General features: G+C 43.4%; 3 protein-coding genes across 4 annotated transcripts in view; 1 reads left to right on the top strand and 2 right to left on the bottom strand.

Annotated features, from left to right (window-relative positions):
* Nucleotides 1-1749: 1749 nt before the first annotated feature.
* On the bottom strand, nucleotides 1750-2051 carry LOC142851418 (small ribosomal subunit protein eS27-like). Its single transcript, XM_075975263.1, has one exon. The coding sequence runs from the start codon at nucleotides 2023-2025 to the stop codon at nucleotides 1750-1752; it is 276 nt and encodes a 91-aa protein (XP_075831378.1). The 5' UTR covers nucleotides 2026-2051.
* Nucleotides 2052-7134: 5083 nt separating this feature from the next.
* Arhgap19 (Rho GTPase activating protein 19) lies at nucleotides 7135-52250 on the bottom strand. Of its 2 annotated transcripts, XM_075974093.1 has the most exons (12): nucleotides 52173-52250; nucleotides 33797-34062; nucleotides 29989-30069; nucleotides 28200-28409; nucleotides 25217-25443; nucleotides 23369-23455; nucleotides 22144-22209; nucleotides 19536-19727; nucleotides 17226-17324; nucleotides 13316-13426; nucleotides 12417-12495; nucleotides 7135-10336 (listed from the first exon to the last, which is right to left on the bottom strand). In XM_075974093.1, the coding sequence occupies exons 1-12, from the start codon at nucleotides 52226-52228 to the stop codon at nucleotides 10326-10328; spliced, it is 1485 nt and encodes a 494-aa protein (XP_075830208.1). In that variant the 5' UTR covers nucleotides 52229-52250; the 3' UTR covers nucleotides 7135-10325. The 2 variants fall into 2 exon arrangements, with proteins under 2 accessions (XP_075830208.1, XP_075830207.1); XM_075974092.1 differs by lacking the exon at nucleotides 12417-12495 and having other exon boundaries at nucleotides 52173-52249.
* Nucleotides 52251-71747: 19497 nt separating this feature from the next.
* Nucleotides 71748-72089, top strand: part of Frat1 (FRAT regulator of Wnt signaling pathway 1) — a 2534-nt gene continuing 2192 nt past the window's right edge. Inside the window, exon 1 of the mRNA XM_075974094.1 lies at nucleotides 71748-72089. This exon is cut by the window's right edge and continues 2192 nt beyond it. Coding sequence (XP_075830209.1) covers nucleotides 71943-72089 — 147 coding nt within the window. The 5' untranslated portion in view covers nucleotides 71748-71942.

Consider the following 72089-nt stretch of genomic DNA (forward strand, 5'->3'; position numbering starts at 1 on the left):
TTTTTTTTTTTTAAATATTTATTTATTATGTATACAATATTCTTTCTGTGTGTATGCCTGATGGCCAGAAGAGGGCACCACACCTCATTACAAATGGTTGTGAGCCACCATGTGGTTGCTGGGAATTGAACTCAGGACCTTTGGAAGAGCGGGCAATGCTCTTAACCGCTGAGCCATCTCTCCAGCCCAAATGTGGGCTTTCTGAATTGAGATATAATGCCGGTGCAAATGTACGCTAGATCTTGAAGACTCAGTATGGGGGAAAAGTTAAAACATCTAACAATTGTTTCTACTGACTAGACATTTTGAGGTGGACGAAGGAAGCGGGGCTATAATACAACCTGTAAGCCCAGAGTTGACTGCACTACAGGTCTGCGGGGGGGGGGGGCAGTTCTCTAGCTCCCAAGGTAGCACCTCCCCTGTGACACGGGATATCAAATGCCTGAGGTGCAGTGGATGCTCAGATTTTTTTTTTTAAAAAAGGTGCTATTCCTCCCCTCAGAACTGAGGACTAGCAGGGTCTCCAACTGATTAGCATCCCTCATAGTTGGAGAGCAGCTCAGTCCGGGCCTGACCGCACAGGACACCCGCTCATAGCTGCTCTTCCTCTGCTGTCCCCATGTCACCCTACCCACACTCGCCCTCTTCCCCATGATCCTCCTCTCCCTAGGTAGCCTTTAGTAGACCCCGCCACTGGACACAAAAGTACCCAGGTACTGCTTCCCCTACATCCACACCTCTGAGTGTGGTCCCTGGAACAATCTGTTCATCTGGGAACTGGTTAAAAATGACTGTTTGGAGCTTCAGACATCCTAGGCCAGGAACTCCTGGAGCTTCACCCAACCGTGTTTCAGCTTCTGCTGCGTTCAAGCTTGAGAGCTGCTGCTCTGCACCCCTACATGCTAGCCCCACCCCTACCACTTCCTGTGTTGAGGGCCTGCTCCATTCCCTTCCACCCATCTCCACCCACTGTGAAGACTGGCCTGTCCTGATTCCCCTGCACCTCCGCATCCATGGCAACCCTCACCAACTTAGTCAGGAGTTCTAACTTCCATGTTTCCGTCACAAATGCAGACTGTTTCTCATGTTTATCCATCCATTTCTTTTTTTTTAAACTTTATTGTATATACAGTGTTGGCACCAGATCTCATTGTAGATGGCTGTGAGCCACCACGTGGTTTCTGGGAATTGAACTCAGGACTGATCTAGAAGAACAGCCAGTGCTCTTAACCTCTGAGCCATCTCGCCAGCCCCTCCAGTCATTTCTCGATGCATTTTAAGTGTAGGGTGTTTCTCTTGCATGCATGTTTGTGTACCATGGGCCTGCCTGGTGCCTGTGGAGGCCAGAGAGGACATCAGAGCACCTGGGACTGGAGTTACAGACAGTTGTGAACTGCCATGTGGGTGCTGGGGCTCAAATCGGTGTCCTCTAGAAGAGCAGTCAATGCTCTTAACTAATGAGCCATCTCTCCAGACTCTCAATTATTTTGACATTAATATAAAATAGTTTATTCTGGTCCTAAACAACCTATACATTCAAACATAATACATAAGGCCAGTTTCCACTATACATTCTATGAAGCAGTCCTCTTTCCATTCGTGCTGGACCCCTTTATAGAGCAGTGGCGTTTACTTTCAAGTTGGCATTCCCCCACAGCAGCCACTGCTCACGGGTACAGCACAATGTGGGGGTGAAACTGAATAGATCTTTTTTTTTATCCTAAATGTGTTTATTGAGATGGTTCCCACTCATCTCGAATCCGGTGCTTTTCTGTGCTGCTTCCTCCTGAAGGAGCATCCTTCTGCCAGCCTTGCTTTTCGGCCTGTAGGCTGACAGAGGACAGTGGAGCAGTCGACACACAAGACTATCGTCTGCGCGTGGCTAAAGGCTGTGGTGATTCTATAGCATCCTGGGCATTTCGCATCCATAAAGTAGGAATTGGGGCTCTGCACCAGGCGCTTTTTCTTGTGTTTCCTCTTTTCCTCCTCTGGAGAGGGATGAAGGAGATCCTTTGCGAGAGGCATGTTCTCGTAGGGAGGTCGTCACTGCCAGAAAGCACTGAATAATAGATCTTTAAAAAAAAAAAAAAGCCAGGCGATGGTAGCACATGCACCTTCAATCCCAGCACTCAGGAGCTCAGGAGGCAAAAGCGGGTGGACCTCTGTGAGTTCAAGGCCAGACTGGTCTACAGAGTGACCAGTTATACAGAGAACCCATGTTTTTTTTTGGGGGGGGGGGAGGCCACGATATTTGCACAGTGGAGTCAGTGGAGTTTCCCAGTCACCCATGGGTCGGGTCACATCACACACACACACACACACACACAGGCACACACACACACACAGAGCACCCATAGGTGTGAAGCACTCCAAAAGCCCATGAGGAATGAAGAAATGGCCCCTGCTTTTCTCTTGCTTTCTGTCCTCAGTGATGCCATCTGGCAGGGCTGAAGCTTCCTGTCTGGACTCATCTTCCCTGTGTATGCTGCATGTGTGTGCACGAGTCAGAAGGTGCCCACATCTGTGCACATGCAGAGCTATGTCGTCGGGCATCCTGCTCTAACGCTCCACTCTGTGCCCTTGAGGAGGGGCTCTCACCATTTGTCCACCCTGCCTCAGCACTGTGACTGCAGCCGCCCAGTGGACACTGACTTTATGTAGGTGCAGGGATCTGAACTCAGTTCCTCATGTGTGCACAGCCAGCGCTCTCACCCACTGAGCCCTCTCCCTGGCTTCTGCTCTTCTGATGCTTACATCCAAGCATCTATATTTATGACTCCCTTCTAGACACTGGACGTAATGCTTGTAATACATGCAGTCACATGCCGTGGGTGACATGAACAAGAAACTGTATGCAAGTGTGGTCCATAAGACTATCACAGAGCTGAAACCCCCACTGTCATCCACAGAGCGGTGTGCTGTATATCTGCGATGGTGCTTATGGAAAATGACCGACCCCGCCACCTGCTACAAGTGCGCCCCATACAATTATGAACAATACACACTGGTTCCTGGCAGTAAACAGCCACATTACTGCTTTACCACTTACTATGCTATACTTTTTATCATTATTTTAGGGAGGACTCCTCTATTTACAGAAAAAAAAAAAACTTTCTGTAGGGCATCCTCACATTCTGTTTACTGTATCTCCTGAGGCCACATATGTAAGTACACTCTATGATGTCACACTGATGTGGGAGTGTCATATATCAATCTGTTAATTTCATTGGCTAAGCAATAAAGAAACTGCTAGGCCCATTGGATAGGCCCACCCTTAGGTGGGTGGAGTAAACAGAACAGAATGCCGGGAGGAAGAGGAAGTGAGGTCAGACGCGACAGCTCTCCTCTCCAGAGCAGACGCCTTCAGAGAGACGCCATGCTACCTGCTCCAGGGAAGACGCACACTATGAAGCTCCGACCCAGGATGGACTTAGGCTAGAATCTTCCCGGTAAGCGCACCTAGGGGCGCTACACAGATGATTAGAAAAGGGCCAAGCAGTGTTTAAAAGAATACAGTGTCTGTGTAATTATTTCGGGGCATAAGCTAGCCGAGCAGGCGGCTGGGGTTTTTGGGGTCGCAGCCCCGCCGCCCCTTATTCCAACAAATGGCGCCCCACGTGATGGACTAAACCCACTTACAAAACCTGAGAAGGCTTAAAAATAATGGAGAGAGAGTTTAACACAGATTTTTGCTGTTTGTTGGTGGCGTGCTGTAGAGAGATTTCCTGATTCGGCAACAGCAGCAGAAAAAACGCTGTGTCATTTCAAAGCGTGGCTTCCTGGGGCTGTGCCGCCAGTGCAAACTCTGGCTTTATGTTTGTGTTCCCGCTTGGGATCGGAAGGAGAGTGCTCTGAGACCGTGATGATGACTCAGAGCTCCCCGCCTGCTCCTGGGCAGAAGGCAGAATCAGGCTTAGGCAGGCGGAAGAGCATGGCGGATTCCTGCCGCCATACAGAGACGTGTTTTCAGACTGCGCAGTGCTCTGCCTGTCAGATTTGGATGTTACTTGGATGAAAAGAATTTCTGTGCTGCACGCTCAGTCTCAGAATTAAAGTGCTGAGTGCTGCTCCTACCTGGTAGCCCCAAGAGGCTTCCTGACTCAGCTTCAGCTGCAAAACCCTGCAGCTCATTAAGAGGTCCTGCCACGAAACACTTAAACGGTGTTGACGAAAAGCTGAACGCATGCTTTTCGGTTTTCAGCCGTAGCAAGAAAAAAGCTGCGCCGTTTTAAAATGCCGGCTTTCTGGGCCATCCTGCCAGGGCAAACTCTGACTGTTTGAGGCAGGAGGACCGGCTACCGAGAGAGGACTTGAGTGTTGTCTGTTGTAGCTCGCTGGCTGGCAGGGACCTTGAAATGCTATAAACATGGCTGCAGCCTGTATTTCCGCCATGAGGCTGGAAAGCTAAGGAATGGACTGGATCTAGCTGGCAAAGCCACGCCTTTAGTCCTACTGATATTGCTTGCTAAATTAAGGACTCATGTGGTCAGAAAAAGAGAGATATACAGTAAAGAGAGATTCAAAGACAATGAAAATTTCTAAATGGTTTACTGTGTGTTAAAAATATATGCAGACTAAAAGTTAAAATTCTTAAAGTAAACCTCTGTGACTTCAAGGTGTGGCAGCACACGCCTTTAATCCCAGTGCCTAGAAGGCAGAGACGAACAGATCTCTGTGAGTTCAAGGTGTAGTAGCAAACACCTTTAATCCCAATGCCTGGGAGGCAGAGACAGGCGGATCTCTGAGAGTTCAAAGAGAGCCTGGTCTACAGGGTTATTCCAGGTCAGAGATATACGCTCAAAAAGCAAAAAGTTAACCTAGGAATGTCACAGCTTAGATTCTTAAGCGCCTAGTGATTTAAAGGCGCAAATCAAAAGTGCTCCTGGATAGTAAAAAATTGCAGATTCACAATAGGACAGATTCAGACCACTAAATGAGTCACACTGTTGGATGAATGTACGTAGGCTTGGGAGAGAGAAGAAAATGAATATAGAGAATAAAGTTAATGGTTTAAAAAGAAAAAAAAAGGTAAAGTCTTTAAAGAGACAGAGTACAGATAGTTATAGATATAAATAAAAATAAGCTACGTAAAAAATGGAAAATTCACAGAGAGTCTGGATTATGTACATTGTGTTTTCTTTAAAATTTTTGACTGTGAAGGAGCTAAGTACAGAGAGACATTTCATTATATGGGCTGCCCAGTGGAACCAGAACGGATATCATGAGGGTATGATTTCAAAATTTGGATCTAAGGATATGATACTTTGGAAAAGAGATTCTTCTTTTGTTTTCACAGAAGATGAGACTCTATGGATTTCTTCTATTCCGATTTGGTATGATGGACCACGTCCTCCTGAAGGTTTGCTGTGAACATCTTCAGAAAATTGCTTTGCTCAACTGCCAACTGAGATGACCCTGGCACACAGGTTATACCATGAAAGACCTAATTAACGACGCCCCCATTCAGCAGGAAGCAGTTTGGAGAGAAAAAACTGCGCCCATGTTCCCAAATATTGTTTATAAGTTCTTTTACATTTAAAGGGGGATATGATATAGATATGAATAATTTGTATTAGTATAGATTTTGCTTTATTGATAGAGATTTACGGTCAATTTTGTTATATGTATGAATGTTTCTGATGTAATTTTTACTTGATAACTGTTTTGTTATATGTAATTTTGCTATGTTAAGGTTAAAGCCTTCCTTTTTTTGTTTAAACAGAAAAAGGGGAAGTGATGTGGGAGTGTCATATATCAATCTGTTGATTTCATTGGCTAAGCAATAAAGAAACTGCTAGGCCCATTGGATAGGCCCACCCTTAGGTGGGTGGAGTAAACAGAACAGAATGCCGGGAGGAAGAGGAAGTGAGGTCAGACGCGACAGCTCTCCTCTCCAGAGCAGACGCCTTCAGAGAGACGCCATGCTACCTGCTCCAGGGAAGACGCACACTATGAAGCTCCGACCCAGGATGGACTTAGGCTAGAATCTTCCCGGTAAGCGCACCTAGGGGCGCTACACAGATGATTAGAAAAGGGCCAAGCAGTGTTTAAAAGAATACAGTGTCTGTGTAATTATTTCGGGGCATAAGCTAGCCGAGCAGGCGGCTGGGGTTTTTGGGGTCGCAGCCCCGCCGCCCCCCTATTACTACATCACACAACAGCAAAATTGTGTAATAATGCATTTTTCAGAATGTATTCTTGTCAACAAACAATGCATTTCATATCACACTTTATTTCAGGCTATTTCTACCCCCAGGCCCTGCCACAGGTATTAGTCAAGCACGATGACTGCGACCGTCTCGAGTACAAACTCAAGTCTGGAACTGCCATAGCCGTCACGTCCAGAGAGCCCCAGCTGGGTCGGTGTGTGCACCGATGTCTTCCGAGTTGGTCTGAACTAGCTCTTTTCAGCACGCTGGCCCTCTTGTACTCACAGATTTGGTTTGCCTGAGTTAACCACTCCTTAAAAACAAGCACAAAGAGTAAAAACTATCTATTTCTAGACATTTTAAAAGGAAGATGGGTGTACCTTGTAAAGCGGAATCTGTTGGGACATACAGTTCAAAGCTACTGTTCCCCACAATATGGAATATTGTGACAGTAATTTAGAAAACTTGTTCTCCTCAAGGAACAGGCCACCTACCCCAGAGCTCAAAGTTTTGTTGTTTTTGGTTTGGTCTGGTTTTTGAGACAAGGTCTATTATGTAGCCCTGGCTGTCCGCCAGGACCAGGCTAGCCTCAGACTCACATAGATCCACCTGCCTCTGTTTCCCAAGTGCTGGGATTAAAGGTGGGTGCCACCATGCCTGGCCTCAACTTTGTTTTATGTTTAAATGACCTTGCTTATGTAATCCAGACTGGCCTCAACTTTGTTTTATGTTTAAATGACCTTGCTTATGTAATCCAGACTGGCCTCAACTCACAATCTCTTGCCTCTGCCTCCCAAATACCAGGATTAGAGGTGTGTGCCACCTCATCTAGTCAAATCTCCATCACTAAGGACCCACTCCTCCTGAACCCTCCCCCACCCCGGGAAACACACCAAAGAAGAGCACTTTGCAGAGGTTTCATGTCCCTAAGAATAAGAAGCCACCTCTCTTCAAAGTAATGTCAGCCAAGAGACCAGTCAGAACACACAGATAGGAAACAGAAATTTAATTTCAGAATATTACATGAATATAAAAACAATATATCTGGCTGTTTCTTTATAATTACATATATATATGCAAAATAACCAAAAGTAACAAACAGGTGCAACCTTCTCTTAAGAAACCTTTTGGGGGTCGAGTGAGCGAGCGCATGGCAAGCACAGGCAAGTCTTGCTGAAAGGCCCTGGGTGAGAGAATGCCTTCTCTACAGCCCACTGGTCCACGCATGTCAGAGGCTCTTTAGCTTGGGCTATGGTCTCATGTACTCCAGTTTCCATGGTGACACAAGCACTCAGGCTATTTATCCTCCATCTCCTTATTAGCTCACCTCCATCAACTGCACACTGCTCTCAGCATTAACTGTTAGTAAAGCCTGCTTTTGACAATGAGTCTGCCATGGGTGCTTCTTTAGCAATCCTGACTGCTCTAGGAGGACCTTCCAAGTGAAGCACGTTCTGTGTGGAAGGTCAACTGTGGCTTCCCTCAGAACTCAACAGTCATGCCTCTATAACGTCTGGAGCTTGGTACAACCAATGTCTCCCAATTCACGTTTCCTTCACAGTGGGTATGAGTTGGGGAAGGGGAGGTTCAAACCTGATTATTGATCTCAGTGAGAAAATACATTTCTGTGAAAGATTAGGTAAAGGCTCAGCCTCCACTCATTCACCCAGTGCAGATCCAAATCCAACATGATCTATCTCTTCATTCTTGTGACCCTCTGTCAAATATACTAGCCTATGTTGACACAACATCAAAGCCTGTGGTAAAATTAACCCCAAAAAGAAAGGAAAAGTACTTCCAAAGAGATTGCTCCAACAACAAAAAATAAACACAACAAACATCTTTTAAGACACAGGTTAGGTTAGCTGGGCAGTAGTGGCACGAGCCTTTCTTTAATCCCCGGCAGAGGCAGGAGAACTCTGAGGTCAAGGCCAGCCTGGTCTAGAGAGCGAGTTCTAGGACAGTCAAGGCTACGTAGAGAAACCCTGCCTAAAAAACAAAACAACAAAAAAAGAACAAACAACAACAACAAAAAAAGATATATGTTAAAAACCTTAGTTAAATACTGGCTCAAAAACAGCAAGTGTACGTCCCGTCAGAAGGGCAATAGCAATCTTCCGGAGCAATGATGGAGCTTTTATCTGAGGTTCCCAGAAGACACCACAGGATTAGAACAGCCACATAGTACAAGACACAGGAGTCTATGCTATTCCTCAAGTTTATTCTGCACTGGATCACAGCTTCAGAAGAAAAAAAAATGACCTATAAAACCCTTAAAGCAAGAGAATAACTAAGCCAATAAATAAATAAAATACACATTCCCAAATACACATGGTAGCTGCCCAAGAGGCCAGCAATTGAAAAGCATGTGCATGGGGTAAACTCTCTCACCACCTCACCCAGACCACCCCAATCACTCACACTCGACTCCTCGGTCCTGCTCGCTCTCTAACAGAGCCAACTCCTGCAGGCACCAAGGCACTGCTCGGCTCTCCGCCCAGTGCCACAGTACAGCACGGTGGAACACACTTAAAGGAAGCTTCATGCTGGGAAGAGCTTCTTTGATTCGGTAATACAAAAGGATTTCTGTTTGACCTCACTCTATACCTAACACAAGAAATTTATTTAAAAAAAAAATAAACCTTTTCTTAGTAACAACAAAAAGAGTCAAACAGAAACCTAGACAAATGAACTTGTTAATGAAATCTTTAAGGATGACCTAAACTTTTTGAGAAAGAAACTTAAACACCTTCACTGTTCCCAAACTATCCAGCAGGAAAGCCAATTACCACATTTCCCTTTACCATTGCTACTAGAGCAACAGAATAAACAGAATAGGATGGAAGAGGCTGGCAGACAGACACGAAGTCAGCCTCTGCTACCCTGAAGGTGGCTCTCATTTCAACAGAAACACAGCATTTTTCAATTGTCTATCACTAAGTTGGCAAACCGTATTTTGCTGTGTACCTGGATCCCCACAGTGGGGTGAGGATGGTTGCACAGTTCTGCAGAGTCAGCCTGTACCTCAACATCCTCACCTTCCACCTGATGCTCACTGGGCAGTGGCTCCTGTGCCCATCCTGACAGAGGGGCAGAGAGCAACTGTTCTAGATGACTGGGGGAACACCACAACTGCTCCTGTGGGGGCTCTTCTATTCCATATGGGCCCTGCAGAGACTGCTATGTATGTCTTTCCTGGTTCCAAGCTGCTCTCAGGAGACAGTTGAGTGGCGTATTTGATACCTAGGAATGTGTGACAGGATCCTACCAAGGCCAACCAGTCCCTCATGGCATGACTTCAGAGTCTCTACCACATGCAGATTGCAGCAAGCTCTATGGATCAGTTCGTGACTCTTCTCAAGCCCCAGGAGTCTGCCACAGAGGTGTCAGTGGAACCAGAGATATTCAGGTGAGAGGATACTAATGCAGAAAGCAAGTTAACAACCACACAACCATTCTCAGATCACTGAGGGGAAGACAGTGAGGCATGGGGGTACAGTTCAGTAGCTGAAATCTGTTAAAATATACTGTATTGAATTCTTTTTCATTGCCAGGTCAAATCCCCTAAATTAGACATAAGAAATAATAGAATGTCTAGGAAAGCTGTAAATTCTTTGAACATAATAAGATACAGAGATTTCTCAAGCTCAAAATGAAAAGGGGTCAAAGGCATTTAACTTAAAATCCATGTAGGTTGTGAATCTAAATGATGGCTTTTAAAACAAGTAAATAAACAGTCACTTCCTCACTACTAACAACACAGAAGAAAGTCCCAAATACCAGTTAATATATAACAGTCCACTAAGACTGACAGTGCTTTTAAAACATGTTACTAGCTATTAAACATAAAATTTCCTATTCTTAAGAAGAAGAAACAGAACCGACCCCAGCACACTGACTAAGCATAGCTGCCCACCTACTGCACTGTGTAAGCTGGCAGGTGTCGAGTGGCTTCCTCATATTAAAAACAAACACAGAGAACAGAGCATTCTCTCAGAGGCACAGCTTCAGAGACATCCAGTGAGTGGGTTAGAGGTATCAGTCGGTCATGGTTTGATTGGCTTTCACAATTCAAAATGCAGGGAGCAAGCTGCAAGCTTCACTGGGAACAAAAGTAACACCTGTCCCACTGAAGAGAACTTCACTGTGGACAACAGGGGAACTCTAGCTGACCCTTCAGAGGAATCCTAGGTTAAAATAGAAATAAGAGGATTAGACATTAATTAAAACATTCATTTTTTAAAAAATATCCCATCTAAAAGCTACAGAATCTACACTTAGAATTTTCTCTACATTTAGGATTAAATATGTGAGAATGTGACCCTCCACCAAGTAAACATCATCGAGTCTGCTTGGTCTAATCCCAGTTTGTTACGTCTTCTTAGTGACAGCAGCAGTCATCACTCAGTAGGGGCACCTATGATGACGGCTGTTGCCCCCAGTTCCTGTGTACACTGTCTCGTCTATCCTAACAGCTGCCTATATGGAGAAGGTAGTACACTGTCATTTCACAGATGTAGAACCTGCAGCCCACAGAAGCTAACCTGTCCCAGGATAGAAAGCTATCAAGCACTAACATGGAGAGCTGACCCAAGTCTAAGTGAACATGGAGCTTGTACTATTACCAGCACTGCCCTGCTCACCAGAGAACGTTTACTAAAACCAAGAGCAGCAAGCCACTGACACTACTGAGACGAAGAGAAGAGCAGAGGACTGAGGGCAGCCGGGTGTGCCTGCACATGTGTTCGCAGGACTAGGGCTGAACCCAGGGCACTGTATACTCTAGGCAGGTACTTTAACGATATTATAGATCTTTAAGTCTGACCCTTGCCTCCTCAGACCAGATGCAGAGATATGACAATACAGATGAAGTAAATACCATAAATCATAGTCAGTGCCCATACTTTAGAAGTGCTGATAAGAGTTCAACGGCTCAGTTAGCCAGACAAGGCCTCAAAGAGGACAGGGAGGGAAGGTTCAGTTGGTCTTTAAAGAATTAGAAAGATTTGACTACTAAAAATAATGCCCCTTGAAGAGTGGGGCCTCTATCATGTGTTTTCATGTGGGATAATGTTGCCCCCATATCCCAAAAGGACCCTGGTAATAACTGGAGGAGTTTTCAGTTATAACTGAGGGCAGGATGCTAGTAGCATCTGCTGAATCAAAGCTGCTAGATATCACCAGTGCACAAGGCAGCTCCACACAAGGAATTATGACCCAAAGTGTCAACAGTGGCCAGAATAAGAAGTCCTTTGCTAAACAGAAGACACTGCACTATCTTCTTCTAGAGGTGATTTCAGCATCAGTATCAAGAACAGCTAGGATTGTATCCATTGTCCTATAAGAGAGATACATGGCAGACAAGGCAGACAGGCCCTGAATTGCAAGTGAGGAGACTAGAGAGTTCAGACCTAAAGATGCTTTTTGGGAATGAGCTGTGAAAGCAGATCAAGGAGCTAAAGATGCAAAATGCAAGAGAGAAAAGTGGAGAACTTAATTCAATTAGCCAAAAACAAGCCAGATGTGGTGCTATACAATCCTATATAATGCCTAAAATCCCAGCTACTCAGAGGGCAGAAGAAGATCATAAGCTTAAGACCAACCTGGAAAACCTAAAAGAAATCATGTCTCAGATCTCCTGAGTAAATTGGGAGCATGGGGACCTTGGGAGAGGGTTGAAGGGGAGAGGAGAAGCAGGGAGGGGAGCAGAGAAAAATGTAGAGCACAATAAAAATCAATAAATTTTTAAAAAAAGAAAGAAAGAAATTATGTCTCAGAAAAAGAAGAAAAGCTGGGCAGTGGTGGCACACACCTTTAATCCCAGCACTTGGGAGGCAGAGGCAGGTGGATCTCTGAATTCAAGGCCAGCCTGGTCTACAGAGTGAGTTCCAGGACAGCCAAGGAAATACAAAGAAACCCTGTCTTAAAGAAAGAAAGAAAAGAAAAACTTTGGTGACCAGGTCTAAAGTCTGCACATAAGAGCAAGGTGACTTGAGCGGACTCTCAGCATGGCCGTTCTCAGCCTCACACAGCATTTGTACTTATCCAACCCGGTTTAACATTTATTGATGTGTGGGTCCTGTCTGTCCAGTAGGTCTGTATTTGAAACAGTCCCTCAGAACCTAAGGGCAGTGATAAGTAGAACAACCATCCAAATTCCCTCTGACTACAGTTACAGCACCTTGGCCATTCCAAACAAGAAACGCTGCTGACAGAAAACAGACAAGAATGCTTTCAGTAAGAGCAGAGGACAACCACAACAATTACCTTTTCTCCCCTCTTTCTTCCCCTCAGACCATTTCAATCTTGTTGGTGTCATTGTGACAGTTGGAGAGCCAGAAAAGAACTGTAATGAGAAAACTGTACAGTGGCTTAAATGATCAAATATCAGGGCCTCTTTACAGAGACGTAAGTATACCTCGCTAATCTTAACTGGCTATTCTTAGCTTAATGAAATAGCCTAGGCGCATTTTCTTGATTAATGATTGATGTAGAAGGTTACAGGCACTGTGGGGATGACTCCCTGAGCAGATAGTCCTAGGTTCTGCATAAAAAAGAAGAGAGAGAGAGAGAGAGAGAGAGAGAGAGAGAGAGAGAGAGAGAGAAGCTTAGAGAGCCATGGGGACAAGCCAGTATGCAGTGTTCCTCCATGGCCTCTTGCATTCCTACAATGACATCCCTCCATCATGGACTGTACGCTGTAAGCTAAATAAATAAACCCTTTGTTTCCTGAGTTTTGGTCAGTGTTTATCATAGCATCAAAACACACATTAATAATACACATGCTATATCTTTCTTGAACTCAAAACATATCAAATGGCTGGGCAGTGGTGGCATACACCTTTAATCCCAGCAGGCGGATCTCTGTGAGTTCAAGGTCAGCCTGGTCTACAAGAGCTAGTTCTAGGACAGGCACAAAGCTACAGAGAAACCTTGTCTCGAAAGAAAGAAAGAAAGAAAGAAAGAAAGAAGGAAGGAAGGAAGGAAGGAAGGAAGGAAGGAAGGAAGGAAGGAAGGGAGGGAAAAAAAATATCAAATGATTTGGTAAAAGCCTACAGAAAAGGCCCTAAGCACCACTGACTGAGCCAGAGACTCATAATAGAACAAGCGCCAGCCTGCTAGCCTCCTCCTTTCCACAAAAGGACAGGGAAAGAATGTGTTCTTACCAAGCTCATATTTTCTTTGCTGACTCTCTTCCGTTCACCCATGGCCACAGCCTCTGGAGTAGGGGACTTGTTTTTCTTTTCCGACATCATCTGATTGCCCAGGACTTTGCGCTGATTTAGAAACAGAAAATATTTTGTTCATGAGTATTTACTCTTTTTAGCTGTAATGATCTTCAAAACTACAACTTCCTCAATTAAAAAAAAATTCTGGTAACTTCAGCACAGACTCAGGCCATGTCATACAAAGGAATGGAAGACATATAGCAAACAATGAGAACTGTTTCTCTGGGTGATTTAACCTACCTAATATTAGCTAATAGCAGTATACCTGTGAGCTTGAAAGAACTACCAGTCACTCTTGAGGGTTGAGCTTTTTTGGAGGTGTGGGGCTTGTGGAAAATGTGTTCTCTCTAGCAGCTGTTAAGGGTCCCTTCCTCTCTCCACTAAGGGAACCACAGACTGGGTCCTCTAGGATTCTGCTTCTCTGTCCTTCCTCACACATGACTAGTAAATGTTCAGAAATTATTCTAAGAGTTTCTAATACAGCCATAAAAGGCCCCAGGCCTTCTCGGGGGGAGGGAGGAGGTCACATGACCACTGACCCACAGTAAGAATATAAGGTGTTCGGAGCAGCCTGGAAGCTGATGTGAACTGCTGCAGCAGCTCATGGTAACAACTCTATCTTAGAGAAGCCCCCTTCTTGCCCGAAGAAGAAATCTGAATTTCAAAACAAGAATATCATCAAAACTAAAGCACCAAAGGAAAAAAAATACTAAACAGAACTAAAAAACTAAAGCATTAAACTCTACATTATAAGTATCAACAGCGGGGTTCAGAATAGTCTGATGTGATCGGTTATTTACATGACATACCCCAGAGGAAAACCTTCTTCCAAAATAAGGCTGATGCAGCACCCACTACCAGACACACCTCTGTAAAACTAGAAAAAAGCAAATTTCTACAAGTCTTAATATTTTTTAGACTTTGTTTTATTTTTATTGGTGTGTGTGCATGCACACGCACATGTGAGCTCTCAGCCTCAGAGGGCAGCAACATCAGATGCCCTGAAGCTGGCATTGTGGGTGCTGGGAACTGAGCTCTGGTCCTCTGGAAGTGCAGCAGTTCTCTTATCTGCTGAGCCATCTCTCTAGCCTCCAAAGTTTTAATTTTTAAAAGATTATTAAATATTAAATAGCTATTTTTTAAAAGAAACCAAATAGCTAAAGTGCATGTGTGCATGTTCACGTGGACGCGCACACACGCACACACACACGCACACACACACACGCTAGAAAAATAAGGCCTTCAGAGGGAAGGAATCACCTGAGGATGCTGAACTGGGAATGCCAGGATCCACAGACTAGCTATAAAGCTTCCAGGGAATTTTCAAAAGGGCACTCTGAGTTGGATCTACCATGTGCAACACCCCAATACCACTCACAAATAAAAATGTATAGAGGTCTAGAATCCATTCTCCATCCTCATGAATGGGCCAGTGGCCTGTGGGACGTGACACTTGCTGCTGGCCAGTTTCCTTTGCTCTCCACAATGGAGTGAGAAGGTAAATTGTGGGACAGGAAACAGTGTTTGCACATCACCTCTCTGGTTAGGAGATAAACTTCACTGCAGAGCTATTGAGCAACTACTGAGTTTCTTCATTTATAATGAAAACACCTTGCCCCTCTGTTTTATAAAATTTGCTAGTATAACATCTGTGTTTAAAGCTGTTGTTCTGGGCTTGGAATGTAGCTCAATGACAGAGAGCTTCCTCACATGTATGAGGCCCTGAATCCAGCTGATAATGCCACCAAAAAAAGAAAAAGAAAAAATAATGTTCTAAAGTGTTTTATCTTAATAACTTATGAAGTTCAAGTACTCCCTTAGTAAAGAGGTAAGCAATAGCCAATAACAACACCTACATTTCAAGCAATAACTACCAATACCCTGTCTTAAAAAGCACTACAATCAAGTTTACGACCTTACCCATTTCAGTGGCATTACTACAGTCACAGTGCCATAAAACACAGCCAGCTCATCCATTCGCACACTATTCCTCCTAGACAAAAGATAACGCCTCATTCCCTCTTTACCTCTGGCCACAGGTAGTCACAAATCATTTCCTGTCTCCACGACTTGACCACTTTAGTACCTCAAATCAGCAGAACTGTACAGCATTCGGCCTTTAGTGACTGGCTTATGTAATTCAGGGCCCAGCACAGTGAGGAGTGCATGAGACTCTCCTTCCAATCTAAGGATAAACAACCTTCCACTCTCTCTACACTTTGCATCTTCAGTCCTTCAATGGACAGTGAGCCTGCTTCCACTTGTGGCCACTGTAAATGATGCTTCCGTGAACACTGGCATACAGATAACTCCCCAGACCCTGCTTTCAATTCATTGGTATATACACAGAAATGAAATTGCTGGATCAAGAAGTAATTCTGCTGTTGATTTCCCAAGACCGTCGTACTGTTTCCCCCAACAGCTTTGCCGCTTTATATTTCTAGCAGTAGTGTACAGGGTTTTTATTTCCCTACATCCTCATCAACATTTTTTACTTTGTTTGGGGCAGCAGTCATACTGGGTGTGAAGTGCACAGCACTGTGGGTTTGCTTTACATGCCCTAAATGATTATGAAGATGAGCAGCTTCTCCTGTCTTTCTTGGTCATGTGTGTGTCTAGAGAGAAATGTCTATTCAGGTTATTTGCCTGTTTTATAATGAGCCTAGATTTTCAGCAATCCTGAGCTACACAAGTTCCTTCTATTTTCTGGATATTATCTCCTGACCAGAGAGGTGACGTGCAAATGCTGTCTCCTGTTCCACAAGCTGCCTTCTCACTCCATTGTGGAGAGCAAAGGAAACTGGCCAGCAGCAAGTGTCACATCCCACAGGCCACTGGCCCATTCGTAAGGATGGAGAATGGATTCTAGACCTCTGCAAAATATAAAAAGGATCAAAAGGAGGGCTAAATGAAATTGTAACTGCTAAGGACCAGCAAAAAGGGGAGAAAATTAAAAAGCACACATTTGTTAGAGAAAAAAATGTTAAGTTTTAGTCAAAAGGCTCCTTGATATTTGTAGAATTATATACTTTAACAATGTTAAAACAATTTTTTCAAGAAAAGTAGAAGAATAGAGCTAGTCGCTCTGGATTAGCAGCTTTAGTTAGGCATGGAAATAGAGCTCTGTGACCAAATCACTTACTGCCACCTGATGGCAACATTCACTAACTGCACTCATGTTCAGTCGTCTGCACACGGGGACAGCAGCAACAACACAGAAATATATTTTCTATTTGTTCTAAAAACAAGATTTCTAATAATTCTGATGCATGGAAAGAGACTAAAACAGCAACGAAATCATTAATTTCACCAAAATTAAAGATATCAAAATCCACTGAGGTATTAGAAAATCCATTTGTCCAACAATTTCCTTAGTCCTCAGCTTGCTCACTTCCCCACACATGCAGCAAACCGCATAAAGAAGTGTATAGTGTGGCTGAGCAGTGGTGGTGGCACACACCTTTAATCCCAGCACTCCCGAGTTAGAGGCAGGTGCAAGGACAGCCTGGTCTACAGGGGGATTCCAGGATGGCCAGGGCTGTGACACAGAGAAACCCTATGAGGGGGTGGGCGGGGAGATAAAGTATGAAGCAGGAAGCAAGATTCCCATCCTTAGACACAGGGAGGAAGAGCAGGCTGTTGCTGCTTTCTCTACAGAGTTCCTACAGAATTCCTTTCATTGGTGACACAGTAAAATGCTTTGGAAAAAAACTTCCCAAACTCTGTCCCCTCACCAATTAACCATTTATAGAACTCCAAGGAATAGAATTAAGCACTTTGTGCACAAGAAAATAAGACATAAATTTCCTGAGAATCGATGTGGATAGCAGTAGCACAGCAGGCTCACCTTAATAAGCCCACTAAAGGAGCGTGAACGGGCTCTCTTCTGGACTCTGGGAGTAGAAGGCTCTCGCCCTGGTGTTTGAGTCAAAGACTGCTTATGGAACTACAAGAAAATACACAGTACATTTTATTAATATTGTCCCTTCAAGAAATGACAGTCTAGGGCAAGCAACAGCTGAATGTAGAAACCCAGAGCCAAAGAGTCTGTGTAGATGGAGAAAGCAGGTTGATAAGCAATCACAAAAGCAGAAGTGACATTCACTATCTCTGTTTACAGATAGGAAACCAAGATCCAGAAGATTTATGAACTGGTCTAAGATCTGACAGTAAATCAGAATTATTTATTCTGCATCAATTACCTTGGAAATAGAAAGTTACTAGCACAATCCAAGACAGTCCTCAGTTTAACAAACTGTATGTCAGGATTTAGCTTTAGGATAGAATCTCATGTAGCAGAGGCTGGCCTCAACTCTCTATACGGCCAAGGATGACCTTCAACTCCTAATCTTCCTGCCTCCATCTTCCAAGTCACGACATTATAAAACTAGAAGGCTATTCCCAGTTTATGAGGTGTCAGGGATCCATCCCAGGACCTCGTGAATGTAGAGCAAGCACTCTACCAACTGAGCTACATTCCTAAGAATGTTCCAAAGGTATTAAAGCTCTCTAACTCGAGTTCACACTTGTCTGCCAGTGCTGCTGTGTGAAGGGAAAAAGACTGAATGCAGACTTCCAGTGCTGTCAGAGGAATCTCTGTAGAGGCATCTCCAGAAGAAAAGGGGAAGAGTCAAGTTAGTGTATAGTCTTTAGCCAAAGCTCTCATTCATTATTGGGGGGGGGGGGGGGGGTTGTGTGTGTGTGTGCACGCACACACCATTATGCCCATCTTCTCCACTTTTACAAGTGTAACACATGCATGTTAGCTACTACGGCTGGATATCAGGAAGAACCAGAGGTGCCTGGATTCTGGGTTTCTTTTGCTCCTGTACAGGAAAGAGAGAAGACAAAGGGCTTGGGGAGGGGCAGCCATCACCTCCTCCAGCAGTGGGGCTGCTTTTGGAATCAGGGAAACTGATGATGGCCAGGGGGCCGGTGCCAGGTTCTGAATTCCTGCAGGTGGATTTTAACAAAGACAAACTGACATACAAAAACAAAAATACAAAGAGACAGACAACAAACTCAAAACCAGAAGCTGGTGCTCTCACCATCACTCTGGTGTAGAACTGAAAATACACAAGAATAAAAAGACAGACATAGACTCAAAATCAGAAGCCGCGCGGCAACAGATCCAAAAATACAGAGGGAGGATCACATCTCCCCTGGAGATTAGGGCGACCTGGTCACCCCTCCCTCCCATAAATGCCCATGAAACGTCTTTCAGGGCTAGGGCAAGGGATCTCAGGACACGTCTGCCTCCTCCCTTAGCCTCGTTTCAATACAGACCCTGCGCAAGTACAATTCTCAGATTACTGATTTATAATTACACAGAAACAGAAACACAAAAAGACAGACATAAAAATGAGCTCGTTTCTTTATACCTCCAACTGGGTCTAGAGTGTGTCTGGGAGTGACTTGATTCCCAGTCAGGGAACCAAATGTTGGACTCTAGCGTCCAAACACCAAGAAGGAGTCGCCCCCAGAGACCATCTCACACACCACAGCCGATGCAAAAGCATGAGGATTTTATTAATTCTGTCATGACAGGGTCCCCCAGCATTCGGGAAGCCGAGGGACCTCGAATAGCTGGTACAGTCTACTTTTCAAGGGACCACAGAAGCAAGGGGGATTGTTCTTTGACTATTCTGATTGGCTTATTTGAAAAGGCTATTACCAATAATTGACTGGAGAGCTGTTGCCAGATCAGATGAGGTAAGAGGTCATTTTGACCCCGTTTCCCAGGGGACCGAACCAAAACATATGTATATGGGTAATTGTTCAGGAACTGAGTACGTGCAAGTGTAGCTGTTAGGTCCTTGGTTCCCAGGGGAGGAGGGGAAGCACTATGGCACAGAGGCTGAGAGGATTCAGAATTGTCAAAAATGGCTTCAGGATTGTCTTAAAGTCTTACACTGGTTCTCTCCAAGCAAATTTAGTACATACCAAAATTACAGATATTTTAAGCACAGTTAACTGCAGAAAGTCAAGTACTTCCACACCTCCCTCCAGGACAGGAGTACACTGTGATTCCATGGACAAGCCTGCTATTTTAGCTGAGCCAAAGCTTGCTCCACATGAGAGTGAAACCTCAGTGAGATTCTTAGCTGTGCTCTCTGGTGACTCCTAGAGCCCACCCAATTTCCCTGCATCCAGGCACCTGTCGAATAAGTTGTTTCTTCTTTGTTGAGTCTGGCATGTTATGAACATGTTGAAAGAGTTCTTTCAGAGCCTCTTCTGTATGTTGCTGGGTCTCCTCCTGCTGAGAACAAGAATCTACCCTATTCCGTTTCTGAGATCTTGACAGCTGGAAGGACATGGCATGACATGAGGTTGTCAAATCAAGATCATCCTACAGAAAAATTTATAAAAAAACAAATTAATACATCCTACTGGCTTTGTTTTGGGTTCTTACAATAACCTTGATCAAAAGAAGTGGAAAATGGAAACATGACATGTTACTATATCCAGGAACAAGGAAAATCCTAACACAATTACCAGACAAAGGAAAAATGATTAATAAAGGCCTCTGAATAATCTACTTCCATTATCTGTCCAGAAAATCAACATGCATTTAGAATATTGCCATAGAGAATTATAGCTGTTTGATTTCAGTTTTCAAAACACTTTTTAATCTCAAGTAATCCTTGTTGCTATCCAATAGGTAAACTCTAAAGTATTAGTCCCAGCAGACAGAACAGTAACAATATACAAACAAACAAACAAAAACCTAAGGTGAAAGTTAACTTCATCTAGACATTTAAGTGATAAACCTACCCTAGAGCCCATGGCTATTGTGCCTTTGCTCAAACTCATTTCCATACAAACTACATGGAAGTAGTAAGAAGAATAAAAGCTACAGTTCTCCAAGGAAAACAACACTCTAGTTAAACTAGTTTTTAAAATGTTCCTGAGGCTGGAGAGATGGCTCAGAGGTTAAGAGTACTGACTACTCTTTCAGAGGACCCTGGTTCAATTCCCAGCACCCACATGGCAACTCACAACTGTGTGCAACTCCAGTTCCCGGGGAACTGACACCCTCACACAGACATGCATACTGGCAAAATATCAATGTACAAAAAATAAATAAATCTTTTTCTTAAGGCAAAATGCTGTTTCTTAGTCACACCAAATATTTGCTGGATGAGAGAAAGAATCAGGAGTAGAAAACAGCATAAAACACAGTCTCCAAGTCTCTAACACAGGTTAAATACAAGTCAGTCAGGTGCTGGCAGGCCTTTCTCAGCTTCTCACTGCTACAGCTCAATACTCTTACATAACTTTCTGTCATAAGCATAATATATTTCTCTAAGCTCATTTGTTCTTAAATGTTGCTGCTAACTTTCATTGTCAACTTGACACAACCAACAGTCACCTGGGAAGAGGAAACCTCCACTGAGCAATTGCCTTAATCAGACTGGCCTGTGGCCATATCCTAATTGATAACTGATGTGGGAAGGCCCAGCTCCACTAGAGGGGGCAGCATCTCTAGGCAGGTGAGCCTAGACTATCCAAGAAAGCTAGCTAGACAGGAAGCAGCATTCATCCATGGGTTCCACTTCAGGTTTCTGTTTAAGCTACTGGCCTAACTTCTGTCAGTGATGGATTGTGACCTGGAAATATAAGATGAAATAAACCCTTTTCTCCCCTAAGCTGACTTGATCATAGTGTTTATCACAGCAACAAAAAGCAATCTAGAATACATTTTTTTCTCCCTCTTATTGTGTGTGTGTGTATGCATGTGTGCATGTGTGTGTGCATGTATGTGCGCGTGTGTGTGTGCATGTGTGTGTATGCGTGTGTGCATATGTGTACGCACGCATGTGTCACCTCTCCAGTGACAAATCTTTTAACTACTCAAATCTTTTAACTACTTGACAGTTTAACCATACCAATGAACTTGAATAACAATGAATTATATAGAACTAGATATGGGCTGGATATCCCATGCACATACCCATACACATAAGTAAAAATTAAAAGCTGGGCATGGTGACACATGCCTTTAATCTCAGCACTTAGGAGTTAGAGGCAAGGAGATCTCTTTGAGTTCAAGGCCAGTTTGTTCTAAGACAGCCAAGGCCACACTGAGAAACCCTGAGCTTAAACCAAGACCTACCACCACCACACACACACAAAGAAATAAACAAACAAACCAATAAATAAATTTAAATCAGGGTTGCTGAGATGGTTTAGCAGTTTAAAACACTGTCTACTCTTCCCGAGCACCCAGATTTGATTCCCAGAACACATATGGCAGCTCACAACCACTTGTAACTCAAGTTCCAGAGGATCCAACATCACCTTCTGAATTTCATAAGCTACTGCACACAAGTGGTAAACTTACACACACATAAAAAAAAATAAATATTTTAATTAAATTAAAATTTTAAAAAAGAATGAATTACATAATACCGGACCTTTGTTACTATAATGTACTTGATATTTACAGGTTGCTTAGATCATAGGCTATAAAAATACAATGGATTTTACAGAAAACTTTAACCTATGATCTATGCTGTGACATTTATGTAGAGAATATCATCCACTAGTGAGGACCTCTGAAAGCAAGCAAGCAAGTATATTATACATAGGGGCATTTTAATTCCACAACTGTCTTCTTAGTCTTGGCCCCTGCTAAAACAAATTATTAGGTAAGTTTGAACTGTAACATAAAAGCACTGATTTAATGATGATGTTACTCTTTGTTTAAAAACTTCACTAATCTTAATCCTTCCCTTGTTTGAAGACCAGTTTCCTGTTCTTACCTTTGAAACTTGAGTTCTGGAGCCCAGATAGTACAGTCTGGCACATTCCCGAATATAAGCAGGAGCCTGAGAAGAACATAATAAATAAATAAACAAACAAACAAACAAACAGGGCTCAGTGATTAATATGACTACAATTCTCTAGGCAACAGAAAAAGAATCCTAACATTATCTAATGTAGAGCACTGTGCACAGTCATCAAACACTTGTGCTCACTCACAGGTTCTTAAACATATGTCGGTTTTTTGTTTGTTTTTTTGTTTTGTTTTTTTTTTGGTTTTTCGAGACAGGGTTTCTCTGTGGTTTTGGAGCCTGTCCTGGAACTAACTCTTGTAGACCAGGCTGGTCTTCAACTCACAGAGATCCGCCTGCCTCTGCCTCCTGAGCGCTGGGATTAAAGGCGTGCGCCAGCACCGCCTGGCCGGTTTTTAAACATAAAGCAAAGAAAACCAGCCTACAGACCACAATCCCAGAGAACTTAGACAACAATGAGGACACTAAGAGAAACATATATAGGTCTAATCTACATGGGAAGTAGAAAAAGACAAAATCTTCTGAGTAAATTGGGAGCCTGGGGACCTTGGGAAAGGACTAAATGGGGAGGGGAGAGGCAGGGAGGGGAGCAGAGAAAAATGTAGAGCTCAATAAAAATCAATAAAAACAAAAAAGGAAAAAAAGAGGTACACTCTAACGACCATTCCTGAATGCTTAGCAACAGCAGTGGGTCAGTGTGAGCAAAGATCTTATCTTGAGGACAGTTGGGATCCTCTCCCTGAAGTAGGGAGCCTTTAGGAAACTCAGACATTGCAGCTCAGATGCTCAGCAGGAGACCAAAGTAGAGGACTTTACTTTCAAAGTTTAGCACATGTGGCTTTTGTGTAATGCTCTAAACCCATGAAATCTACAAAAGACATAAGAAGTTCTTGAGAAACTTATCCCTGAGAAACACCGCCTGCTGGTGCTGAGAGAGACAGTGTGACATGAAAGGCGCTGTCAAATCCACAGAACTTGGGTAGGCAGGCAAGATAAGACTAGGCAACCACCAGCTTGTGCTTCCTTCGGTGAAGAAAGCCAGTTAGCCAGAGGACAGAGACGACTTGGCTCCTATTTCTAGCCCTCCCCGCTATCCATTCTGCTTCACGATCTCACACAGCACCTCTCATCCAGGATCCCACTCTGCCACCTTCCTTGTCCTGTTACCAGCCAAATGCCATGCCTTACCTACCTTAAAAAGCTTCTGGGAGTGTTTGATCATAAAAGCCATGCCAGTATTTAACTTGGTGATATTCTCCTGAAGGTCATTTGCAGTGACCTAGTCAGTGGGAAGAGACCAAAGGGCATTAAGAACTGGGAAGTGTTCACCAGGACATGTCACTTGAAATGACAAAATAGCATAGACATGTATCCCTAAAGTGATCAGAAAGTCTTTAAGTTTTCTTCATTTCCTACTCTGCTCACAGATACCTAAGCAGAAAATCTAACCTAGGATTCAAACCACACCCAGAAGAAAGGCGAGTCAGTTCCAGCCGTCAAGGACATTGGCTCTGCAGAGATCCAGAGAACAGGCTAACACTACTAGAGCTGACATCTTTCTACAACATCTGTATATGCCATGCCTTCACCCTTGTTATTTTATCTGTTTGCTCTTCCCAAGGAACCTCACACGCTTTTTTTTCTAACCATAGCTTGTTTCTTTTCCATAGCACTGGAGGTTTTGTCTCCGTTGGTTGGTTGTTTGGGAGGAGTCAGACCCAGGCTATAGCACTTGCTCTGATGATAAGCCTCATGCCCTGGCCTCTAGAACTTGGTTAGCTAATCCAAAAGCCTTTACAATGAGACTCGAGATCCCTAATGTGGATAAATGTCGGTGCATCTGCTCCTCATTAACCCGCTCCCGGCTCTTCCTAGCTCAGAGTAGTCCATTCATTTTGACTTGTTACTTAAGATAAGATGTTACACATAATCTCTCTCTTAACTTTCCCTTCCTTATTTTTGTTTGTTTGTTTGGTTGGTTGGTTGGCTTTGGTTTTTCAAGACAGGGTTTCTCTGTGTAATAGCTCTGGCTGTCCTGGAACTTGCTTTGTAGACCAGACTGGCCTCAAACTCATGGAGACCTGCTTACCTCTGACACCCACATGCTGGGATCACAGACATATGCCATACCACTCCACCACCACCACCACCCCACCACCCCACCACCTGGACTCCTTATTTCTTTTACTCCCAAGCCCTCCCAACGTCATTATAACAATCTATTGCTATTATTTTTCTAACAACTTATGAGGTAACTGGTAACAGCTACTCCATGCCCACTTAACACAGAAAGGACAAAGATACTGGTAACAAATCTATCTGGGTTGTGGTTTCCAACCCAGGTAAGCTACTCATAATCTCATCTCCCATCAAAGCCTATTTTGTAAAGGTAAGGGAACCTGAGCTTCATGTGTCCAGGGCAAACCTTTGTTTAACAACCTTCTTTAAAATGTAAGCCACTAATGAAGCCATGGCCCCAGTAAGAAGCACATTTAGCTTTATAAAAGAAAACTGAATATATGGGAGTAAAACTGCTGGGACAGGTTAGACTGCTCTGTCAGCTCAGAATATTATCTCACACAATCACACTACTTTATTCTAAACCTTTAGAAATTAATTTGTATTAATCCTTCAATCGTTAGAAATCAATTTGATTTGCCAAGGAGCATCCCTATTAAGATGGGATTCACACTGTCTAGTCAAAAATAATTCTAGCTTCTTTAGCAGCTAGAATATTCCAGAAACAACCTGGTCTACAAGAGCTAGTTCCAGGACAGGCTCCAAAGCCACAGAGAAACCCTGTCTCGGAAAAAAAAAAAAAGAATATTCCAGAAAGAAGTGGTCATGCAGGATTACTAGAGACTGACTTATCAGTGAGGTTACAGAAACCAGGCCCCTCAGCTTTGATGACTCCTAAGCTTCTAACATCATAAATAAGAAGGCTGGACCTTATATCCTTGATAATCTCACCAACGTACAACCACAGGAGGGGCCCAGCCTGAGAAAACCAAGCCCTGAAGATCTTTCCCTCAATACTAACATTTTTGGGCCACAGGACATGAGGTGCAAACATAAGGGCAAGGTTATAGGCAGACATCTTATTCTTGTCTTGCTTCTTCGCTGTTTGATACAGGAGATCAAGCAGTAACTTGAGCAAGTTACGATTGGCTGGAGGGAGGATGAGGAAAAGCAGCTGCAGTGCCTCAATCTGTCGCTCCTTGTCGGGTATGTTGGTCTTATTTCCTTTATCATCAAACTGCATCAAATCTTGAAAAAAAAAATTATTGAAAAGGAAGGAATGACCAGCAAGAAAAGTCAATGATATTATTGATTATTATTTCCCACTAAGTTCCACTAAAGAAAGAGAAGGAATAAAAGAATCAATCAAAAAGGAAATTCAAAACTGCTAATACCTTAGGAAGGTCCTAGATTCAAATACCAATACTATAAAAAGAAAAGAAGATAGGCAATGGGCTTTGCAAAGTATTTCCTGTGTGACTATGAACATGTTAGCAGGCAGAGCATGAGCCCTGGCACCACAAGAAAGAAAACACAAATCACAAAATTAAAGTCATTCTAATTCAATAACTAAAGACAATCCGACTTTAAAATGTGGGAAAGATTTAAGTAGGTTAGGTGTGATGATGTATACTCATGTGCCTAGCACTCAAGAGGCTGAGAGGCAGCCTAAATCATATAATGGCACCTTATCTCAAAAGAAAAAAACCAAACTGAATAGACATCCCTTCCAAGAAAATAACATACACAAGCCAGGCACAGTGACACACACCTATAGTTCTAGCTACTTGGGAGGCTGAGGTAGAAGGATTGTTTGAGGCAATGTAGCAGGCTGTGTCAATTTAAAAAAAAAAGAAAGAAAGGAGGGGGAGGAAGAGAAAGGAAAGAAGGGAGATGTCATACAAGAGGTCAGTACCTGAGCGTGCTTGAATTGTCTATCAGTAAAACCACAAGATACCACTTCACATCTACTAGGATGATCTGAACAAAAGTACTGACAATACAAATACTGGAACATGAGCAATAAACCTTCTACTGCAGGCAGGAGTATTAAAGGATGTAATAACTTTGGGTCTTTTTTAAATCTGTAAGGGTCTTTTGCCTGCATGTATGTCTGTGCACCTTGTGTGTGCACTGCCCACTGAGGTCAGAAGAGCACATCAGATCCCCTGGAACTGGAGTTACAGATAGGTGTAAGCCACCAAGTAGATGCTGGGAATCGAACCAGGGTCCTCTGGAAGAACAGCCAGTACTCAACCACTGACCACTGAGCTATCTCTCCAACCCCAGTGTAACCACTTTGGAAAACATTTGGGCAGTGCCTCAAAAAGTTAGTTATAGCTATGTCTCAGCAATACCCAACAGAATTAAAATCAAGAGGTCCACACACACCTCTGACAATGTCAGCCCTTCTTCTCTTCCCTAGTCAGATAGGTTGTGGCTAAAGGATAAGCCAGAGGGAATCATGCACAGGATGACTCTCCAACTGTGCCACACCTTCATATGTTCTTAAGAGCAGTGAGTCACTGGGTAGCACAGTGGAGGATGCCAGACAATGGACCAAATGAAGAGCGCAAAAGAAAGGCAAATAAAACAAACACATAACATTTATACTTTCCAATCTTTTTTAAGGATCTAAAATTTTATTCCTCTGAAATATAACTGCAAAATTCCATGCATATTAGTAATGTATCCTCATTTGTATTATCAAAATCACCAGTGAATGTGACTTTTAAAGTCTCAGCTGAAGGGCTGGAGAGAGTTCAGAGGTTAAGAGCACTTATCTCACAGAGGGGGGTAGTGAGAAAGAGAGGAAGAAAAGGAAAGAGAGAGGGAGGCAGAGAAGGTGAAGGGTGGAGGAAAGGGGTGGGAAGAGAGAGAAGAAATGCCATGGGTGGAAAACTACACATGGATTTTGACACTGTGTGCACTTAGAGCCTACTGTAGCATAATAGCTGTGCAATTTAAGAATAAATTCTCTACCACATAGACACAAAGAATGAAAAAACTATGAGCTAAGAATAGAACAGTCTCCAAGATACAGCAAGTGAAAAAGCAAACACAGAATAATGTGTGTAATATTCTGCCTTTACATAAACAGAGGAAGAAAAGAATATATATACATAGTGCACAAAACACCTCTGGAAGACTACATTAGACATCACAGCACTGGTTGCCTCTGGAAGGAACTGGTGCTAGGGAACAGGGTGAGAAAGAAGATTTTCCATATTGATCATGAGGGTAGACTGCCTACTCCATAAGCAAATAATAATGCTTTTAAAAGAAGAGCTTGCAAAGGCAGAGGTGACCTCAATTTAGGCATGGAAATACCTGAAAAACCAAGGCAAAAGCACAGAACCAGCAATCATCTGAAAGGTATAAACCCAGTGATACACCCAACCCCATGGGAAGGCACACTTTTATTGAGCAATTAAAATGTTCTAAGTACTATGGTGGACTACATCTGAGATATGAAAATCAACAGGAAATTTATCAAAAACATTTAAGGGAATTTAGATGACTCAGAGGTTAAGAGCACTTTGTTGCTCTTGCAGACTAAACACCCACACATCTAAAATAAAAATAAATAAAACTTTAAAAAATATTTTTTTAAAAGGAAAATATTTAAAGTCAGTGAAATATCTCAGAAGGTAAAGATACTTGCTGCCAAATCTGGTGACCTGAGATGAATCTTCAAGACCACATGGTAGGAGAGAACTAATTCCCAAAAATTGTCCTCTGACCTCCACATGCATGTCATGTCATGTACACATGAACACACTGAATACTTGTAATTAAAAAAAACAATGTTTTAAAAGGAGAAGAATGAAGAGGAAGAAGACAATTGATCAAATCAAACTTAACTAGCCAAGATTTATAAGTACATCAGGATCATGAAGTCTGAGGCAGCATCAGCACCACAGTGAGTAACAAACAATAGGAGATCACAAAGGACTTCACTAAATTGAAAAAATATTTTCACCTTTCTTACTTCTTATACCCACCAGCAATTTTGAGGTGTACATGGAAATGTTTATGGGTCAGCAGAGGCTCTGGTAATTCTCCTAGAAACATCTTCAGCAGCGTGGCAACATCATTTGAGTGAAACTCTCCTGAATCCAAGTCAATATCGGTTCCATTATTGAGAGCATCCCTCAAAAGCTGCTGTCGGACACTGTTGCCTGGTACTCTGAACAAGCCTTCTACTCGCAAGTCTGCTTAGCATGGATGTCCAAAAGGAAACAGAGGAGAATCATGGTTAGTGTGCACAGTATAAACATGACTTCCCTTTAAAGACCTTCCACAGCACCTCTGCTAAACAAGATTTTGTTAATATTTCTAGAGAAGCTTGAAATTCCCTGAGCACCTAGAGATGACTCAAACTGAAAAGAAGTCCTGCAAAGGTCATTCATCCTCCTGAGGTACCACTGAATACTGAATTTAACACAATCAATGGTCAAAAAAAAAAAAAATAGCTTGAAAAGTAAAATGAAAGAAAAGCAAATCTCAAGATCCCTTTACCTTGTTCCTCACAGACTCTCAAGGAGTTGAGCTCATCTATGGGCGTTTGTGGCTCCTATAAACTGTTTCTTTCAGCCAAGAATAAACCTAGAATCTCTGCATTATTGTGTGACTCAGAATTCTAAGAGATCACCCTGCAGCTAAGAGACTCCTGAAAGCTTAGGTCATTCCAAATAAGCTGCTCCCTTCCAACTAGGCTCTAAGCTCGTGTAAGGAGATTTCAAAAGAGAGGTAGACAGACACATTGTTTGACTGGGAAGAAGCCTGTCCATGTTTCTCCATCTTTGTGCATCCCCATTTCAGAGCCAGGCAAAGGAATAAATGGGACCCACAACAAGCTGCACAAACATCCCTGTGCTCCAGTAGGGCACATCCACACGGCAGCTGGGCTGAAGGAAGCCAGGAATTCTCATCATACAAATAAGCTGAAAACCTACAATCTCCCCATTCTAAAACCTTGATGGGTGATTATGCTTTTAATCACATCTCTTACCAAAATAAAACACTTAAAAACTTAAAACACCAGCACTCGGGAGGCAGAGGCAGGCGGATCTCTGTGAGTTCGAGACCAGCCTGGTCTACAGAGCTAGTTCCAGAGCCACAGAGAAACCCTGTCTCAAAAAACAAAAACAAAAAAAAACTTAAAACACACACAACACACACAAATCCAGATGCCTCCAACCCTTTCAAGACGTAAGTCCACAATCTCTTTTGTGCTCCCCCTGCACAGCGTCTCACACCCAGTAAGTCAAAAGGTATGCCTGATTGGTAAACAACTGGCATATCAAGTCATACAAAACCCCCACATTTTACATGTTCTTGGTTATGCTGGGCTCTTAGAACAATGACATGACTCGCAGGACTACTAAAAACTCAATGAGCTCTGTCTCGAAATAAATAAATAAATAAAATAAATGAGAATTAACTGACGAGTATATGTTAATCACAGAATTCTGATGATGGAACTATGATGCTTCTTGAATAAATCTCATAATTCTTTAGGCGCAAGGAATTCTTCAAAATTGTCTAGGAGGTACTTATGGTTTCATAGACATTATCTAATTTATCTACATCTTTGAAAGCAAAACAAATCAATAATTGACATGAAATTCAAAAGGAAGTGTATTTTTAAAATCTACCACCTGAAAATCAGTGGTTCAATTCTTTGTTGCTGAGTAGTAGTTGGCATCTACTAACCCATCAGTCAACTCTCAAAGGAAATCTGGTGATTCTTCCTTAAACACAGACTATTGAAGCTTTGAGCAGTCTTACTTTTGTGCAGATATTCAATCAGTTGGTATATCTGGGCAATGCCTTCCTCTGTCAGTGGAGATCCAAATACCACTCCTTTTTCTAAAAAAAAGATATCATAGGACAGGGCTGTATTACATAAAGAGTACAAGGCCATCAATGTAATGTATTTATTTATTTATTGTATAATGTACTTAAGCATATGTATTTATTCGGGGGCAGGGGCATGACAAACATGGTGTTCAGAGGACAACTTATGGAAGATGGTTCTTCCCTTCCACTCTGTGGGTCCTAGAACTCAAACTCAAGGTCGTCAGGCTGGCAGTGGTGCCTTTACCTGCGGAGCCTTCTCACCAGCCCAAACACCATGATTTTAAAAGCATTCAAGCATTCTACTTTCATTCAATGTTTTCACAAGATTGGTAAACAAAAATAAAAAAAACAAGACTAAATGATGTAGGATTCCCCTCTTCATGCTGTGAATATGTTTTATTACCATTGTTTAATAAAGAAGCTACTTTGGCCTATGGCAGCGCAGAATAGAGCTAGGCAGGAAAACTAAACTCAATACAGGAAGAAGGTGAAGTCAGGAGATGCATGTAGCCGCCCAAGAAGCAAGATGTGAGGTAGCAAACTGCGAGCCTCATGGTAAAATATAAATAATAGATATAGGTTAACTTAAGATATAAGAGCTAGTTAGCAATATTTGAGCCATTGGCCAAACAGTGTTGTAATTAATATAGTTTTTGTGTAATTTTTTGGGTGTAGGCAGCCAAGAAACCAAAGTGCAGCCCTCGTTTACAAATAAAAACTAGAAACACACCCAAAAATGCTGTCAGAGCAACTGTCAAGTCAATTCTCTCTAAATTCAGTATCATAAATTCCTAGAGAACAAGACTTCATTATTTAAAAAATAATACCTAGCACATTGAGATTATATTGAAAAACTAACAAAATAAGAACCTGAACCATGATTGTGAAGTCATGACAATTACTCATTAGAGTTGGTACAGGATATGATCTTTTAATATTTAAATGTTTGATCCTGCCTTAATGATTTTCTTAATACTTAATAAAATAAAACAGGACCTCTTTAATATCTTATCAAAAGTAGTGCTCCAGGGCTGGAGAGATGGCTGTTCTTCCAGAGGATCCAGGTTCAATTCCCAGCACCCAAATGGCAGCTCACTATTATCTGTGACTCCAATTCCAGGGGATCCAACACCCTCACAGAGACACACATGCAGGCAAAACACCAATGTACATTAAAATAAAATAATCATTAAAAAGAGTAAAAAGCAGAACTCTACACTTCTTGTTGGCTTTGAGGCCTGCTCTCCAGGAGTGAATTTATACCTGGTACTGTAAGCCTGGTCAAAAGCCCATGGCTGGGGAGGTCAACAGGCCTTCAGGAGCAACCTACTATTGTTTTGCTAAATTGCAAAACTGTCTTTAAATGTTTATGCTACAGATGTGAGCTGCTCTCAACTTCAGTCAGAACACCTTCCTTTCCGAGTGGGTCTCAGTTAATGTAAAGACTCGTAATGGTCACAAAGCTTTGAAGAGTTGGTTGTGAGTACTCAACCCTAAATGGGATGTCAATACCAAAATTCTTCCCCCAAAAGTTCAAAGAACATGAACTAGAAGGGGATTTAAAAAAAAAAAAGTAGGAATCAGGGGGTGGAGAGGAAGGTTGTGACATGCTCTATTCTAGACATGAAACAGCCATCGTACCTATGAAGTCCCGGCAAGTATGGTTACCTGCAGAAGACATGCACGAGATCAAGCCAGTCAGCTTTACAGGCTCCACCCTAGCTGAGGAGCTACTGCAGTTGATGGCTGCTGTGTAGCCACTGCGAAATTCCTCATGTTCCCAAACCAGTGTGCATGCAGGGAACACAAATTAGTCTCTGTGGGTTATTAAAAAAGGAAAAAGAACAAGGCAGTGGTGGTGCAAGCCTTTAACCCCAGCACTCATGAGGTAGAGGAAGGCAGAGCTCTTGAGTTCAGGCTACCCAGATCTACAGAATGAGTTCCAAAACAGCTAGGGCTACACAGAGAAAAACTCGGGGGTGGGGGGGTGGGGGGATGAGTTGGGCAAGGTGGCACACACCTTTAATCTCAATGCTGGGAAACAGAGGCAGGTAGATCTCTGGTGAGTTCAAAGCTACCCTTGTCTATGTAGCATGTTCCAGGCCAGTCAGGGCTACACATGAGATCATCTAAAAATAAACAAACTGAAAGAAAAGAAGGAAAGAGAACATGAAGCTCAGATGGGGATATACATGAGGGAGGCCAGGGGAAGTTGGAGAGATGGAGGCAGACAGGATCAAATACAATTGTATGCATGTATGGAATTCTCAGAAACATACATATGCATACACACAGAGCAGGGCTACCACTTACTGCTAGATAAGGTTTTTTGGAAGGACCTACTTTATCAAAGCAGTCCATAAAATGAAAACATTTGTGAACTACTGTAGTTTTTTTTCATTTTATTTATTTATTTTGATTTTTGAGACTGGGTCTCTTTATGAGGTTTTGGCTCTCCTGAAGCTTGCTGTGTAGATCAGGCTGGTCTCAAATTCACAGAGATCATTCTGCTGTCTCGTGAGTGCTGGGACTAAAAATGTATGCCACAATATGCCACAATATCCAGCTATAGTTTTTTTGGTTTTATTTTGTTTTGTTTTGGGTTTTTTTTTGGTTTTTTTTGTTTTTTTTTTTTTTGTTTTGTTTTTGGTAGGGGTTAACTATGTAACTCAGTGGTAAAAAGATTTCCTAGTATGGATATAGCCCTGAGTTCATCTTCAGTAGAACAACAACAACAACAAAAAATGTTCAGGCTTCCTTGACTGTACTATCCTGCTATGTCCCTTTATTTTCTCTACTATCATTTTAACTTACTAGAGCAGTACATTCCTGTAGTTCCAGCTACTCTAAAGGCTAAGGCAAGACGATCATTTGAGCCTCGTGGGATCTGCGTAGGCAATAGAATGAGAGAACAACTCAGAGAGAGGGAGGGAGGGAGGGAGGGAGGGAGGGAGGGAGGGAGGGAGAGAGGGAGGGAGGGAGGGAGGGAGGGAGGAAGAGAGAGAGAGAGAGAGAGAGAGAGAGAATGGAAGAACAGAAGATCACTGAAAAACAAAATTTTTGTACAATATTCATAGGGCATGAAAATTAAGATGCCCTTGATAACTACCTAAACTAATCATATTCTCTCTCAGACACTGAATATATATATATATACATATATACATATATATATATATATAAAATCTTCTCTCCTCTCCCTCTTTCCTTTTCTTCCCCTCCCCTTCCCTTCTCTCCTCTCTTCTTCCTCTCTCTCTGATAGCATTTCACAATGTGCCAAGCTGCCCTCAAATTTCAGATCCTCTTGCCTCAACCACCCAAATGCTGCAATTACAAGATTTGTATCACCATGCCAGGTTTAAGTATTTCTTCATCTAGACAGTTTTATAATTTTTTAAAAGTTCCAATGAAAATGAGAGAAAAAGACCAACAAATGCTTTAGGATAATTACAACTTCCCAATAAGGAGGCAAATGTAAAGGGATAAAGCACAGTGCAGAAGCTCTCTTCAGCAGTTAAGAGCACTGTTACTCTTGCAGAGGAACTGGCATGGCAGCTCACAACTGCCTAAAACTCCAGTTCCAGGGTATCTGACACCATCCTCTGGCTTTCATGGTCGTCAGCATATACCTGGCATACATACAAACAAACAGGCACAAATAGATAACATAAATTTAAAATGAGAGTAAAGCCCACTCAGCAGCTAAAACTGTACCCTTCACAGACATAAGACCTACCCTTCCGTTTGAGCGACATTAGAGATCTGAAGAACCCTGCGGCTGAGCCAGCCCCACCAGGCAACTTAAGGTCCACTTCCCCCATCAGCTGAGCCAGCTCAGTTCCAGGCAAATCAATAAGTCTTGTGATGTTGCTGACCACCAACTCGGTGAACATCTCTGGTTTCTCATGTCGGAGTTTCTCCACAAAAAAGTCAGGATTGAAGATAACAGGCTGACCTCGAAGAGGAGAATCATTGCAAATGACAAAATTGCAGATGGCATCACTGGAAGAAAAAAAAAAATCAAACAGAAGGCTTTTTGTGTTTTTTACTTCCTACCCCAAGGGTTCTGCAGTTCCTGAGTCTAAACACAGCAGAGGGTTCCTAACAGGCTGCTTCCTCCAACAGAAGCGGCTGACCTTGGAATTTGATCTTCAAAGCCAAAGCATTCAGAGAATGGAAGAGGTTTCTGGCTACATAAAGCTATGCATTAGTCCAGCGTCGCAGAGGCCCACGGACAGGTTTTAGTTGTTTATTCATTTAGCTAGTAGTCCTATGTGCTAGTCAAGTGCTCTCTGACCCTGCACTACTATATCTCAAACCCACTTTTACTTTTAAATCTTTCTGTTCAGGGAGGCCTCTAACTCATGAGTTATCTAACTCTTACTCAGAAGGTTTTTCTCTACAAGGCCCTGATCCTCATATTTAAGAACTAAATTGTTGAGACAGTGAGACAGCCAAGCCTGATAACCTGAGTTTAACCCCTGACTCCTACCAGTTGTCCTCTGATCACCACATCCGTGCTCTGGTACACATACTCACAAACACACACAAAACAAATAAGTGTCAAAAATGTTTTTAAATGTTAAGTTAAAAAAAAAATAACTATTTTGGGCATGGTGGCACATGACTGTAATCGCAGCATTCTTCATGAGGCTGAAGTGGGAAGACTGGGAGCTGAAGATCAGCCTATGAGATGAGATCCTGACTCAAAATGCAGTTAATTACTAGAGAGATGGCTCAGCAGTTTAAAAGCATTTGCTACTCTTCCAGAGACCTGAGTTTGGTTACCAGCCACCCATGTCAGGTAGTTCACAAATGCCTGTAACTGTAGTTCCTGGGGGATCTGAAACAAATTTTTACAAGACTTCTAAAAAATTATAATTATTATTATTATTAAATTAAAGTAATAAAAATAAGAACTATACTAATCCACTTCCTATAACACACATATCATTGATTGTACTTACCATCTATTATCTCTAATAGCTCGCTCAATCCTTATCATATACATACATAGTCATCAATTATATAGCAGATGAATATAGGACAACATATCATATTGCAGTAAAGTCAAGTTCACCTGACTCATACAAATACTTCCACAATAAAATGTCCACTACACCCAGGCTATCAAGTACTGTTCCAGGAAAAGCAATGCCTCTAAATATTAAACAGATCTGATCAACATATCTTTCTAACATGACTGATATGATCTTCCTTTCTGGTGTTGGGATTTTGCATTCTAGATAAGTACTCTTTCCAGCAACATCCCCAATTTTGGTTGGCTGGGTTGGTTGGTTGGTTGGTTGTTTTGGTTTGGTTTGGTTTGGTTTGGTTTGGTTTGGTGTGTTGATTTTTGAGATAGTCTCATTCTCTAGACCAAGCTGCTCTGAAACCCATTTTGTAGCCCTACTGCCTCAACCTCCCAAATACTGAGGTTACAGGTGTAAACTATCAGACCCAGGTAATAAATTTTGTTTGTGGTACTAGGCATTAAAGCCAGGACCGAGTCATGCTAGACATGCTCTACTACTGAGCCACCTCCTCAGCCTGGCTGATAATTTTTAATAACAGCACAATGAAAACAAGATGCAGATAAGTAAACTTCAAAGTTCATCTGTACTTCCTTGAAAAACAATATTGCGTAATTTTAACAGCCCCAATCTTCAGTGGGTAGTTACTAAATGTCTTTTACTATATCACGTAGGAATTTAGGGCCAGCAAGATGGTTCAACCAGTAAAAGCACTTGTCACCATGCCTAACAACCTGAGTTTGATCCCTAGGAACTACAAGAAAGGAAAGAATCAACTCCCACAAATTGTCTTCTGACCTACACACACACACAAAATAAAAATTTTTTAAGGAAATTGAATCAGAATTTAAATCTCTGTGTTCTCAAGTCACTGACTACAACACTTAGAAGCTCATCTATCTCCTCAGCCTTTTACACTAGCTTTGACTGTTTTCCTGTGTACATTCAGACAGTCAAAAACTGTACAACTATAATCAGAAGCAACTTCTTTTTTGGTTTTTGGTTTTTTTGTTTGGTTTCTTTTGGTTTTGGTTTTAAGAGTTTTTTTCTGGGTAGCCCTGGCTGTCCTGGAACTCTGTGTGTAGCCCAGGATGACCTTGAACTCAGAGATCTGTTTGCCTCTGCCTCCCTCGTGCTTGGCAGTGAAGGCAGGAGAAGCAACTTCATTTTAATTGTTTGTCAACAGCTCCTTTTTTTCAGTGTCAGTTATTACAGGAAAGAAACAAGAGTCACTATGGAAGTAATGTTTATAATCCCTGCCAATAAGAAGTAACCACAGCAACAACAAATCAAGAAATGCAGAAGCACAAGAAAAATAACCTTATGATTGTCTAATCAATGTAACTCACATCCCTTTAAAAGGTAATAACTGGTTTCAGACCAAATTATCTCTAGCATTAATATATATAAAACATATAACATCATGGTCCTTAAGTAGAAACATGTACACATGTAAAAGCTTACAGATTCAAGAGCATGACTGGTTAAGACTGAGATTTCTCCCACTGATGACCCTTCCAGCACTAAATTGGATCAAACATACACACTTGAAAACAGATTAGAAACGCAAGGCCCTCCTCCTTTTTAACACCCTGAAAAAAATGCTTCCCCTAAACAGCCTTGACCATGTTCAAGGCTGCCTAAAGAAAAAACAAACTGGCTGGAGAGAAGGTTCAGAGGTTAATTCAGAGGTCCTGAGTTCAATTCCCAGAAACCATAAGTGGCTCACACCCATCTGTAATGAGGTCTGGTACCCTCTGCTGGCAGGCACGTATGCAGGAGAACACTGTATACATTTTTTTAAAAATGGCTTAGAGGGGGCTGGAGAGATGGCTCAGAGGTTAAGAGCATTGCCTGCTCTTCCAAAGGTCCTGAGTTCAATTCCCAGCAACCACATGGTGGCTCACAACCATCTGTAATGAGGTCTGGTGCCCTCTTCTGGCCAGCAGGCATACACACAGACAGAACATTGTATACATAATAAATAAATAAATATTTTTTAAAAAAAAATGGCTTAGAAAAAAGATCCACTGGAAGTCCTAATGTGTAAGTGAAGCATAAATCATCTCACTCACTTTACCCTCTGTGCCCACCCCACTCTCCTCCCATGTTCATTCACTCTCACTATGCCACACTTTTCTGTAAGCAAATTATTTTTTAGCCTCTTCCTCACCTTTTCCGAATGGAGCACCTGGTACAAGATCTTTGGAGACAAAAATAATTTAAGAAGGAAGAAAGTTGAAGACATGGAAGATAGTTGTAATAGGTTCCCCACATTACAAAGTTGAAGACATGGAAGACAGTTGTAAGAGGTTCCCCACATTACAAAGCCCACTAATCACTTCTTCCACAACACAAAGCTAACAGCATCAAAGAATGTGTTTATCATAAGACATTTAGACATTTCTAGTACTAAGAAAGACAACATCCTAGTCAACAAAAGTGTAAAACTAAGTAAACCCAAGTTCAAGAAAAATTAAACTTCTTACATAAACGCCGAAAGCTTCTGATGAGGCATTGCTAAGTGCAGGAGAGAGGACAAAGCTTTCTCCTGCTGTGACAAAGAACTCTCCTTTCTGGTCCCTGTGCAGCCTACACAAATTCCAGGCATGTAGGAGGCACAAGGACATATTATGGGGCCTGAAAGGCAGTACTTACTGAGATTCTGAGCACTGTTCTGTAAGGAGGAACAAACCAGAATTAAAAACTAGACTAGCTACTTGTACTTGCCAGTCTCTGATGAAGTCAATAGCAGTTTCCCCTCACTTCTACATTGCAGGTTATAGCGAATGAAATATCACATAATATAAGCGCATAGACTGGTGTGTTTATAATACGGAGGAGGGGTAATCTCTACAACATACATAAAAAATAAATTCCAGCTTCCAGAAGCCACATTTTTTTAAGATTTTTTTCATGTGTGTATATGTGTGTGCTTGTGTGAGTCTGCACGCAGTGGCCCAGAGGCCACAGTCAATAGAATCCTCTGGAACTGGAGTTATAGGTGGTTGTGTGTAACCTGACATGGGTACTGGGAACCAAACTTCCTTAACTATCTCTCTAGTCCAGCACAGGTTATTAAATGAAAACCCCAGAGCCAGATGTGGGATACTTCCCACTGGTCAGAGAGACACCAGAGGCCACAGAACAATAAAAGCTATTGCTAATAGATTGTTTTGTTAAACACCACACACCTTGGTTGTAAGACTGAAGAGACATTAGGTTGGAACTGGGCTGGAAGCTTCTTCCCTGCAGCTAGATTTCATACTGCTCAGAAGGTGTATGGGGAAGAAAAATCACCAGCATCTTAACCTATGACCCTGCATGCTCCAATGCTGACATGCCAGGCAAGATATGGCCCTGGGAACACAGCAACATGACTTTAAGGAAGTAGACAACTGTCTTCTGATTTGAACCCTTTTCCACATAGGAAGGACACGGGCCCTAGGAGGAACCTACTGCTGTGGTTTTGCTAAATGAACATGCTGTCATGTTGCCTTCTAACTATTTATGTCCATTCCCATAGATTGTGCTGCTCTTAGCCTTGGTCAGAGAGCTGTTTTGCAGTGGACAGTTCTTCAGTGCTGTAGTCAATGCAAGTGGCCCATGCTCTGGTAAATAAATCCTCACCCATGCTCACATTAACAGCCCTAATTCCTAACACTAACACACTAACAGAGAGAAAGGGGTAGAAAAGTGAGGAGATTCTGGTGGGAAATAAGATGTTCAGGAGGAATGGGATAAATTGAGGGTAATGAGGATAGATATGATCAAAATTATATAAATATATGAAGCAGTTAACAAATAATATTTTTAATTCGAGACAATATGGATCTAAACATGAAGCAAAAAAATGCTAAAAAAGAAAAAAGAAAGAAAAGAAAAAGGGGAAAAAAGAAACTTTAGGAACCAGGTGTTTTGTTTGGGGAGAGGATTTTCTTTTTTTTTTTTTAAGATTTATTTATTTATTATGTATACAACATTCCTTCCATGTATGCTTGCATGCCAGAAGAGGGCACCAGATCTCATTACAGATGGCTGTGAGCCACCATGTGGTTGCTGGGAATTGAACTCAGGACCTCTGGAAGAGCAGTCAATGCTCTTAACCTCTGAGCCATCTCTCCAGTCCTGGGGAGAGGATTTTCTGTGGGGCAAGTGTTCATTGTTTTTTTTTGGTCTGTGTTACACTGTGCTGAAGATAGAACCCAGAGCTTCATGGATGTTAAGAGAGCACTCTACCACCAAGCTATATCCCCAGCCCTGAAAACAGTATTTAAGAAGAAATTAACCAAGGTAAAGAAAACTCAATCTTGCAAGCACATTAAGAGCCAGTTACTATGAGGCCTAACAGTGACTAATGGAGGTGGACAGGAAGAAATCAAAAGTGGATGTTGTTTAATTTCTTATGCAGACAAGAGCTCATTGGATAAAGGCACCTGCTGTCAAGCCAGATAACATAAATTTGATCCTTGGAAACTATAAAAGTGACCAGTGTGGTTGCACACACTTGTAATCCCAGTACTGAAGAGGTAAAGAAGAAAGGAGAGTCCCTGGGGGTTCACCAGCCAATCTAGCCTAAGTGGTAAGATATAAAAGCATAATCCACAAAGAAAATGTTGCATATTTACCTGCATTAAAAATTTTCAGTCAGTGATATGGCTCAGGAGATAATGGAAATTGCTATGAAAGCCTGGCAACTCAAGTTGTAATCCCTAGAAACCATGTAAGAGTGGAAAGAGAGAAAAGTTCTCCTTGTGACCTCTACATAGGCTCTACGGGACATGTGGCTGTATATACACACACATTATATGTATTCTCCATAATAAAATCACAAAGCCTCTGAAGGAATGGGAACACTTTCCACTTGTGAGGTTCTATTATATATTTGTTTGTTGTATTGAAGTGCTGGTGTTACCTTAGTTGTTAGGGTCATAGCCTGGGCCCTGGCAGCCCTGTCTTCAACAGGCTAACTAAACACACAAATAGTGAAGAACAGAGACTGATTCAATGTGGCCAAAATAAAGAGAAAAACAGGTACTGTACTGTGACATACCCCTTCCCGGTTCATCTTCAGGGGTCATTGATGTGGGAGGTCCTTCTGTATATGTGTTGCTCTTATTGGTAAATGAATAAAGATGCTTTAGCCTATAGCAGAGCAGAAATATAGCCAGGCTGGAAAAGATGTAGAGAAATAGAAGGTGAGGTCAAGGAGATGCCATGTAGCTGCCAAAGGAGAAAGATACTGCCAGAACCTTACCAGTAGGCCACAGCTTCATGGTGATACATAGATTAATAGAAACGAATTAATTTTGGAACTCCTGAAAATGAAAAGCTTCTGTAAAGCAAAGGACACGATCAACAAGATAAAACGACAGCCTACAGAATGGGAAAAGATCTTCACTAACCCCATGTCAGACAGAGGTCTGATCTCCAAAATATACAAGAACTCAAGAAATTGGACACCAAAATAACACATAATCCAATTTTTAAAAAAATGGAGTACAGACCTAAACAGAGAATTCTCAACAGAGGAATCTAAAATGGCTAAAAGACACTTAAGGAAATGTTCAACATCCTTAGTCATCAGAGAAATGCAAATCAAAACAACTCTGAGATTCCATCTTACACCTGTAAGAATGGCCAAGATCAAAAACACTGATGACAACTTATGCTGGAGAGGTTGTGGGGAAAAGGGAACACTTCTGCATTGCTGGTGGGAATGCAAACTGGTACAACCCCTTTGGACGTCATTGTGGCGATTTCTCAGAAAATTAGGAAACAACCTTCCTCAAGACCCAGTAATACCACTTTTGGGTATATATCCAAAGGATGCTCAACCGTGCCACAAGGACATGTGTTCAACTCTGTTCATAGCAGCTTTGTTTGTCATAGCCAGAACCTGGAAACAACCTAAATGCCCCTCAACCGAAGAATGGATAAGAAAAATGTACAATGGAGTACTGCACAGCAGAAAAAAATAATGACATCTTGAATTTTGCAGAAAAATGGATGGAGCTAGAAAACATTATTTTGAGTGAGGTAACCCAGACACAGACAATTATTGCATGTACTCACTCATAGGTGGTTTTTAAACATAAAGCAAAGAAAGCCAGCCGACAGACCACAATCCCAGAGAATTTAGACAACCAAGAGGACACTAAGAGAGACTTAAATAGATCTAATCTATATGGGAAGTAGAAAGTAGAAAAAGACAAGATCTCCTGAGTAAATTGGGAGCATGGGGACCTTGGGAGAGAGCTGAATGGGGGAGGGGAGAGGCAGGGAGGGGAGCAGAGAAAAATGTAGAGCTCAATAAATATTTTAAAAAATACATTAGGGGCTGGAGAGATGGCTCAGAGGTTAAGAGCATTGCCTGCTCTTCCTAAGGTCCTGAGTTCAATTCCCAGCAACCACATGGTGGCTCACAACCTTCTGTAACGAGGTCTGGTGCCCTCTTCTGGCCTGCAGGCATACACACAGACAGAATATTGTATACATAATAAATAAATAAATATTTTTAAAAAATACATTAAGCCAGGCGGTGTGGCACACGCCTTTAATCCCAGCACTCGGGAGGCAGAGGCAGGCGGATCTCTGTGAGTTCGAAACCAGCCTGGTCTACAAGAGCTAGTTCCAGGACAGGCTCCAAAGCCACAGAGAAACCCTGTCTCAAAAAACCAAAAAAAATAATAATAATAATACATTAAGAGAAAACAAAAAAAGAAATGGGTTAATTTAAGATGTAAGAGTTAGTCAATAAGAAGCCAGAGCTAATAGACCAAACAGTGTAGTATATTATATTATACTATAAATCATATAATAATATATAATTATGTTTTATATATTATTAATATAGTTTCTGTGTGATTATTCATGTCTGGGTGGCCAGGAAACGAAGGTGCAGTCTTCATTTACAGGTTATGACACAAGGTTAAGTTTTTGTTTTATTTGTTTTTGTTTTGGAGACAGGGTTTCTCTGTGTAGTACTATCTAGAACTTGCTCTGTAGACCAGGTTGGCCGCAAACTCAGAGATCCGCCTGCCTCTGCCTCCTGAGTGCTAGGATTACAAATGTGCCCCACCACCACCCAGCAAGGTTAAGGTTTAAATAGAAGGCAAGTGGTATGCACAATTAAGCAGTCTAAGACAAGGTGTAGTCCCACCCATCACCATTGTCTGGGCTCCAGTCTCCCCCACAAGGTGATCTGACAAGTTGATAAGGACTTATGCTCCCCTCTAGCTGGCACCATGGCCTCAGCACTTCCTTCCTTCTTCCCAACAGGAGATGAGATTCCAGGGGAAATTCCAATTTCATGGGGTTCATTTTTGTCTCAGTGTCTGATAGCTAAAGGTAAAGGAATATCTTCATCTTAATTTCTGTACTATTGCTGTGATAAGACACCATGACCAAAGCAACTCTTATTTTTAAAAGAAAGAGAGAGAGAGAGAGAGAGAGAGAGAGAGAGAGAGAGAGAGAGAGAGAGAGAGAGAGAGAGAAAGAAAGAGAAGGCATTTACAGGGGCTGGAGAGATGGCTCAGCAGTGAGAGCACTGCCTATTCTTCAATTCCCAGAACCCACAACTGTCAGCTCACAACCATCTATAACTCCAAGATCTGACCTTCACACAGACATTCATGCAGGCAAAACACCAATGAACATAAAATAAAAGTAAATAAATTATACTTTTTTTAAAAAGAAGAAAGTATTGACTTGGGGGCTTGCTTCAGTTTCAGAGAGTTAGTTCATCATCATCATGATAGAAAGCAGACAAGCATGGACTAGAACACTACCTGACAGTTTTACATCCTAATCCACAAGCAGCAGGCAGAGAAAGACACTGAGCCTGGCATGGGCTTTTGAAATCTTAAAGCCCACTCCCTGTAACAATACCGCTTCCAATAAGGCTGCAGCAGCTACTTGAACAAGGTCATACCTCCTAATCCTTCCCTAAACAGTCCACCAGCTAGGCACGAGATATTCAAATATATGAGCCTACGGGGGCTATTCTCATTCAAACCACAATATTCATTCCTGTAAGACATGAAACTCAAACCGAGGGAAACATCCTACTAACCAATGCTCACACTTTCAATTTTTTTTTAAAGATTTGTTTATTTTTATTATATACACAGTGTTCAGCCTCCATGTATGCCCTCAGGCCAGAAGAGGGCACCAGATCTCTTAACAGTTGTGAGCCACCATGTGGTTGCTGGGAATCAAACTCAGGACCTCCGGAAGAGCAGTCAGTGCTCTTAACCTCTGAGCCATCTCTCCAGCCCCCACACACTTTCAATTTTTTTAAATATTTATTTATTTATTATGTATACAATATTCTGTCTGTGTATATGTCTGCAGGCCAGAAGAGGGCACCAGACCCCATTACAGATGGTTGTGAGCCACCATGTGGTTGCTGGGAATTGAACTCAGGACCTTTGGAAGAACAGACAATGCTGAGCCATCTCTCCAGCCCCACACTTTCAATTTTTAAGGGATTGTTTTGGTTCATTGGTGAGTGGGGGTGTTCCTATGAGACAGGGTCTCCTTGTGCAGCCCAAGGTTGACTATGAATTCAAGATCTCCCTGCCTCTACCTCCCAAGTGCAGGGGATTCCAGTCACGTACCATCAAACCCAATTTCTTTAATTTGTTTTATTTTGTGTAGGGAGCAGGCACATATGTGTGCACAGGTGCATTTGGCCACATTTGGCCATGTGCACACATGTGGGGTCCAGGGGTTGACTACTGGTATCCTTCTCTATCACTCTCTCTCCACTTTAAAAAAAAAAGGGGGGGTATCACTGAACCTGGAGCTCACCAAAAATGGCTGGCCAGTGAGTACAAGGATCCAGCTATCTCTCCAAGTACTGAGATTATAAACCATATCCGTAACCCCAACACTTGGGAGGAGGAAACCTGAAGATCATCCTTTCCAGGCACTAATGCTGCCATTATAAATAACTGAGCTATGAAAAGTGAGGAGGGTTTGAAGCTAATGTGGCAAAATGTTAAGATCTGCTGGGCTGAGGGGTAAAGCATCACTCTACACATAAAGCGACATTTCATGACAAAGTTGGAGGGTTCTTGTGGATTTGTGGGAGATTTTTGTTGTTTTGCTTTTTAACTGACGTGTGATTCCCCTCTGTATGCTATTACTATGTTTTATTACCAATGGTTAATAAAGAAGCTGCTTTGGCCTATAGCAGGACTGAATATAGCTAGGTAGGAAAACTAAACTGAATGCAAGGAAAAAGAAGGCAGAGTCAGGAGACACTATGTAGCCGCCCAAGAAGCAAGATGTGAAGTAACAAACCATGAGTCTCATGGTAAAATATAAAATAATAGAAAAGGGTTAATTTAAGATGTAAAAGCTAGCTAGGAATATGCCTGAGCCATTGGCCAAACCATGTTGTAATTAATATAATTTCTGTGTGATTATTCAAGTCTGAGTGGCCAGAAACAAAAGTGCAGTTATCTACAGATAACGAAGTAATTTGGGTTTAAATTTTGCTACAAGTGACATAAATAGAATAATGGGGTTGGGAATGAAGCTCCAAGGTAAAGGATATATCAGGCCCTGGCTTTAACACCCAATGCAAAAATAAATAACAATATGACAAAAAAAAACCACACTACATAATTTCCTCCTTTTTCTGGAGTGGGGGGTTGTTTTTAGAGACAAGGTTTCTCTGTGTAGCCCTGACTGTCCCAGAACTTACTCTGTAGACCAGGCTGGCTTCAAACTCACAGAGATCCGTCTATCTCTGTTTCCCAAGTGCTGGGATTAAAGGCATTCACCACTATGCCTGGCTCCATTGTTTTCCTAAACCTGAATGATTTAGATGACAAAAATGGCGGACCTTCCATCTCTCTTGCGAACCTTTTCTGGTATTCTGAAAACACACCTTAGTTTTCAGGCTTTGTAGAACATCAGAATTCAAAAATCCCTTCTTCAGTGCTAGAATGAACTCCAAGCCTAAAGTGTATACCACCAACACCCCACACAATGTAAAAATAAGGAAATTATTCAGGCAGTGGTATTGCACACCTTTAATCCCAGCACTCAGGAGGCTGAGGCAGAGGCAGGCGGATCTCTGTGAGTTCCAGGACAGGCAAGGCTACACAGAGAAACCTTGTCTTGCCTAAACAAAGAACAAAAAATAAAAACATTATAACAAGTTGAGCAAGGAGAGGGCGAGAAGATAACTCAGTGGCTTGCCTCACAAGCATGAGGACCTGAATTTAAAAGCACAGATATGGTTAGAAGCAGGAAAATGAATAATTGGGTGTGTACACAAACAGATAAGCAGCTATCTCCAAGAACGGCAGCGCCCAAAGTCATTTTACATCCTGGTTGTAGTCTATAGTGATTTCTTTTACCACTAGATGGTACTCTGCCTGTAAAACGATACACTTGGAATGGGCTGGAAAGAGGATCCACCTTTGAAAAATCAATTAAAGAAAAATGAAATGCAAGTACTTGTGAGGGCACTGAAGCCATGAACCCACACAGCTCCAGGGAATAAACTGCAGCATCCTGTAGCTGGATCTTCTGGCTGACTCCTGTCGAAACTGTAAACCCACAAAACTAAATGTTTCCTCCCTGGCGAATTGCTTAACTTGATTTGTTCTCTAAGAACAACCTTGGCAGCATTTCACAAGGTACAAGCTATATTTAAAGTTGTCTAAGCCTGACTTACCACCTGTGAGAAGTACATACTCTCTTGATGCATTTTCAACCTTAAGAGGCTCTGAAATGTAGTGTTAAGTATATCACTTTATTTGGGACCTATCAGAAAAGAAATAAAGTACCAAAGTCCTCTCTTTTTTATTTTTTCTTTCTTTCTTTGAGATAGGGTTTCTCTGTGTAGCTTTGGTGTCTGTCCTGGAACTAGCTCTCCTAGACCAGGCTGACCTCGAACTCACAGAGATCCGCCTGCCTCTGCCTTCTGAGTCCTGGGATTAAAGGCATGCGCCACCACCACCCAGCTCTTACTCTTTTCTAATAAATTAAAAAGGGAATGTTTGCATCCAGGCCCACCTGGCCCCGCCCCTTGGGGACCTGGCAGAGGGCATCGTCCCTGCGTTACCCCTGTGTTAGGAAATATTATTTTAAGGTGTATTACTTAAAAAAAAAAGGTGTATTATTTTTGTTTATGCTGTGGAACATTTGTTTAATGATGTAAAGATATGTTGCTTTTGTTTATGCTACATTTGTTTAACTCTATGAAGCTGTGTTACCATGCCTGTCTAAAACCCCTGATGGTTGAAAGAGCTGAACAGCCAATAATGAGGCAGGAGCAAGAATAGGTGGGGCTGGCAGGCAGAGAGTATAAATAGAAGGAGAACCAAAGAAGAGAGAATAAGGGGAGGAAGACATCAGGGGTCAGCCACCCAGCAAGCCACAGAGAAAGAAGTAAAGTAAGATATATAGAAACAGAGAAAGATAAAAGCCCAGAGGCAAGTGGTAGTCAAGATAATTTAAGAAAAGCTGGCAAGAAAGAAGCCAAGCTAAGGCTGGGCATTTCTAACTAAGAATAAGCCTCCATGTATGATTTATTTGGGAGCTAGGTGGTGGGCTCTCCAAACAGTCAAAAGAGTAAAATATCACACAACACCCCTGCATGCATGGCAGGCAGCACCCTGTCCCTTTAACAGGCAAAACTTTGCCTACCTCTTCCTCTCTCTGCATGTCTCTCCTTCCCTTCCTCCCTCCCTCCCTCCTTCCCACTCACTCTCTCTTCCCACGAGGTCTCTCTGTACTCCCTTTCTCTCTCTCCCCTCTCCATTCACTTCCCCAAAAAAAACTCCCCACTAAGCTCTGCCTGCATGGCGTGTTTGTCCTTCAAGCACCATCTGTCTCTACCCGCCATGGTTTGGACCCACTGCCAAGATCCAATCTCTTATCGTATCATAACACTATAGCTACAAGAAATAGTCCAGAGCAATAAGCAGCACCACACAGCTTCACAGAACAGTAATAATCTATTAGAACATGTAAACCCTTAAGAGACACTGCCCTGTCAAGGTGAACCTCTTATTGTATGGTGAAATAAAAGGCCAAGGAAAAACACCCTGATCCTGACGACCCCAGGACTGAGCTTGAAATCGCACCTGAGCTTGCCAGAGTCAGGCTGCAGAATCCCAACAATCCCCGATATTGCTCCAGAATCAGGCCACAAAAATCCATTAATCCCAAACCACCCTGGAAAGTTCCCCATCAAGAAATCCTGTATATTATAAACTCTGTACACTGTTCTGCTTGCTACTCCCTCATCCTAGAGGCAGCCACCTCCTGGATTCTTTCTTCCCAATAAATCTGGAGTGAAGTCTGTCGTGAGATGTGACATCTTTGACAGAGCAGAACTGTAACACTTTCTCTGGGGAAACTTAGCCCTGGTGGAGCAGAGTTGTCACACTTCTCTACATTGCTGGGGAAACCCTCTCCTGTCAGAGCAGAGTTGTTATATTGCAGAAACCTTTCCCTAGAGCAGTGATGTAAGCTGTTAGGCTTGTGGTGACTTTGTGGTATTCCTTGGCTCCCAACCGCCAGGATACCTTTCCATCTGAGTCACAACACTCACACCTATCTCCTAGGCTACAACTATTTGCAAAATGTATTTAGCCCCTATATTTGATCTCAGCATAAACTAATTTGAAGCTACAAGAACAACTTAACAAAAATTGACAAAACAGAGGTGAAAGAATTCAGGGCTAAGCTTACCTTCTTACCCCTACACTGGAATCTAATGGAAGAGTGTGTTCTCTTCAATGACAACGTAATGTTCTCAATTCAGACACTGAGTTATACTTCTCAGAGCATCCCACCACTTTATTGGCTTATTGGTAATTATTTTTGAGTGTCAGAAGAATTGGCATTACTCTTGTGGTTGACATCTCTCATAATATCCTTCCCCAAAACAATGTAAAATGAGAAGGAAGCTAGTTGCATTACAAAAATAACACCGACACGCCAGTGAAATGGCTCAGCACGACAACCTGTGATCCCCCGGACACATCTGATGACAAAAATGAACCAACTCCTGAAAGCTGTCTTCCAGCTCCACCGGTGTGCCACAGCATAGACACATAATAACGAGGTGTGGATGCTGTTGTGCTTTTAAAGTAACATCAGGGACTGGCAAGACAGCTCAGTGATTAAGTGTGCTTGCTGATCTTCCAGAGGACCAGGAATGCAATTCTTAGCACATACATCAAACAGCTTAAAACCACCTATAACTACAGCTTGAGAACCAATACCCTCTTCTGTCCTGTTATGGGCACCTGCACACATGTGGCATATACTCACACAGGCATACACATGTACACATAAATAAAACTCATCTTTTTAAAGTAACATCAAAATTCTCTATTTGAGGAATGTTCTATGGGGGAGTTCTTTAACAGGCTCCCCTCACTATCCAATTCTGTCTAAATCTCTCACTCCTCAAACAAGGAGAGTCAAAGATTGTTTTCTTTTTTTGGGAGGGGGGTTGGTTTCTTCAAGACAGGGTCTTCCTGTGTAGCCCTGATTATCCTTGAACTCATACTGTTGACCAGACTGGCCTTGAACTCACAGAGACCCTCCTGTCTCTGCCTCCTGAGAGCTTGAACTACTACCCAGTGCAAGTTTATTTTCTATAGACTTTAAATGACAAGAGCTCCAGGCAATTAATGCTAGAAGCAATTCTATGGCTACATCTGTGTGTTCCAAAACCCAGAGTGATGGATATTGTCCAAGGATCAGTCAGTGCTTTTGCTTTGGAGGATTTCAATGAAAATTTATAGTTTGGAGAGATTTTTTTTATTTGCTTCTTCTGGGTTTTTGTTTGTTTGTTTGGCTGGTTGGGTTTTTTTTTTTTTTTGATGTTTTGTCTTGTTTTTTGAGACAGGTCTCACTAACTTTAGCCCAAGTTGATGCTGAACTCACCAACCTCCTGCCTCAACTGCCCTAGTGCTGAGATTTACAGGTATGTGTATACCTGGTCTTCAATTCTTTAAAATTTTAATTTTATTATTGTTAGATAGTTATTACACAGAAATTATTATATAGCATATATTCATTGTCCAAGATGATGGACTTTGGTTTTGGTTTTTTTATTTTGTTTTTGAGACAGGGTCTCATGTAGCCCAGGCTGGCTTCAAACTCTCTACCTAAGTTGAGGCTGACCTTGAACTCCTGCTTCTCCTACCTCAACCTCACTAGTGCAAGGGTTACAAATGTTCACCACCACTCCTACCTAAACTATTTTGATTTTAAAGCAAAAAATGAGAGGGATGGGGACATAGTTCAGCAACAGATACCTCCCCAGCACCACAAAAGGAGAGGTAGGGGTGATAAGCATGGGAGGAGCACATGGTAGACGCACACAATGGGGCTCAGGTTACTGGTGACACAGACTTTGGGAGGGAGGGAGGCTCACAGTGCTCTTTACACTTCTGGGCTCATATCTAGTAGTTTTTGTGTATGTTTTTATCTACCAAATAGATTAAAAACAGAAAATAAAATGGACAAGGGAAATAGAGAACCCAGAGCTTGTTTGCTCACACAGTACCTGAAACTGTGATATACAGTATCAACTACGTCACAAATGTAAATACAGTATTAGGTTCTATAAAAAGAAAAACAATATGTAATAACAATTTTCTTTAAATGGCCCCTAACAAATAACAAACTAAACTCCAAAGATGAGATTTTAATTCTAGTCTCTTCTAAATTGAATGGAATCATCAAAATCTCATTTGGGGACTTCAGTTAATAAAGGAACATTCAACCTCCCCTCCACCAGATCAACTTGTCTCTTTTCTAAACCTCCTAATCCCAGAACACAGTTATAATTTTACACCTAGCTATTTTTAAAGGTTTTTAAATAACAGCACTTTACAAATTCAAAATTTTATGCTAGTATTTACTAAGCAGACTGTTAAGTCATTGATATTTGAAACAGAGAAATGCAGATTGAAGGAGAATTTAGATTCATGATATATGTTCTTAATGAGTTTGCTCAGTAAAATGTCATGAAGCTCAACTTCTCCAGATTATAGCAGTGACGACACCCCAAATGCAGGGGACGCCCAACTCAAGCCAGTACTACTGAGGCTCAACGTGAGAAAATCCTGCTAACCGATCCTGAACATGTCCGTGTCTAACAAACAGCTGTCATCCCTCCCTTCTCTCTCCTTTTCCTAGGCTTTCCTTCCTAGAACAAGCACCTTTAGTCCCCACAGACATTAACTATACACATTACTGTCCAGTACTGAATCTACAGCTGCTCCTGTACCCACTGCTACAACACGTTGACCTCACAGAGCTGTTCTCATATAGCAAATGCCTCCTCAGGATCTAGCTAAGACACCAGAAAGAAAGAGGTATGCACCATAGCTATGAATGCTAACCCAGGCGGTCAGCCAGTGAGGTGGCTCAAGAAGGCACTCACTGCCAAGCCTGACAATCCAAGTTTGCTCCTCGGGTCCACCTGCTGGAAGAAGAGAATTCCTGTGAGCTGTCTTTTGACCTCCTCGGCATGCAATGTGGCACCTGTGCGTGCACACACACGTGATAGATAATAGATTAAAAAATATTAAGCCCCCATTAATTAAATGGGTCTGGAAATATAGCTCAGTCAGAATGAAGTCCTGGGTTTGACTCCTAGCACCACATAAAACTGGGCTTGGTGGCATATGCCTATAATCCCAGCACTTGGGAGGTAGAGACAGGAAACTCATTAGTTTAAGATTGGGGTCAAGCTGGGTTACATTCAAAGAAATAAATAAGCAGGACAGTGGTGGCACATTCCTTTAATCCCAGCACTCGAGAGGCAGAGAGGCAGAGGCAGGCCTATCTCTCAGTTCAAGGCCAGACTGGTCTACAAAGCAAGTTCCAGAACAGCCAGGGCTACACAGAGAAACTCTGTCTTGGAAAACAAAAAACAAACCAACCAAACACATACACACACAACAAAGTAAATAAATAAGTTCACAAGAACCCCAAATATGCAATATGCAATAACTAGTACAGGGGAAGCTGAAGCAGGATTGGGAGTTCCAATCCAGCCTAGCTACTTAGCAAGAACCTGTCTCAATAACAGCAATAGAAGGTTTCAGAGTCAGATAAAACTGTGTTGTGTTGACCATGTAGTAAACAGTTTAAAATTTTTGGTTCAGTTGGCAGTAGCCTTGCGCAGGAATTCAGAGTCCTGTGGCTGGAGAACAGTATTTCATTTGTCCTCGTTTTCATTACAATTCAGGACTTTCGGAGTTGGGTGACAGTGGTCTAATGACGTTTATCAACCCACAGCACAGTTTGGGGCAGGGTGAGGGTAGGTCAAAGAGTAGGAAACTCCTCCAGATACCCAAACATGGGTGGGCTCGGGAAGAACCAGGCTCACAAACCCAGATTCTCAAAATTCCTGGACTCTCACATTCCTTACCATCGGTACCAAAGCATGGCACTGATCATTGCTGAGACAATATAAATAACCTCATTCTGTTGGAGCGAATCGGTCCCCAATATCAGTAATCAATGAGGACAGACTCGGCTTTCCTGAAAGAAGAATGAAGTCACAATTTCATGGACAGCAGAACTGATTTGCCAGGCTGGGTGCCAGGCGCTCTAAAGGGACTGTGTCGTTCCGTCCAGGTTCTGAAATAGGCATTGCTATGTCCACTTACAGACGAAGACTGAAGCCCAGAGAGGTCAGCCAGCCTGGGGGCACGGTCACTCAAGTCCCTGCTGGGACTTTAAATGTCCCCGGAGGGCGTTTAAAGCTCCAGTGACGTTGGGGGAGCGGGGGTGTCCGCTGACCCACTCCGGGCTTCAGCTTCCACTCAAAGCGCTCGGCGCCAGGGCAGGTACCGGTCCTGACCGGGCGTCTGCAGCCAGAGCGGAGGGCGGGCTCCACGCGCGGCCGGGAGCACAGACCGCAGCGACGCGCCTCAGCCCCCGCAGGCGCGACGGCGCTGACACCACGGGAGAGAGGAACAAAGCCCGGCCCTGTGGGCCACGGTGACTCAAGGGCAGGGCGGCGACATCGCCAGCCCACAGCCCCGTCTCCTAGGCAGCGGGACTGAGAACTTGGCTCACCTCCGGCCGGAGTTGCAGGCCGGTGCCTCCCCTCCACTCAGCGCCTCAGCCGCCATCTTCCGCGGCACTTCGGTCCGCGGCCCCGCCTCAAGCTCCGCCCCCGAAGCCTTAGATTGGCTAGAATGTTTCTTCGAGCCCCCTACGATTGGATGAACCTATGGCCCCGCCTACAAATGAGCAGTTTCATTCTATTATTGGTCTATTCAAATATTTAACTGTCATTGGTGGTGCATAGCAAAAGAAAGGGTGGGAACACTGTCCCGAGACGTGCCGGGAGCTGTAGTTTTTCCGTTTCGATTAACCCGTGTAATTCCAATGACTTTTAGGGTATAGCCAGGAATCCCAGTCTACACTTTTCACACACACACCCCAATAAGTAAATCTAAGACATACAAAACTGTCCATTTTGAAAGTGACTTTAGGAGTCGTTTGAATGGGCTTGTGAGGCCCCGCCCATCCCTGAATTCTGTAGGCAGGGGGAAAAGCTCATGACCCCTCATACTTACCCGGGATCCATAGATTGTAAGAGAGACAGAAAGACATTTTCTTCAATGGTATTTAGTCACTGGTAAACTGCATATGTTTCTCTAAGCAACCTTAAGTAAACTCATTGACACATACACACACACACAAATGTTACTCTATAAAATGAAAGATTGAGGCCAAGAATGTCAGGCAAGAACAGTGGGTCCCATATCTTCAACTTTGTATCCAGAGCGCCCCACAGCAGGTCTAAAACTTCCAGGGGAGAAGCTAAGGAGGGTCTACACCAAACGTATACACACCTTTTTCTTCTTGTTATTCCCTTAGCAATGCATTTTAAAAGCTCATTAGGTAGCCTTAGGTATTATAACCTAGATATGATTTAACTATAAAGAAGGAATGAGTAGGTTTTAAGGAAAAATCTATGTCTTAGTTAGGGTTACTACTGCCGTAACGAAACACCATGACCAAAGCAACTTAGGAAGGAAAGGGTTTATTTGGTTTACACTTCCACATCGCTGTTCATCATTGAAGGATGAGGACAGGAACTCAAACAGGGAATAAACCTGGAGTTAAGAGAGTTGGCAATTCACTCCAACTCAAACGGTAGGAAAGACTGTCCCTGGGTCCCTTGGTGAACTTTGTTATGCTTTCTGAGCTTTGTAAGGCCCTGGACCCTAGGCTTCCCTAACGGCTCTAACAGCCATTTTCTAACAGCTATTGAACAGTCTTTCCCAGACTTGGCCCGTGAGTGGTCAGGCCCTGCCCTACAAGAAAAATTCCCACCAATCCCAGAACTCGCCTCAAGATCAGGCCACATAATCCCTCCAATCCCAGGCCATCCTGGAAAGGGGGGGGGGAGGCCACACACACACACACACACACACACACACACACACACACACACACACACACACACTGAGAAACCCTATAGAAACCTTGTGTTCTGCCCAGGTTTCCGTTTCTCAGCCAAGCAGAGGCAGCTTGGGTTCACCTTTCTTAATAAATCCCGTGTGAAGTTGGCTGTGTGGTGTGACTTTGTTGTATTCCTTGGCTCCCGACTGCCAGCATACCTTCCCATCCCAGCTGCTGAAGAAACGGATGAAGAGCCCATGGGGCTTTTTACTGGCTTCCTCCTCACGACTTGCTCAGCCTGCTTTCCAGTCGAATCCAGGACCACCAGCCATAATGGGCTAGGCTTTCCCACAGCAATTACTAATTAAGACAATGCCTTACAGACTTGCCTATAGGCAGCGCTTACAAAGGCAGTTTCTCAAGTGAGGCTCCCTCCTCTTAAAATGACTAGCTTATGTCATATTAATATAAAACAAGCAAGCAAAACTTACTTACTTCATTCTATATTATTTCTATTCTATAATTGTTCTTTTTTTAAGATTTTTTTATTATGTATACAACATTCTGCCTCCATGTATGCCCACATGCCAGAAGAGGGCACCAGATCTCATTACAGATGGTTGTGAGCCACCATGTGGTTGCTGGGAATTGAACTCAGGACCTTTGGAAGAGCAGGCAATGCTCTTAACCCCTGAGCCATCTCTCCAGCCCCCATCTAATTGTTCTTATGGATAGTCGGCTTGATATGAGCGTTCCAAGGCAGATTTCCTGCCCTATGGGCAAAAGCTGCATCTGCTCTGTTCCCCATCAAATCCACCACTTTGTTGCCAGGCAGGAAAACAAAAACTTTTGAACAAATATAAGCAACTCCTCAAACTATCATCCAGATAGTTACATGTTCTAATAGAGTTTTTCAATTGGTGACCTCCTAGAGCACCAGGCATCCATGTGGTATGTGTAAATGCATGCAAAATGCATACAAGCAAAACACTCATACACATAAAAAAAAGCCTAAAGATAATTTTTAAATACTTGTTCTTACTTTGGGTCAAGGGCGGAAGTTAAGCCTTCAGGTTTCTGATTTGTACAGTAAGAACAAGAGGGTGTCAGATCCCCTTTTACTGGAGTTAGGGATGGTTGTGAGCCACCAGGAGGGAGCTGGGAATCAAACAGGGGTCCTCTTTGAGAGCAATTAACTTCTGAGCTTAGGCTCCATCCCACCATTTCTGGTTCACCAGCTTGATGAGCATTTCTGGCTCACCAATATGATCCTGAGGGAAACCTGCAGAGTGATTAAAAGCATGGGCTCGCACAAGGCATGATGGTACACATCTTTAATCCCAGCACTCGGGAGGCAGAGACTGGAGAATTCCTGGAGTTTGCTGGCCAGCCAGCCTAGCCTAATTGGTGGACCCCAAGCCAATGGGAGATGCTCTCTCAAAGAATCAAAATGGATAACTCCTGAGGAGGAACACCTGAAGCTGTCCTTTGGCCTCCACATGCTTGCACACACATACTCACACACGCGCACACGCGCGCGCACACGCGCACACACACACATATTGTACCCACTCACTCATGTACTCACGCATGCACCCAATCATTCACTAACTCACACACACACCCACTCACTCATGCACACACATGTACACACTCACACACACCAAAAGAAAGCCACCTGCAACAGAACATGCTCAGAACTGTGAAGCATTAGATATCAAAGCAGAAAATAGACTCCTAGAAGTGCAGAAGTGTGACAAGGGGAAGGCCAGCCTGTCACAGAGGGTCCTGCAGGGGTCTGGCCTTGAGTTCACCTGAACGTCATTGCCAATCCATCTGCCTACTTTCAGACTATTGAGAGAGAAAGGTGCTGTTCTGATATTCTTCACCCTTCTAGGCTCAGCCTTGACGGAGGGGAAGGAAGGAAGGAAGGAAGGAAGGAAGGAAGGAAGGAAGGAAGGAAGGAAGGAAGGAAGGAGAAGGATTGAGGCAGAGGGATCTGCCCGTGACTCGGCCTCTGTTTTCACCCTCACAAAGGCCCCAGGGGTCTTCCTAGGTTACCCTCTACTGTGCCGCTTTTGTTTTGTTCTGCGACTTGGTCTCCTGTTTAGCCCCAGGTGGCTTAGAACTCACAACCCTCCTGCCTCAGTGGGTTGAGCATTGGGATTGCAAACTTGCTTATTGCCCAATGTTGTCTTAGGTGTCTGCTCTTCTCATCCCTCCACATTATAGCAGAGCAAAATATCATAGCTGCAATATTTCTGAACTTTGCCCAGTGTTGAGCCCGACACACTGACCCCAGACTGGAGCACCCTGCCTTTAGGGCTATCACAGAAGAGGTAAGAGCTAAGTTCCAAAAGCCAGAGCTCTGCTAAGCAGCCAGGCCTGTCAGGGGCCAGATCCAAGGGAGGATGGGGTGATGGTCACTGTCCTAGATTGCTTTCTATTGCTATGATAAAGACCACGACCAAAAGCAGCTCAGGGAGGTAAGAGTTTATTTGGCTTACATATCCAAGGTCACAGCCCATTGACAGAAGCCAAGGCAGGAACTCAGGGCAGAAACCATGGAGCAACTGTTGCTTACTGGCTTGCTCCTTGGGACAAGTTTCTGTTACCTCCCAGGAACACCTGCCAAATAGTGATGTGGCCCACGATGTCTGTGCCCTCCCAGATCAATCATTAGTCAAGAAAATACCACAGAGACTCCCTCACTCCCTTCCTCCCTTCCATCCTTCCTCCCTCACTCCTTTTCCATCCCTCATTTCCTCTTTTTGTTCTACCATGTGCTCCCTGCCAGGGCTTCTTGCCCCACCCCAGACCCAGATCGTTGGAAGTTTGAGCCAAAATCAAGCCCTGTCCCTTTAAGTCAATTTGCTCAGAGTCTTATCATAAGACAAACAAAGACAAACATAGCTCTGTGATAGACTGTCTTAGTCAGTGTTCTGTTGCTGTGCAGAGACACCATGACCAAGGCAACTTACTAAAGGAAGTATTTGATTTGGGGATTTTGCTAACAGTTTCAGGAGGTTAGAATCTATGATCATCATGGCAGGGAGCAGGGCAGCAGGCAGTAGACATGGCCGCTGGAGCAGTAGCTGAGAGCATACATCTATCTGATCCATAAAGATGCAAGCAGAGAGAGAGAGAGAGAGAGAGAGAGAGAGAGAGAGAGACTGGGCCTGGTGAGGGCTTTTAAAACCTCAAAGCCCACACTCTAGTGACATACCTCCTCCAACAAGGCCACACCTCCTGATCCTTCCTAAACAGTTTCTACCACTGGGAATCAAACATTCAAATATCTGGGCCAATGAAGACTATTCTCATTCAAACTTTGCCTAGCATATGCAAGGCCTTAGATATGATCCTCCAACATCACAAAAATAAAAAGAAAGGAAGAGGGTGCAGGGGAGCTGACTCAGTGGCTAAGAGTGTTTGTCCCACAAAAGAAAACAATTTGGTGCTAGAAAGATAGTGGTTAAGAACTCTGGCTGCTCTTCCAGAAGTCCTGAGTTCAATTCCCAGCAACCACATGGTGGCTCATAACCCTCTGTAATGAGATCTGGTGCCCTCTTCTGACATGCAGGCAAACATGCAGACAGAGCACTCAGACCAAAACAAAACAAAAGGAGAATCTGGATTTAAATCTCAGATGGCCACACACGCTGGTAACCCCAGGGTTGAGGGATGGCGACCTTCAGGTTTATTGAGAAACTCTGTGTCAAGAAGAAGAAGAAAAAAAAAAGCAATGTAGGAAGATATCCGACTTATTGCTCTGGTTTTGCATGCAGTCACACACACACACACACACACACACACACACACACACACACACACACTTTAAAAGAAGAGGGGGACAGGGAAAGGGAGATCACCCTCCAGCCCCCTAGGCTTACACATTCCCATTCATGAGATTTGTCCTCTTTCAAAGCGGTGAGAAGAGAGAGGGCCTTGCTCCTTTGTTCACACTTCAGTGCAAATCAAGTCCAAAAGGGCCTCCTGGAAACATGGGAATTTAAAGGAACATCCTAACTATGAAGGAAAAAGCCGCGTCCTGGGGCAGTCATTCACATTAGGAAGTGCGAACACTTTCTAGACACCCTGTCTGTGACTCCCAGGCTTTCATTTTACATTTACCGTAATTCTAGATCTGTTTATATGACTGTCTGATTAATGTGACTGTCTTGCTAGGTTAAAGACCAAGTTGTGTTTGGCTCACTCAAACTTTTTTTTTTTTATTGAACAAGTAAATTAAATCAAAGAACTTAACAAGCACTTGTCTAGCATTCATAAGACTCTGGCTTGTCTCTCTAGCAATGAAAGAAAAATGGTTAACAAAACAAAACAATGCTTTTACTCAGGTCTTATGGGAAAACATCATCCCATCCACCATATTAGATATCGTTTTGTCAATGCACCCACCATCTCTCTGGGCATTCTCTGACCCTCTAACCTCAAAGCCTGTGAAGCAAATGACTCAAGCTGAGCCAATCATAAGACCGCTCCTTAGTTGAAGGAGCCTACAGGCTAGAGGAGCCCAGTCACTAGGCAAAGGAAGAGAGCTTGGGAATTAAGTAGAGCAGGGGAGGGGGCAGAGGTCCGGGAAATGATTGGCTGCTGGCAAGAGCAGAGCCAGCTTCACGGAGAATTTGTAGCCAGAATGGGTAGGGTTTCATTCTCTGGAGACTGGGCAAAGGCATTTTCAACACAAAGAACAAGGCCATGCACAGAGGGACAAGAACATGTCAGAGACACTGACAGCTGGCATGGGCCCAGCATAACAGGAGCAAAGGGATTCTGTGGGGGTGGAAGACAGATAGGCCCAAAACTGGGATGCCGTGTGAAGGAAAACAGTCTAAACCTGTCCCACATAGGAGTGATGTGGGTAACCTGAGCAGATCTGGGCAGCTTGAGCTGATCTGTCACCACTGGATTAAAGGAGAAGTCTGAGCTTAGACACAAATGGCACACTGCTGGCCAAGGGAGTGCAAAGGGCATAGGCAATGCGACAGAAATAGGGCACGGCTGCTGGCCAGGGCACCCGAGGAAACCATCATCAGGCCTTGGCGAGCTCTGCCCGGTGTGCCAGACCCTGGGATCTCTAGCACAGAAAGGGAGAAGGGAGGGAGGAAGGGAGGAAGGGAAGGGAGGGAGGGAGGGAAGGGGAAGGAGAGAGGGAAGGGGAGGGGAGGGAGGGAGGGGGAGGGGAGGGAGGGAGGAGAGGAAGTACGGAGGAAGGAACGGAGGAAACAAGAAAACTTTTTTTGGCGACTTCCAAGCCCAGGTAATAGCATGGCATCTGAGTTCTGGGAAGCAGTTTGAGATGTCCTGGCTTTGGCACAGGCTAAAACTAAATTTAAGCTGGGTGTGATGGTACACACCTGTAATCCCTGCACTCAGGAAGTGGAAGGCAGGAGGATCAGGAGTTCAAGATCTTCTTCAACCACAGAGAGTTCAAGGCCAGCCTGAATAATGAGAGATGGTCAATCAAAAGCAGCTGGGTGGTGACCCATGTCTTTAATCCCAGCACTAAGGAGAAGGAGGTAGGCAGATCTCTGAATTCGAAGCCAGCATGGTTTACAGAGTAAGTTCCAGAACAGCCAAGGCTACACAAAGAAACTCTGTCTTGAAAAACCAAAATAATAATAATAATAAAACTGGAGAGATGGCTAGGTGGTTAAAAGCACTTACTGTTCTTCCAGACAACCTAGATTCAGTTACTAGCACCCACACAGTGGCTCACAACCTTCTATAACTCCAGCTCCAGGGATCCTATGCCTCTTCTAGCCTCTGTGGGCACCAGACACACATATAGTGCACAGACATACAAACAGGCAAAATAGCCATATACATTAAATTTAAAGAATAAATATATCATATAAGTATAATCTGAGCCTAAATCCCAGCTCCAGCACTAAGAGTTAGTGTGGGGATGAGGAAGAGCATGCAGTTCAAATACTTAAGAATATTACCGTTTTTTTTGCAGAGGACTTGGGCTCAGTTCCCAGCCACGATATGGTGGTTACTTATCCATAACTCCAGGCCCAGGGGACTCCCTTCCCAGCACCCACACTGTGGAGGACTCCCTTCCCGGCGCCCACACTGTGGAGGACTCCCTTCCCAGCGCCCACACTGTGGAGGACTCCCTTCCCAGCGCCCACACTGTGGAGACTCCCTTCCCAGCGCCCACACTGTGCGGTTCACAACTCGCTTATCACTCGAGTTGTAGAGGATTCAGTGGACTCCTTAAACATCTGCACCGTGTTCAAAAACCAACAGAGACACATCTATATGCATAATTCACAATTTTTTTTTAAATTACTCTTTTAAAAAAAGGAGGAAAAGGAGACACAACAGTACCAAACTCAAAGGTCACTGGAAGACTAAAGGCAATGACTGAGGTAAGGCACTTTCCGGGATGTCGGGAAGAGAATAAGTACCTAACACAGAAATGGGTAAAAAGTTTCCTTTAGGGAAATGCAAATGTCCTAAAATTAGGTTATGGTAAGTGGCTGCATAGCTCTAAGCGTCTAACAGCACTGACCTGCAGACTTTAAATGAGGGAAATTTCTAGCATGCAAATTATATCTCAAGAAATCTACTAAAAATAATGTGTTTGGTAGTGACAGTTATTGTCTGTGTCCTACTCGGGCACTGCGGGCGATGTCAAACCACCCCGCACATTTCCTGATAATGACATTGTCTTTTGAAAGGTCCTGGTTGGCCAAGGCAAGACAGGTTGCCTCTGCCTCACATAGACATGACCCACAGGCAGTCATATAGACTTGGTGTCTTTGAGACATTGCATTCATTGCCATTTCATCTCAGAGTTCACCATGACTGCAAGAGCTTAGCCATCACATCCACGTTCCAGACAAGAAAATGAAAGAAAACCTCTGGGTGTGGTAGTGCACCCTGTAATTCACAGACTAAGACAGCAGGATGCAAAGTTCAATGCCAGCCTGAGCGATTTAGTGAGACACTGTTTAAGCTGTAAAAATAAAATCAGACGAACAAAAAGAGAAAGAGAAAGGCTTGCCTCTTAGAGGGAGATGTCCCTAAGGGATGACATGATACTTTCTACGTATATCTCATTGTCCAGAACTTAATCACATGGCCACACCTGTTGGCAAAAGAAATTGTTATCTACAGTCTTTTTACATGTTTTGTCTTAAATTTTTATTTTACGTGTATGAATATTTGTCCTCTATGCAAATGCAGCACTTGTGTGTGCGGTGCCCACAGCGGCCAGAAGTGGCTATCAGATCCCCTGGAACTGGAGTTGCAGTATTGTGAGCTGCCATGTGGGCAATGGGGAACCTAGGTCCTCTGGAAAAGGAGCCAGTGCTCTTATCCACACAACCATCTCTCCAGCCCTGACACATGCAACCTTGTCGTTCAGATGCAACCACAGTTCACTGTTTATTAAAGGCAGAAATGGTTATCAGAGATAAACAGCAGCCCCTACTCGGGCTGCTACTTATCTGACACAGAGAGACAGGATACAAATAATGAACAATAACTGAATGAGCAAAATTCATATAATATCCTTGAAAGAAATGAGCCACAAATACTACAGTTGGCCTTTTGATTCATGTTGTTGTATCATGTATTTAAATTAGTATAGCTGGAATTTAAAAGTAGATACTGAACCCTGCTGTGTGTTTCCTAACTTTCAGTGCTGTCGTACCACAGCCAGCCAGGGCATCCAGACAGGCGCTAAACCTCTGCACACTGTGAGACTGCCTCCCCTCAACAGCGACAGCCAATCAGGCTGCACATCAGCCTTGGCGTCATGGCTGCTTCTGTAGTAACCTAGTGCAATCCCATGCACCTCAGGCTGTCGTCCTCATGATCCCTGAGCCGGGATCCCCGTGGCTATTCTTGCCTAGGATTGGCATATCAACAGAGAGGTACCGCTCCTCTTCCCATCTCTTCATCCTGGTCCCTGTTCTCAGGGGAGGCCTGACAGGCCTGGTGTGATCCAAGGCCCACTGCCGAAGCTGTGAAACCCTGAGCTGCCGATCTGAGAGGCAGACACAATAATAATCCAGTACCTGGGGTTTCTTCATGTGTTTCTGTCCATTTTCCTCATTTTACGAACATGCCAGTCACAGTAGCAGGGGCCCACAGTCACCCAGTGTGGAGGTCAAGTGCATGAAGTCCTGGATTTTAGGAATTGGGAGGATGCTGTTCATTCCAGTTCTGGTAAGTTTCCCACCGCAGAGAGCAGCCCTCTGAACCTCCCGCCTGAGTACTTCCTCCTCCTGCTCATGAGGAAATGTTCTACACCTCTATGCCTGTGTCAGCCCAAAGCCATATGGCCATTTTTAACCTCTGTGCTTGAGATCCAGGGGCTCAGGCACCTGCTTGCCCAGTGGCTGCTCCTCTTTCCCACCCCAACAGCAGCTTCCAGTGGTCAGGATGTCAGCCTTCCCCCGCCTCCTCAGCAGCTCCACTGAGAGGCCTTCAAAACCTCCCTCAGACCTCTCAGCAACTGTTCGAATCCCCTGATCTCTTACATTCTCATCTTTGTACAAATCCCTGCTCCTCAGGGCTGGCTCTTCCCATGTCTGCGCCTGGGGAGTTGGTTGGCCACCAAGGGAACAGTGAAAACCACCCTTTGTCTGTCTTGCAGCTTCTCATGCGATTCTACGACCCTGTGGCTTTTGCAAGAGTCTCACCTCATTTGCTGGTGACCACCCGAAGTTGGGAAGAACTTGATCAATTTACAGCAGGCCAAGGAAATTCTTTCATCCTTGGGATGCAAACTTACATATTTCCCCTGTGTGCCTGCCAACCTCGGAGTAGGTGTTCGATTCCCCCTCCCCTCTACTCCCTTCCCTCGGCCCCCAGCCCTATCCTTGCCTGCACTGGGAACACTATGCTCTCCACTTTTCTAAAGCTGATGATCCTAAAATTCTTGTTTGTTTTTTTGGGGGGGGGCTTTTTTTCCACACAGGGTTTTATGTGTAGCCCTGGCTGTCCTGGAACTCATTCTGTAGACAGGCTGGCCTCAAACTTGGAGATCCATCTGTCACTGCCTCCCAAGTGCTGGGATTAAAGGCGTGTGCCATCATTATGGGGCAATCCTGAAATTTTTAACACCAAAGAAACTGAAAACTTCGACAGTGAACAATACCCTATTATCCTATATCTACATCCCCCCCTTTTTGTTTTTTCTTAGACAGCTTGTCACTATGTTGCCCTGGCTGACCTTGAACTCATAGAGATTTAAGATTAGCCTACCTCTGCTTCCCAAATGCTTTATGTTCTGAGATTGAGGCTAGTTCCGTATTAGAACTCATCTAACACACAGCATATGCAAGGCCTTGGAGTCCAACAGCAGCAACAAAGGTGAAGAACCATTCTAAAGCATGTGCTTCAGCATTTTCTGGGGCTTTGTTTGCTTGGCTTAGGTCTGGAGATGGGACCCATGGTCTCTTGCGTGCTAGACAAGCCCTTTGCTAACTGAACCCCATCCCCAGGCCCCCACGCCCTTTTCCTTGCTACTTCATCAGTGGTCGGTTTACTGGGGATGTGGGGGAATTGCTTGTTTTTTGAGACAAGGTCCCATGTAGCCCAGACTGGCCTTAAACTCCCTCTGTAGCTTCAGTCTTTCTACCTCCACCTCCCAAGTTCAGCGACTGTAGGGATGTGTCACCATGTCCGGCTTTCCAGTGATGTCTGGTGTATTGTACTTTATGAACATCACCTAATTCCAGAACATTTTATTACCTCTTTAGTCCTTTCTCTTCACACGGTCTGGCAACACTCAGTACTATTCTGCTTTGTGTCTCTATGGAGTCTCAACTCAGACTTTTGGGTTTGTTTGTTTGTCTTGTTTTTTGTTTTGAGAGGGTCTCACCATGTAACTCTGACTGATCTGGAACTCCCTATGTAAGCCAAGAGCAGGCTGGCCCCAAACTTAAGAGATCTACCTGCCTCCGCCTCCCACTTGCTGGGATTACAGTAAGTTCCTCCGTTTGCCCAGCCCCAGGCTTCTTTCACTTAGCATCATGTTTTTAGATCTCACCTCTGTATCAACACGTCACTCCAGTAGAGTGGTGACAATTCAAAGAATGGGTATACACGCCAATCATCGGGCGCTAAACACGTGAGCTATGCTGCTGTTAACGTTTGTACACAGTTCTTGAGTAGACATACTTTAGGTACACACCTGATGTGGGAGTGATTTCTTATTAATAAAGAAACTGCCTAGACCCATTTGATAGGCCAACCCTTAGGTAGGCGGAGTAAACAGAATGGAATGCTGGGAGAAAGAAGCTGAGTCAAGGAGTCGCCATGGTTCTCCCACTCCAGACAGACGCAGGTTAAGATCATTCCTGGTAAGCCAGCTTGTGGGCTACACAGATTAATAGAAATGGGTTAGATCAATATGTAAAAGCTAGCCAATAAGAAACTGAAACTAATGGGTCAGGCAGTGTTTAAAAGAATACAGTTTCCGTGTAATTATTTCGTGTAAAGCTAGCCGTTCAGGTGGCCGGGTGCGGGGACTCAGCCCGCCGCTCCTACTACTACAGAGTGGCGCCCAACGTGCTAATGAACTCCACGTAAAACCTGAGAGGGCTTAAAAAGGAGAGAGAGAGAGAGAGAGAGAGAGAGAGAGAGAGAGAGAGAGAATTTAAGACAGCTTTTTGCTGTTTGTGGGTTGCGCACCGCAAAGAAATTGTCCTGACTCAGCAGCAGGAAAAAACTGGCTGTTTTAAAATGCCGGCTTTCTGGGCTGTGCCGCCATTGTGATCTCTGTCTGGCCTCTGTGGGAGACAGAGCTTTTGAATGGAGCATTTGGAGTAAAGCTCTACGGCTTGGTTGATGGCAATGTGGACTGCTGTGTGCCTGGAACTGTGTGTGGCTCAGGGGCACCAAATGGCTCTGAGGCAGGAGCTGCTCAGCTCCGCCATGCTGAACTGTGCTGGTCTCAGGTAGGAACTACCGTAATTACCATAAAAACAGCGCAGTTAAGGTTTAGATTGGGCAGGAAACAGGCTGTACCTTATTACCGTATTACCTGTACATGGTGCAACTTAAGTTTTTAAGAACTGCTTAACATTTTAAGAAATGCTCCTGGATAGTAAAAAAATGTTACAGATTCACAATAAAACAGATTCAGACATAAAAGACCATACTGTTGGATGAATGTACGTAGGCTTGAGAGAGAGAAGAAAAAGAATATAGAGAATAAAGTTAATGGTTTAAAAAAAAAAAGGTAAAGTCTTTAAAGAGACAGAGTACAGATAGTTAAGAGATTAAAAGAAATAAAGAAAAATAAGCCACGTAAAAATGGAAAATTCACAGAGAGTCTGGATTATGTACATTGTGCTTTCTTTAAAATTTTTGACTCTAAAGGAGCTAAGTACAGAGAGACATTTCATTACATGGGCTGCCAAGCTAAACCAGAATGGATATAAGGGTATTACGATTTCAAAATTTGGGTCTAAGGATATGATGCTTTGGAAAGGGTCTTCTTTTGTTTTCACAGAGGACCAGACCCTGTGGATTTCTTCTATTACAATTTGGTATGATAGACCACGCCCTCCTGAAAGGTTGCTGTAACACCCTCAAAAAATTACTTCGCTCAACTGCCAACTGAGATGACCCTGGCACACAGGTTATACCATGAAAGACTTAATTAACGACGCCCCCATTCAGCAGGAAGCAGTTTGGAGAGAAAAAACTGCGCCCATATTCCCAAAAATTGTTTATAAATGTTCTTTTACATTTAAAGGGGGGTATGATATAGGTATGAATAATTTGCATTGGTATGGATTTTAAGGTCAATTTTGTTATATGTATATGTATTTTTGATCTTGAATAAGGTGTGATTATGTAGTTCATTTTTAAAATGTAATGTATAATTAGGAAATATAGGTTGTTGATGGATAATCATAAATAATAGTCAAGTTTGTAGTCATGTTACTTAGATTTTCTAGATATATAGAGATATATTTCAGATAGGCATTCTTCATATCTCTCAAAGGCTACAGAATATGGCATTTAAAATATTTTAATAACTTAGGACTTTTCATGACAATGAGACATGTCTGCTCCTGGCGGCACCAATCTACTTCGAGAGGAAGATGGGCATCGAAGAGGATCCTTATGGAGTTTGATAGCCATTTGGGCAAGAAACTGCTCTTGCCTGGACTGTTGCATAAAATGGACACAGAGAACCCTCAGAGAGAGGACTGCTGAACTTGCCTAAAGGTGAGACGGTCTTTTGGGGTTCATGACTCATGAAAGAGTGCGAGACATTCTGCAGGACACAGCAGATAGTGACTGAACTGTCTTTGAAATTGCCTGCTTCATGGAAATGTCTCCTGGATACTATGGGCCTGAAGGCTGAAGATGGATGCCCCAATGGTACAGAGGAACTTTGGGTGACTGTACAGTCAGCGAGATGTCTCTGTCATTTTCTTGTTTACTTAGGTAATATTATATCCTTCTGGAGTCTTTGATGGAGTTGAAGAATGGATAGGTAGTTATAGTTTTCCATTGTTATGATAAAAGATAAAATAGATATAAACATTGTAACTGTGATTCTTGCTTAATAACTGTTTTGCTATATGTAATTTTATTATGTTAAAGTTAAAGCCTTTCTTTTTTGTTTAAACAGAAAAGGGGAAATGATGTGGGAGTGATTTCTTATTAATAAAGAAACTGCCTAGACCCATTTGATAGGCCAACCCTTAGGTAGGCGGAGTAAACAGAATGGAATGCTGGGAGAAAGAAGCTGAGTCAAGGAGTCGCCATGGTTCTCCCACTCCAGACAGACGCAGGTTAAGATCATTCCTGGTAAGCCAGCTTGTGGGCTACACAGATTAATAGAAATGGGTTAGATCAATATGTAAAAGCTAGCCAATAAGAAACTGAAACTAATGGGTCAGGCAGTGTTTAAAAGAATACAGTTTCCGTGTAATTATTTCGTGTAAAGCTAGCCGTTCAGGTGGCCGGGTGCGGGGACTCAGCCCGCCGCTCCTACTACTACACACACCTGAGAGCAGCTCACCCTCATGTAGGTCATACAGTAACTAACCGTTTCTGTTGTTTTATCACATGCCCATCTGTCTAGCAATCCTCCTGCCCTACATTAATCCATCTCACATTTCAGTGCACTGCAGATGTGCCAGCATCAGCCTGCCTCACCTCTAAACTCATTGGCGTGCATGTTAGTAACCAAAATGCAGTCTTTTTTGTCGTTTTTACTTATTGCATAAAATTTGCAATGAATCCTGAAATATACCATTTGTTAAATTCCTTCAGAAGCCTAGACCTGTGAGATCCACAACAGAGGAGAGAGAAGAGTATTGCCCCCATCCTCCAAGTTTCCTTCCTACCTCTTCAGACTTCTCCAATGATATCAGTTCTCTCATCTGTCCCCATTGAAAATGACTTTGATGAGCATAGTGTTGCATGCCTTTAATCCCAGAACTTGAGTGTAGGCAGGAGTTTCTGTTCCACTAGCCAACCCCCAAATAACCTCACAGAGACTTATCATTAATTATAAATGCTCAGCTGATAGCTTAGGCTTATTGCTCATTAGCTCTTAAAACTCGAATTAACCCATATTTCTTATCTAAGCTCTACCATGTGGTGATACCCTTTTTTTTAGCATGGCAAATTCATCTCCTGCTTCCTCTGCCTCTCCTGGCAACTGGGCCCTCCTCCTTTCCCATGTTCTCTTAGTCAGGCTCTCCTCCTAACCTCTTCCTGCCTAGCTATTGGCCAGTTGGCTCTGAGAGTAATACATACTCACAGTGTACAAACGGATTATTCCACAGCACTTGGGAGGCAAAAAGCAGACAGATCTCTGTGGGTTCAAGGCCAACCTGGTCTATATAACAAGTTCTAAGACAACCAGAGCTACATAGTTGGACCCTATCTCAAAAAAGGAAAGAAAGTTACTTTGTCTGTTCTGACACTTCACTATGGCATGACTCTTTTCTCTGGATTCTTTCACTTAGCATAGTGTTTGGGAGCTTCATTCTGCCATATCATGATTTGAATGTACTTTAGGTTGGTTTTCCATTTCCTGTAGAGGACCACTTGGGCGGATCGAATTTGGGACTGTGATCAATAAGGCTGCTATGATTGGCCTTGACATGGCCTGGGTATTTGTTTAACGTGGGTAAATACTGACTGGAACTGAGTTACACGTGTATGTGTTTAGTTGTACAAGAAACTAGCTGCCAGAATTTTTCCCAAAATAGCTGTATCATTTCTCATTTTCATACAGTAATATATCAGGCTTATGAATTTTATATATTTATTCATTTGACTTTATGTGTGGGTGTTTTGTCTTCATGTATGTATGTGTACTACATGCATGCTTGGAGTCCACAAAGGTCAGACAAGGCCATCAGATTCCATGGTACTGAATCACAGATGTGTGAACCACTATGTGGGTGCTAGAGATTAAACCTGGTCCTCTGGAAAAGCAACAAGGGCTCTTAATCATTGGGCCATCCATTGAGCCCTGTGAACATATATTTTGAGTTGAAAAAAAAACATAAATTTTAAACTGCTATTATTTAAATTGTTTCATGTCTCATCTTTTCTTTTCTTTTCTTTCCTTTCCTTTTTTTTGAGACAGTATCTCATACAGCCCAGGCTGGTCTCTAACTTACCCTGTAGCAGAACCTGCCCTTGAACTTCTCTGACCCTTCTACCTGTCTCCCAGGTGCCAGGACTATGAGCTTGTAGACCATGCCTGGTTCTCTATCTTACCTTAAAACTTTAAATAATCAGGTGAATGAATAACACAGCTAGTAAAGACCTACCTTGACCATACTTTCATTTAAACAATGAGTTAAAATGAGGAGAGAACTTATCACCAATTATGTTTATAGAGAGTCTAAGTAGAGCAATAAATAAATAAAATAAATGGCATCTAAATTACAAAGGAAAAAATGCTTGGAGTATGCCAAGTGCTTGCAATCCCAACACTCAGGGAACCAAGGGAACCAAGACAGGAGAATCATTAGAAATTCTAGGCCAGTTTGGACTACATAGTAAGATCCTGCCTGGTGGGGATGTGGAGATGGAAAGCAGACTATCTGCTAACAATTAATTTTAATTTTATAATACTGTAGAAGTCCATATTACCTAGATTTAGAAGTTCAATTACTTTCTCCAAACTGCTCTATTACAAGCAGGGAGCTGTGGCAAGAACCTGTAATCCCAGTACCTGGGAGGCAGAGGCAGGAGAATCAGGAGTTCAAGACCATCTTCAGCTCCAGAGTGAATTCTAGGCCAGCTGAGGGGCCGGGCAGTGGTGGCGCACGCCTTTAATCCCAGCACGCAGGAGGCAGAGGCAAGCAGATCTCTGTGAGTTCAAGGCCAGGCTGGTCTACAGAGCAAGTTCTAGGACAGGCTTCAAAGCTACAGAGAAACCCTGTCTCCAAAAAAAAGTGTGGGGAGGAGAACAGGACTGACTTTTCCTCTGTTCTTTCCTCTACACTTGACAAAAATGAACCTAACTCTCTTTCAAAATGTTTAAAGTTACATTTATTTATCTAGTGAGGGTGAGTTTGAAGGACAGTGTAAAGGAGACTTTTCTGTCCTGCCAGTCAGCTCCCAAATAACCACACAGAGACTTATTAATTATAAATGCTCAGCCAAGGCTTGTTACTAACTAACTAAGGCTTGTTACTAACTAGCTCTTATAACTTAAATGAACCCAATTCCTATTCACTGATGTACTGCTAAGAGGCTCATGGCTTGTTATCTCATCTTCTACACATCCTGCTCCTAGACAGAAGTTTCTGTCCCACCCAGTCCGGCAACCATTCAATCCCAAATGAACACACAGAGGTTTATATTAATTACAAACTAGTTGGCCTATTGCTCAGGTGTATTACTAACTTGCTCTAACAAATTAAATTCACCCATAATTCTTGTCTATGTTTAGCCACATGGCTTGGTACCTTTTCTCAATAAGACATTCTCATCTTGCTTCCTCTGCATCTGGCAGGTGACTGCATATCTTCCTAGAATTCTCCTAGTCTGGTTGCCCCACCTATACTTCCTGCCTGGCTACTGGCCAATCAGTTAGTTTTAAACTAACATGAGTGACAAATTTTTATAACGAACAAGAGCATTCTCCCTCAACTCTGCTCCCTCTGTGTGAGGCTGGCAACCCCGCCCTCCTTCTACCCAGCAGTTCTCTGCATCTGGCTCTCCTGACTAACCTCTTTCTGCTTAGCCATTGGCCAGCTGGCTCTTTATTAAACCAATGAGAACAAAACATCTTCAGAGTGAACAAAAGGACTATTCCACCGCAGGACAACTTGTGGGAATCAGTTCTTTCCTCCGCCCCTGGGTCCTGAGAGCTGAACTCAGGCAGACAGTCTGAGCGGTAAACCTTAGTCATCTCACCAGACACCAATTTTTCTTTTTTTTCTTTTTTTTTTAATGTTTTAAATGAGCCAGGTAGTGGTGGTGTATGTCTTTAATCCCAGCACTCGGGAGTCAGAGTCAAGCAGATCTCTATGAGTTCGAGGTCAGCCTGGCCTACAAGGCTAGTTCTAGGACAGTTAGGGCTGTTACACAGAGAAATCCTATCTCAAACAAACAAAGTTTTAAATATGTATGGGTGTTTTTGTCTGCATATATGCCTATGTACTACTTGTGTCCCTGGTGCACATGGAGGCCAGAAGAGGCATGTAACTCCCTGCAACTGGAGTTGCAGATGGGTGTAGACCCAGGTCCTCTAGAAGGGCAGCCAGTGCTCTTAAATTATGAGCTGTTTTTCTCATTTACTTTCTTTTGAGTTCAGCCTCAATCTAAAACTCACGGGTTTGAGTAATCTTCACACCTCTTCCTCCACAAAGGAGTGCAAGCCCTGGCTTTGGCTAGACTCTTGCTAAATACTAGAAAGTACCTGCCTGCCCACTGCCAAACTCTGCATTGGCTTCTGTGTGTTTGTGTGCAAATGCTTTATGACTAATTTTAAAAGAGCTTTATGTAGTACAGCTTACATATTACAAAATCCACTCGTTTAGACTCAGTATATTCCCCCAGTGGTGGACTAGAAACTAGGGCTGTTCAATGGTAGGAACATCGAGTTTCATGCAGCCAGGCTGACTTCAAATTTGCTATTTTGCCAGAAATGATCTTGAACTTGTGATACTTCTGCCTCCACCTTCTCGGTGTTGGGATTACAGATGTGTGTCGTGTCACCACACTGATGTCTGTTGCAGTCATCGATCTTCTAACAGCTCAGAAGTAAAGCACTCCTATCATGTGCAAGGCCCTAGATGTAATCCCCAACACTTCAAAATAAATCGTTAGACAAATTTGACCTAGTGCCACAATTGCAAGGTGCATATAAGAGGATCAGGAGTTCAAGGTTATCCTCAGCTACACAGTCAATCCAAGGAGAGACACCAGGTCCTGCCGCGAAATAAATAAATATTACAAAAAAGAAATAATAAAGACTTGGTTAACCATTAATTTAACAATGCTATCTCGAACGGTTAAGATGGCCAGGCCTCTGCCTTTATAGAAACAGCTCATCCTGTGCCCCCCTTATAGGGGACTACTCTCCATTAGGCTGGTGAAGTACTCTAAAACACACACACACACACACACACACACACACACTTACTTTCCATATTACAGCCCCTCGCAAACGGCCAGGAGTCAACTCCCTATCGGGGTGGGGGAGAGGGGGTGCCAGTCAAGAAACACTAATCTGTGGCCGTCCCCCCCCCCCCCCCCCGCGCAGTTTCCAACCCGGCCATCCATATCAGACAGCAGGATCTTTTTTCCATCTTTGACAACGTCCTTTCCCTAATCGTCACATCAATTCCTAGCCTCTCCCCCTCTTCTTTCCATGCTCGCCTGACGCTGGCACCTGAACCTTAAAAAAAAAAAAAAAAAAAAAAAAAAAAAAAACGCCACCGCCTAAACCAAACCACTTGACGTGTTGAGGGGAGTGTGTGGAGGTGTAAGTGTGTGGAAGTGACTGTGTGTGGAAGAAACCAATCGAGTCCCCCAAGGTGTCCATCTTGTGGAATGACAATTAGGCCCGGCTGAGCGAACCAGAATCAGCTTCCCAATACATCCCCGCACACGGCAGACACGGCCAAGAGGCTCGGGGGCAGCCAGGTTACACTCAGTCTTCTGGCCCAGTAGGCTCCCCGCTGCCAAGGACACAGCATCCCCCAGCCGCAAGCAGTGGTAGGAGCCGCGCGACGTCACCCATTGTTTACAAATCAACCCGAGCCGGCAGCGTTCCGGCTCCCGCGGCTGGAAGGCGCGCGGCACGACTGCCCGGTGGCCCCGGCTTCCGCGTCCCAGGCCCGGCCCCGGCCTCCGCCTCGCTCCCGCCCCAGCCGCGGCCCGCCGAGCCCGCGGGCAACCGAGCCGCCAGCGACGCCCGCACAGCCGCGGGGGCCCGGGCGGGGGGCCATGCCGTGCAGGAGGGAGGAGGAGGAGGAAGCCGGCGACGAGGCGGAGGGGGAGGACGACGACGACAGCTTCCTTCTGCTGCAGCAGTCGGTGACTCTGGGCGGCTCGGCCGACGTGGACCAGCTCATCGCCCAGATCGGCGAAACG

The sequence above is a fragment of the Microtus pennsylvanicus genome, chromosome 5 (assembly GCF_037038515.1).
Source record: "Microtus pennsylvanicus isolate mMicPen1 chromosome 5, mMicPen1.hap1, whole genome shotgun sequence".
Taxonomy (NCBI): Eukaryota; Metazoa; Chordata; class Mammalia; order Rodentia; family Cricetidae; genus Microtus; species Microtus pennsylvanicus.

Bases quoted from the DNA above. Each gene is read 5' to 3' on its own strand.
- Arhgap19 (XM_075974092.1), bottom strand. From the start codon at position 52,228: ATGGCGGCTGAGGCGCTGAGTGGAGGGGAGGCACCGGCCTGCAACTCC. The intron at 28,410-29,988 runs GTAAGACTGCTC...CATGCTAAGCAG, and splicing joins GATTGAATATCTGCACAAAA to ACTTGCGAGTAGAAGGCTTG. The intron at 25,444-28,199 runs GTGGGTATAAGA...TTTTTTTTCAAG, and splicing joins TGTACACCTCAAAATTGCTG to ATTTGATGCAGTTTGATGAT.
- LOC142851418 (XM_075975263.1), bottom strand. From the start codon at position 2,025: ATGCCTCTCGCAAAGGATCTCCTTCATCCCTCTCCAGAGGAGGAAAAG.